The sequence below is a fragment of the Ornithodoros turicata genome, unplaced genomic scaffold (genome assembly GCF_037126465.1).
Source record: "Ornithodoros turicata isolate Travis unplaced genomic scaffold, ASM3712646v1 Chromosome14, whole genome shotgun sequence".
Taxonomy (NCBI): Eukaryota; Metazoa; Arthropoda; class Arachnida; order Ixodida; family Argasidae; genus Ornithodoros; species Ornithodoros turicata.
In genome coordinates this window covers 1,774,342-1,846,430 of record NW_026999314.1, presented here as the reverse complement: position 1 = coordinate 1,846,430, position 72,089 = coordinate 1,774,342, and the positions used below count along the sequence as shown (strand labels likewise).

Below are 72,089 nucleotides of genomic sequence, written 5' to 3'. Positions count from 1 at the left end.
GCTTTGTGTACAGGCTGTCAGAATTGATAGATTATATCATTTATTTCAGATGCGTTCTGGGAGTATTTAAAGCGAACAGGATCCCACGAAAAGGAGAAGCGCTACAAGCAGATGACATTCCATGTCAGAAACCTTTGTTCGACATAAACGGAAAAAAATAAAAGCAAGTAAGATAATGCTTTTGGTATGTCTGCTCATTTTGACAAGCACAGGTATGTGGCACAACTGTAAATGTGTGTGAGACGCATACCCAATAACTAGAGTGCTGTGGTTCCGTGGTTACAGGTGCCCCATATTCCACAGCTAAACCAATATGGTTGGTATTCCGATATGGCATGTATGCTGATACAGCAGTTATGCAGATAGGGGCAGATATGTATGTATCTCATATCGGGACCAAGAATACGATATGACGTTATAATGAAAAAAAATATATCGGAACTTCCAGTAGAGCCTACAACCTCTTAGTATATGTGGGCACGCTACAGCGGCCCCCCATTATTTCATCACATAGTCTTTGCTTCCTTTTTCATTTTTTACAGCATATGTCTGCAGCAAATTTGACACCACTGTTATCCAACTGAAGAACAGCCTTTCTTCAATGGTGTCCAGCGAAGTGCAATAAAAGCTGCCGAACTGCGCTGCTTTTTCATAATATCCCCACGACATAGGAACACAACAATTGCGCAGAAACATGCGAGAAAGTCGTCTGACACACATAATGAGAAGTACGCATCAGAAAAGTACACATCGTGTACGCATTAGGAACTCGCTGGCCAATTTTGATCAGAAGCTCGTCAGAAGCTCACCACGAAAATCATCACAAATTCCGATGAGTGTAATGTGGATAGGCATTGACTTCTTGCCAGAAACTCGCAGTCACGTTCACGTGACTGGAACTCAATCAAATTTTGCAAGCGATCCGACGGCTTTGGTCAGAGCACTCTAGAGTTCTCCGAGATGGAAGAAAGAGCTCCAAAGAACCAGTCGAATGCAGTGAAAGTGCTCTGCTTCGACCAGTAGAAGATGAAATGTTGCTTGAGAGCGCTTAGAATGATCGGAAACAACCAGTCCAAGACATCATCAAAGGGCACGAGACTGTTTGTCTCAATGCTACCACAGCATAAGCAACTGCTCGTTGACACAATGTTTCGCGAGAAAAGATTGTCAACTGGGTATCCCACGTAATGCAACACATGGTATCCTACAAAAGACCCGGGGTACACAGACTCACTGTCGTGGCCCACCACGCATTTCTTGTCGCCGCACTGCCCCGCCGTCTCTCACCCATCTCTGCAGGTTTGTGTTGTCTTAGTGCTCAGAGCCCGGTATGTTGAATCGTTAGAGAGTGAGCACGACGCAAGACAGCGTTTGGTAGAACGCGTGAATGGTAGCATGAAACCGCAGTGTCTTCTGAATAGAGCTGATCATACGAATGTGTCACAAGGTTCAGCACTGACACCCTCCAGAACTCCAACAGGAGCCATGAGGTGACATTTAACGTAGCTCGAGCGCTCTCTCATCCGTGAGCCTGTCCATGAGAAGTCACTGTATATGTACGAGGGGTGTTCAAGCCAAACCGGGACTTTTCATTTTTCGCAAAAGTAAAATGAAGTTACAGGCAAGAAATTAGTTTTATTTTTCAACGTAGTCTCCAGCTGCACTAATGCACTTGCCCCAGCGTTTCACGAGGGCTTGGATGCCAGCAGCGTAGAAATCCTTACCGACGCGTAGCAGCCATGATCGGACCGCATTCTTGACCTCGTCGTCGCAGCTGAAGTGGCGGCCTTCGAGCAACGCCTTCAGTGTCCCGAAGAGATGGAAATCGATGGAGGCAAGGTCTGGACTGTAAGGGGGACGTGGCAGCAACTCCTAGCCAAGTTCCTGTAAAGTGCGTGTCGTGAGATGCGCGGTATGCGGGCGTGCATTGTCCTGTAAGAGGATGACTCCTTTGGTGATGAGGCCCGGCCGCCTTTGTTTCAGCGCCTTATGCACATTCCTGAGAACCAGGCAGTAGTATGTACTATGGACGGTGGTACAGCTTGGGACAAAAGTTTACGGAACACCGGGGTGTCGCATTTCTCCAATGGAGCGACAGCCTAGCAGCAAAAAGGAGTAGACATACATATTGAGAGATGGATAGAATAGCCCGCGACCAGTTTCCTATTCGATCGCTTCGTGATAGCTAGCAGGGAAGCGCTCCGATGAAGAAATACGCAGGTGCCGTGTTTCGTAAACTTTTGTCCCAAGCTGTACCACTGGGCAGAAAATCAACATGAACAACGCCAGCCTTGTGCCAGAAAACCATGACCATGACCTTACCCGCAGACAGGGTGCTTCGGAATTTCTTGGGAGCTGGCGAGCTCAGATATGCTTCCACTGTTTTGATGCGTGTTTAGACTCAGGAGTGAAATGGTGCACCCACGTTTCATCGCACGTGATGATCTGATCAAGGAACGTCTGTCCTTCAGTGTCGAAACGGTACCTTAGCTCTTGGGAGATTTCCAGTCTTCTCTGCCGGTCAAACACGGATAGCTGCCTCGGGACCCAACGGGCACCAGCTTGCCGAAACTGGAGGTGTTCATGAATGATAGTGTTCAACGTTCCCACAGAAAGGTCAGTCTTTCCAGCCAGTTCGCGACATGTTATCTGTCGGTCCTTGAGGATCAGGCGCTCCACAGGTTGGATGTCCTCAGGAACACTGGGCTCTGAGCCGCCCCGGCCGGGATCGTCCTGCACTGATGTACGGCCGTCTCGGAACCGTTTGCACCACTCAAACGCTTTGCGGCGGCTAAGTGTATCGTGGCCATACTGAGCCTGAAGTCTTCTGTGAATGTCACATGACTTTACGCCTTCATTTACGAGAAATTTCATGACAATTGTCTGTTCGATGTGCGCGCTCACCTGGTTGTCGGCCATCTTGTCCAGCACGTGTCTTCTGTTTTGCACGAACTTTGGACCACCACGTGGTGAACGCGGAGGCCTGTCGTGAAAATGACGAAGAAGAAGTAGCGCGAGCCATTTGTAAACTCAGGATACAGAAAGTCCCCGTTTGACTTCAATAGCCCTCGTATATATGATGCAGAATGTTTTCAAGGTGCTGTGTATTTTACTGCGCAATCAAATGTACAAAAAGGGTTGGTGAAAGCAGCCGCTGATGGCCAACACGATCCTCGCGTGACGTTGAAAAGTTCCCGTACATTTCTTATCTGCTCCTTTCATCTCAGCTCATGCGCTACTTATGGTTTGTGAGCGACAAAGAGGAGGCAGGATCCTCCTCGTCAACTTTGTAGCTCTCGGGAATGAAGCTCGCGTCGCCAGCGGGCTTCGTGAAAACTTGAACTCACATCTTATCCAGTCCTGTTGATGCGCCAAAAATGTAATGTGCCTGATTACAGTAGGGACCCAGGCAACCGTTTCCTTGGAGCATTAGACCTAGAATGACCATTTATTGAGCTCGTGCATTCTGCCTCCTCTTTGTCGCTCACACTACCCAACTGCATAGGTGGGCAGTAATAATATGTTTTTTGGAGGTCCTTTTTGTAACCTTTTTCGGGACCTGTGCCGTGGGCGCTTCACTATTTGTTTTCCACTATCATGACCTACACAGTGCCTGGACTCCAGTCACTCATATGGAAAATATCTCTATTGGGATCGGATCACTGATTGAACGCGATCGACTTAGATAATACCTTTCCTTGGCAAACTTCTTGTCTTGGCACTTCTGAGTCAGTTGCAAGAAGTACATTGGATTCCGGCACACCCAAGAACCGCTCACCCTTCCTCCTCTCCCTGACAAACGGGGGAAGGTGTTATTTCAAGTATCCCGCTTTCGGTGGTTCTGGGCGCTCGGATTAAAGGAGCATTTGGGGGATATGGGTCACTGCCACCCCCGTGCCCAGATCAACCGAGAGTCCGGAACCTCCAAACATTTATTCGGATGAAATGAGCTTTTGGTTGATTTGGGACGTCGGTGGAAATGGGCATTTGGAGGATATGAGGCCTAACCGGTTCAAACACCCTTAGAGGGAAACAACTGCAAAAGAATGCAGAGGAGGAACAGATTGACGCCTATGTGCTCACCAAAACACACTTACGAAATGTGGAAACACCAAGTCTAGAAGACACTTGTGGATAGAATTTTATTCCCTAGTGTGGACGAGGTAATATGGTATGTCGGTAATACCGTATACGGACGAGGTAATACGGTAATACGGTGGTGTACGCACGTACACCACCCACGCGAAAAAAAGGCAGATATCGGAACACATGAGAGAAAAAAGGTGGCGGCTTAGGAATTATGTTCAACAGAAGCAATGTGAAAGTTAAAAGTCTTGAAAAGGACCATGAAGAACACATGTGGGCATCGGTAAAAATAAATAATCAGGAATCGCTAATATGTGCACACATGCAGTATATATGGCAACGCAGAAAGAAGAAGCAGGCTGGAATCTACGATTGCACCACATGGTATTTTGCCACCTTAAACGCATCAACACCACTCATAATAGCACGAGATTTCAACTAATATATAATTGAATTAGATGGAAAGGAGGATAAACCTTGCCAGGTTAAAAGGCTGAGCTCCTGCAACAATCTGCGCATCGTAAACCTAATGGATAGTTGCGCAGGCAAGTACATTTGGAATAGAAAACAGCTACAAACAGCGATTGCCGACGTCTTGGTAAACAACACGTGCTGTGAAGAACAGTTCCAGATTGGACAAACGCATATAGATGAATCCATACATTGTAGTTGCTCCAGTGACCACAACGGAAATAAACTGATGTTAAGACCACGACAAGGAAACAGCATTTTAAAAGCCTACCAAAGAGAGCAAGGAAAAAAAAGTGGGACTTGAACTCTCATGCTAACATAGAAACTTTTGCTGCAATATTAGAAGAAATGCTGGATACTGAAGACGATATAGACTACGAGAAATTCATAGAGTATAAAGAAACTACAGAAGCTGCAATTGGGTTCATATAGCTGGATCCTACACCAACAAAACATCCGTGGTTCGACGACGAAGTGCAAAGGGAAATCCAGCAGAGCAAACTTGTCAACCGGGAACACCAGCGATTTATTCGGAAAGGAACCAACCAAGAACAGGAGGAAAGTTGGAAAAGATGCAATGAATAAAAGGAGGCAGCTAAAAGCCTTGTCGCAATGAAAATTAAAGGAATACAAGAAGAGAATCGAAGAAATTGTTACAAAATCAGGGAAGAAGTCAGGAGAACATTTTTGGCGATACATTAAACTTTTACAAGGAAAGCACGAACAGAACGACTAGGTCAGTCTAGAAGAGATTGCAATATCCACAAGTTCGGAACACTACGAACTGAAGGAACGACTCGGCCAATACTTCATCGCACACAGCAAGAGTTTCTCAATAGAAAGCATACAGATAAGACAAACCGAGGGAATGCAGCTCGACAAGGAGATGACACGTGATGACACCTATACTCTCCTTCTAAACGGCACAACCCTGGAGAACTTAGATTAAATACTCAAATTCCGAGCAAAAAAGGCATACTGACCAGACAAATGAAGTCTTAAAAGCACTGGAAGCCGCAGCCTTAGAAATATCTATGCAATGCTACAACCACATCATTATATACTTCCAAATCAATCCCAAGGGACCGGGTATCAGGAACAAAACTGATAACATGTGAAAGAGGATACAAGAACTGACTTATATCACTGCAATGCAAAGTAGTATGTATAAATTATTCACTCCCACCCTAAACACTCGACTTCAACAGCATTGCTAACATCATAACATCGTCGGCGAAGTACAGAATGGATTAAGATAGACTGGAAGTACGGAATTGGCGGGCAAGCGATAACATTTTTATTTTAAAGCAGCTTATTGTGATAATGAACAGAAATAAACAGACAACGCTCCTTACATTCCTAGACATCGAAAAGGCATATGATAGTGCATCGATAGTGCATCAAAAGATTATGTCTGGGAAACTCAAGCTCGATCAGCCTTTCATCCCATTCTTCAAACTCTGCAGGCCCTGCAGACAATGTGAGCATAAAAAAATAAAAAATAAAAGTTTTCAAGATTCATTGTGAGATTTCGCAGAGTTGATTCTGGATGCACAACCACCGTTTGTACCAATTTTTATCAAAATTTACCTGAAACCATAAAGGAAAAGGCGCGTTTGAGATTATCTCATGTCCATGAAGCAGATAATCACATAAAAACAGGCAGCTCAGACGGAAATTGGTCCGAAATATTGGAAGTCAAAATACATTAGTTCTATGGGGTTTCTGATAAAGCAAACAGATTTGTCCAAAATATTGGAAAGTCCGAATTTTGGAGTCCAAAGTGTCGGTTGGCGACTGTATCTGTGTACGGTGGTTTCACCTGTTCATACAGAACAGTTTTTGCGGAGACAGGGGACTGTTCACTGCTGGCTGTTTAACATGTCACGAATTCTTATTATTAGAGGTGTGCAAATATTTGAAAATTTTATTGATTATATTGTGAAATTTTTATTGTGAAATATTATATTATTGATATTCAATTTGTGTTTGATGTTCAAGAAATTTGGGTATTCAGAAGTATCGAATAATGGGGCGCGACCCGCTAACATTCCTGCTAAAATGATCAGACTTCTGCGCTTTGTGTAGAACTTTGTAGAAATGCCCGTTTGTCACGTCCCTAGTGCGACCTCCAATTGGGATCTCACTTTGCCGCCGCCCGCAATACTAGAAGTCAGCTTCACCACATGCTTCTACACATTGCATGAAGCCATCTTTAATGCACACCGCCACGTGGACGCTTTCACCTGTTAGTTTTTCTTTCCCCAAATAATGCAAACTTAAGTTCAAGCGCCCATTTTTGTTCTATTTTGCGGGTGCTAAAATACATTACGTATAACTTTTATTCTTGATTTCCAAAGAAAATACACCCAGACTATTGAGTGCCCTAACTTATTATTCTTATGTTCCTGCCCCTTGAAATACATCGGTACCATATCTAGTGTCCATACAAGGAGGCACTGAAACCGAAACAACTGAAACTGAAACGTTCAGTTATGGCTGTTTCGGTTACGGTATTCGCGGTCTGCATATTTGCGGCTACCGGTAACCAGTCAGTGGAACCAGTATTTTTTTCGTTTTGTGTAGCCTCATGTCTGTAGGCACTAACGTCTAATGCTGTCTAGGATTTTGCTTAAGATGTGTTCGCAAACAAGGAACGAAGGTCAGATGGGTAGAAACGAACATCTCAGTCTCTCGAAATAACTTCTTGGTGCCCCTATTATCCTGTGCACGTTAATTTCGCTCGTGCTGCAACAAGCTACAAGGGAGGAAAAGCTGTGTGGGGTTAAGTACACAGATGTAGAAACAAAAAACGTGCAGTGTTTGGTATCTTAAATTATCTCAATCATGCAGTTCGTAACTCATATGTGATGTATGCAGTACGGCTGTACGCCGAAATAACTCTTTTAAAATAAAACATTAGCAAATCCACGCTTAAAATTCCACCCTTCGAAATCCATTTTCTGAAATAAACCGTTTAAAAATACACGTCCTCAAAATAAACGCTGTTAAAATAAATCATGGTTAGGCTTATGAAGGTAATGCTCCGTATCATAGTAGTGATAGCCGTATGGGCGACACAATGTTCTTTTCGGCGAAACATGCTATTATGATGTTTCTTACTCATATTTGTATTGCTATCAATTACATAACTTAGGATTTCGAAATATCCAGCTTAAAAGTGATGACGACGATGCGCGTATATGAATACAGGACACACACACTTGATCATACCTGGGTAGTAATAGCATTACTGTAATGAAATTACAGTAATGAATTACTTTTTCTGGTAATTTGTAATGTAACGCATTACTTTTGACATTAGGTAATTTGCAATGTAATTTAATTACATTTGGGCTGTAATTTTAATGACATTACTCATTACTTTTTACAAAAGAATCGAGTGTGTGTTCTGTCGAAAGAGAGTTGGGGGACTGGCAAGTGAAAAGAATTCCAACGGCACTATGAACGGTGACGCACTCAATCGGCACGTGCAACGTCAATTCCCTTCTACAAGCCAGTTGCCTTTGGCAGGGCACTCACAAACAAACGTTGTTAGGTCAACGGTTTGTAGCCCTGGAGAATCATTGTTTGCGGGCCCCATCCTCCTGACAATCTTCCTGTTGTCGTGATATATTGTGTCTCCTTCGTCTCTACATTGTGGAACGATACGTCATACGTGGCACACTAGCATGACATGTAGAAGAGACAAATAGAAGAGTACATGCTAACTGTTGATACATTGAAAGCATAAATTTTTTTTCCTCGAATTTCGGGTAAGGCAAGTTTCGTCAACTTGTGTGTCCCTTGTGCCTTCCACAAACTCGGGAACATGTATGCCAACAATTTTTAAGTTAGAAACCCAGCTTCAAACTACCCAACGGAAGTTCAGATGCCAGGCTGCACAAATTTCTGAACTGAAGCGTCACCTGGCATGGCAACAATGAAAGAGGGGCTGCAAACAAGTCAAAGCACGCTTGGGGACTTTAATGTACACTCTAAGAAAAAAAGGAGTAAAACGGGGAGTGATTGCAGCTTCTACTCCCTTAGTCTGCAATTACTCCCCATTTTAGTCCCCTAACCCGACATTTAGTCCCGACGTTTACTCCCCAGGACTGCAAATTGTCACTAAACTTCGCGAATGGTCTCTTGAATGCAACAGTCTACGTAAATATGTGCCCTTTGTCAATCTGAACGACATAAGGCTGTATAACTCAGACAACGTAGCAATTTTTCAGCCACACAGAGTAAGAAACAGTTAGCGCATCTTTCTTCGCAAATTGTGCCCTAGTATGGCGCAAGAGTTTATATCACTCGATATATCACGGTTTGCTTCAAAGTATTTTCATGCATGCACGCCAATTATATACCTGGGACTCTTACAACAGCGCCTGAAATGCGGTCTCCACTCTGTGACATTCATTTACTCCCATGCATTTACTCCCGAAAGGGACTATTTTTTGTGGCAATGCATTTAGTCCCCAAAAGGAGTAAAAGTACTCCTTTTTTTTTTAGGGTGTACTTGTTTTGGAGCGCAAGGTTAGTGCAGATAGTAGAAGTAAGGGGCAGCATGGTGTTGATAGTAAGTCACATTGCTGTAGCTCAAGTAAACAAGTTTGGATGCTAGGTTTATAACAAAAGGGGGCATCTTTACTGTACTGAATGCTATAACTGTGAAGAAATGTAGCCACACTATTGTTTCTATGCATGCTTATCACAACTTAAGGAGGAGGAACCAAAAGCAGTTTTCCTCAAAGAGCAACTTGACTGCCTCCACAAGGTCAAGCTAAGGTGGACAGAAGAGAATATTAGAAAATGTGTCTTGTGGCAAGTAAGTGATGGAGAGCTATAGCGTGATTTGACGTTCTCATCTCAATCGCCTTTGCATTGCTCATGTGCCGATTTCATTGCAATTAGGCTCGACCACCTACAGCGTACCGTTTCATTCGGGAATGCGGGTGGCTGTCCCTGCCCTGCCACATGACACTGTTGGTCCTTGCACAGATCAAGCTATGCCGTCATTAATTCAACAAAGGCTGACAGAAGAAGCACGGTCCAGAGGCGCTACACTGCTCACTTGTAATGTGCGAGATGTCGACTGAGCAGTCCGAACAGAACCAACGCCAAGGCGATGTTGTGCATGGGCTGGTTAAGCTCGGTGGCCTCGGGAAATAGTATGGCATGGACGGACAACTGGTAACACACCTTCTGTGCTTTGTGCTGGTTGGGCTCTCCACATCTTATCGGTATGCTATAAACCTGAATTGCATGTTAGTGTGTCTACATCACAAGCATATTTCTTTTATGTTGATCTGGCTCTATTGTATGCATTCCTGTCAGATTTCCCATTTTTTGCCCACCAACCATTTCAGCATTCCAGTCAGCTGCTATTACATGAAATCATTAACTGGTGATCCGCTACACGACCTAATACTCAAAGTGATGGACGCTGTAGAGAAAGCTGGATTCGGGGTGTGCAGACCGGTTGCAGACAATCTGTCTGCAAATATGCATTTGCACGACTAGCAGGAGGAAAAATTGCCCCGGTCACTGAACATCCACTAGACAAGCAGCATCCAAACCGACAGTTATTCATCTCATTTGATTACTGCCATATTATCATGAACATTAGATCACAGGGATAACACTAATGTTAATATGTACCAGCACCAATATGAGTAGTGCATGTATAATCACATTTCTAACACCTGACTGATGTTTCTGTAAGCCAATACCCTGTACATCCTAGAAAGGGGAGAGGCAGTCGGCAAAAAAGATGCTCGCGAGCAGATGTGTGTTCGCGATCTACACAACCGTGAGAGAAACTGTCTACATATCTTAATCTTAATTACCTCGTAAGCATCTGCACATTTTTGTTTAGCGAAAACAACTGGGGCGAGGAGGGGGCATACCCTCTTCGTTGTGCTTCACATGTGTTCCGCATCCGATCGACCGTAGCTCTGCCACACAAACAACAACAATAATACGTGGTGACGATGACATGGGGCTCTGACAATCTTTAAGGCAAGTCCACACTCTCCAAACTTGTACATTTGGAGAGTGTGGACTTGCCTTAAAGATTGTCAGAGCCCCATGTCCCCAACGCGAAATTATGCCCAAGACCGGCCCTCAAACGTACGTTCATGTGTCGCTCCCTCACGTTCTGTGGCTTACCGCTACCCCAAGCGCAATAAGGAATGACCACAAGCTGCCACAAGCATACAGACTGCAAGAAAAACATTATTCTTACTGCTAAATTATCTGACGTGCCTCATACACCCCAGCAATACCTCACCCACGTTCGATAGCACGCTATGAGTGCCTCTCGTGGACATATCCGTCAACTCACGCGACTTCGGCGTGGACGAAAGTCCCATAGGCCTGCGCGGGGTGTGAAGGTCGAGTATCTATATAGTAGGTCGTGATATAGAGTGTATCAGTGCTGCCAATTTAGCCTTGTTTTTTTTGCTACATTTAGCTACTTTTGGTGGCAAGCAGCTATGAAAATTTGCCTTTCTAAGCATGACTGACCCTGATGGATGGAAGACAAAAGAGGCCCTTACAAGCAGCGCTTTTGCGACTCTTGGCTCAAGGAACAAAAGTACAAGCAGTGGTTGATGCTGATGACTGGTGACCCATTCAAGGAGTTTTGCAAGTTTTGCAAATGCGCAATTGAAACGAAAAAGTCAGCCTCGAAAAGCACGCCACGTCGACGAAACACCTAGCAGGCGTGCCACATAGATGTCTTCAGCCAGCTCAGCCAAGTCTTGCTGAGCTTTCATTACCAGTTATGACAGCCCCTGTACAGCAAGCCGAAGCTACACTGGCTTTGTTTGTTGCCGAACATTGTTCAATGAATAGCGTAGATCACTTTGTAGGAGTCTGCCGGGAAATCTTTGAAGATTGCAAGGTCGCGTCAAAAATCAGGATGCATCGTACGAAATGCACCAACGTCATCAAAAACATTTTAGGGTCACATTTCGCGTCGTCGTTGTGTGAAGACCTGGGCGAGCAGAAGTACAGCGTGCTGATTGATGAGTCCACGGACACCGGCGTTGTCAAAGTACAGGGAATTGTCATCAAATGCTTTTCCCATGTCAAGCTCCGCGACTTTGTGAACTTATCTAAGCCTACAAGACTTAAAGCAGTGCAATGCTGAAGCCATTCCATCAGCTCTTCTTGACGGGCTTTGAGCTAAGGGGTTCTAAATTGAGAATCTTGTAAGCATCGGTGTGGACAAAGCAAGCGTCACGGCAGGGGTAAACAGCGTCTACGCTTGGTTAAGACAAGATCTTCCTCATCTCGTCATGATCCGATGTGTATGTCGCTCTCTGCAACTTGCCATTTCCCATGCCTCTTCGTGCCTGCCTCGGAACGTAGAATTTCTCGTTTAAGAAATGTATCGGTGGTTTTCCCACTCCGCACCAAGACAGCAGGAATATAGGGACCTCTACCGAGAAATGAACGACGGCGAGACTCCACTGGCCATACCCTGTGCTTGTGACACCCGCTGGCTGTCCATTTATACAGCAATCAGTAGGATACTTGCCCGGTGGGGAGCACTAAGTGAGGTATTCAACAAGGCACAGGCGGAGAAAAGTTGCTATACAGCAATGGCCTATTCAGAAATGTACAATGACCTGTCTCTGCTTGAGTCTGTACCGGCAGAGGCTCAACAGTGGCAGCAAGGAATCATCAAGCAGATAAGGAAGGACCCAACAAAGCTCTTCTGGGACTTATTGGGCCTCGTAAAGTCAAGGGCTTCCAAGATATCGTTGCCAACGTCACGGTAAGACGTCTTGAGGAGGAACATCTCGACCCTACTCTGGACTTCGGCTATCAGTTTGAAACGCCGATGTTTGTCGGTGGAAATTGAAAGGTTTTCGCCTTATTCGGACGCGACGTTTCAGTGTAGGGTCCCTGAAAATATCCAGCACCTGCAAAAAAGCTTATCTTTTCTTTGCACAGAAAGCATTGAAGAGGGTCCAGGAGCCAATCACCGAGTACGCATCTCAATTTCTTACCGACAAGCACGTGACTGCGTGTGACGTACAGTTAAACTTGAGGAAGTGGAGGAATCTATGGAATCAACAGATGACTTCTGGGCAGAAGTCCTCCACGTCCGAAGTGGACTTGATGCATTAAAACAATGTGTCGTGAGTATCAGGCTCTGCACTCAGAAGAATTGGAACGATGTCGTCATACGAAACCAAAGAGGAGCCGCTGCGAAGTAGAATTGAATCTACTCTAAAGTTAACTTTTAACGTTAACGAGTGTGGATTGACACCAGATTTCTACTAGAGCACAGCCTCCCGCTAACCGTTTTGGCCACATGGCCCCTGCTCTGTATTCTGGATTTCCAACAACAACAACTTTATTTTGGCTTTGGAGAGTGGGGAGGTTCATTGCCACAGGCGATACTCTACCCCATTGCTGGTGGGAATGTGGGGAATAAAATAACGAGCCCCTTCAGAATAACGATCGAAGTCCGATGGTGTCCAGAAATGTCAGAAGAGCTTTGAGCGCAGAGCGTTGCTGGGTTGGATTAGGCCAGGAACCAGGCAATTTCGATAGGGAGAAGGGGCGAGAGCCCAGCTGACGAAGAGACTCGGAGAGTGTGGTTTGGGAAGGTTGGTAGTGGGAGCAATGAAGAAGAATATGCTCCAGATCCTCAAGAACACCACAGTGGCAGCAGGTGGGAGAGCCAACTTCTTCTCAAGCGGTAACGCCACTGAGCTGTAACGGCCACATCGAGGCGCATTCGGTGGATTAATGCAGCATCTTGACGAGGGGTGTTTCGTGGCATGCGGAAAGCGAGCATTGGATCAACTCTGCTCAACATTGAGGGGGGATTTCCAACGTTGCAAAGCGGTACGCATTTGCTCGAACTATGCCGACTGCAATTGTCTGTGAAATGGGGAACTATGCACAAGAGCACATGGTGAGTGCGCTGAAATGGAATGTTTTGGGGTTGCTGTTGGCGGCAGTCGAGATATCCGGGCACTATTGCACGCGATCTTTTTGACATATTATGTGGAGCAGTCAGGCTTCATTGCGAGCCAACTGCTCGGTTTATGCCCTGTGGGAAGCCCAGAAGTATCAGTTCAGTAGCATTGCCGAGGAAGTGCTTGTCATTCTATCCATACCACAGAGCAATGTTGAGTGCAAGTGACAGTTCAGTATCATGAAGAACAGGAACACTCTTTTGTGCCATCATGCCTGGCAATACACTTGGGCAATTTCTTTTGACAAAGTGTCAGAGGAGTGGACCTTGTCACAGCCACACTTACCCAGGGAACTTTTTGCAGAGAGCATTCGGTTACTACAAAACTTTTTCAGTAATAAACCACTGGAGCGAAGTAGCTGGAGCTGTTGTATGCATAAATAAAAGCCCGTCAACGTCATTCTTCTCTAAGCTAAGCTTGCTATGAGCATGAAGATTTTGCGCCCTTCATTATGACGGAACGGCAGGTTAAATTGCTACAAAGATTTGGAAAGGAGAAAGTATGTGTGGATACGACGCACGTTACCACGATGCACAACTTTCTTTTGACAACATTAATCACTGTCGATGAATTTGGTGGTGGCGTGCCATGTGGCTTTGCATAAGCACGAGGGTCGACACAGCAGTGTGTGAGTCACTTCTTTTCCTGTATCAAGGAAAGCGCAGGTGTCATACAACTAGTGTGTTTCGTGTCAGATGATGTCCCTCAGCACCATAATGCTTGGGAGTCAGTCATGGGAGCGACAGCAGTCCGACTGCTGTGTGCTTGGCACGTCGACAAAAACTGGAGGAAGAACATTATGTGCTACGTCCAAGGCAGTGTTCTCAATGTGACTGTATGCTAAACCTGGAGACTTCTGTTAGAATGTAACGATGAGGTAAAAGTTGAAAGAACTTTGCAATGGATTTCTGAAAAAAAAGTGTCTGGTGCCAAAGAAACCAAAGCATTTGTGACCTATTTGGACAGTATTGTAAAAACAGGCCAAAGCAGTGGGCTCTATGCTACAGGAGAGGTGCAGGAATAAATACCAACATGTACTTCGAAAGCCTTCACTGAACGAGCAAGAATGCGTACTTCAAGGGAACGCAGAATAGAAGAGTTGACAGTCTCATCCCCTTCCCGGCGCAACCGACACACAACAAGTTGTACGACCGATTGATCAAGCTGCGCAAAGGAAAGAAAACATACCGAATTCAAGCAATCACAAGCCGCCACAGAGAATCCCTCTGCATACCTGCATCTGCCGTGCCATATCTAAAAGACACCGAATACAAAGTTCAGGCACAGATGACCCTTGGCATGGTATACAGAGTGACTCTCAAACAAGGAGTATGTGAGTGCAAGCTTGCGTGCCAAGACTGTGCCATCTGCGTGCACAACTTGACTTGCACATGCCGTGACCATCTTGTGAAGCTGAATACGTGCAAGCACGTTCATGTGGTAGCACAGCTTCTGAAAACTCAACAGAATAGTTACAGTGCAGAAGCTGAAAATACCACCATAGAAGCTGAGCATGTGTTAGACCTGGTCAGAGATCACATGTTCACAAACATGTATCAGAAACATTCTATGTTCAGAGAGCTATCACAATGGGTGAGGCACTGCTTGGACACTTGACAATGGATGTCGTTCCAGAAGACCAAACAGAAAAGATAAATACTTCCTTCGCAAACTTACTCGAAACTGTAGAGAAGGAACGCCCCACAGAGGTGTCTCGACTCTGCGCACCAAACCAGCATATTGAGCCACAGACTAGATTTGTGTCAACAAAGAAAAGGAGCACCAAAAAAGATATTCAGGCTGTATTGAAAAAGCCAACAGTAGCTGAGAAAATTCGTTTGCTGAACAGTTTAGGTTCTCACGATGAAGGAGAAGACATACATACAGTGAACGACCACTTGTTGTTAACGTAATGCTCCAATTTTGTGGTGTGTATCAGTGCTCGCAGTTGTTTTGAGTGCTCATGACAGCATAAACGTGCACCACTTTGAGCATATATTTTCATTTTAATATAGCATATATGCGTGTGCCAGTTTTTGTTTCTTTTTCTGTCATGTGAATTTGCTTGAATATCTGCATGAGTATACATAGTGATTGTACATAGCAAAAACATTTTGTCGGGGTGATAATATTTCATTACTCATATCAAGAGTATCAATCATATACTCTATCATTTGCCAATAATGGTATTAACTGGAGGGAACAAAACCAGAATACATTTCTTCTGGACTCACTGTAACTTACCCTACAGCAATTTCTGCATAGGGTGTCTTCTGCCCATTGTCAGGCAGATGACAATTCAAACACAACGTAAACATACGAGTGTCAAGCTTTCTCACACATTTACTGTCCATGTTTCTTGTAAAAGTGCAACAGAACTATTGATAAAAACGTTTTTACAAGTGGGGCAACTGATATTAGCTGTGAATTAACATACATGTGTACATTTTTTTGTTTGTACATACTGTCAGTCCCTTATGGGACCTAAACAGGAGAGGAAATAATTACATAGAGAAGTGATACATATATACAGGTACTTGCAGTATGTCACACTGTGACAAAACACTGAAAAACTCAGTGACAGTGTTACATTCAACTACATCAGAAGGCAGTTAATTCCATTTGGCTATGATTTCTGGAAAAAAATTGATATTTAAAACATATCAGTTTACTGCAGCAACAGATGCGGACAAGGAGTTAGAAACATAAGCGACTTCCATAGGTCGAGCCCCAACTAGTAATCTTGTCCCCAATGTAATCGCCAACTAGTAAACTTTTTTCCCGGTCTAGTAGTAATCTTGCACTCAACTGTAGGCAATACGCATGTACACCTATGTTTCACCAGGATTCAGTGCTATCAACACATAGAGATCAAACTGTGCATGAGATAACGGAGGCCTTTGCTGTCCACATGTTTGGTGAAAAATGTGTTAGCTCCCTTTCCTTATCACTTACTAACCAGGAAAAGGAATTTGTTAACGGTGCACGTAATTTGTTGAATCTAGGTGAACCCTCAAGGTCAGGAGTATGACTGCAACACTTTCTAGACTACCACGTGGTGAATCTGTGAAGTTGATTATGTATTCTGGCACTGATAGGCCCTATGATGACGTACAATGTTAGTTCTATAAATACTTCCTCTTTGAATAAACTTCACTTAGTTGAGAGTCTGCAGGCGGTTTGTCCCATTTATGTTTCTAACTCCTTGTCCACGTCTATTCATGCAGTGAACTGACATGAACTTGTACCAACTACCCCGCTTTGTCCCTCTTGTATATTTAAAACAGCCTACTCGTGCTGTTAAGGGTCTTACCGTTTGGAAGTGTGTACGCCTTAAAGAATGAGATGCAAACCTAGTAATAAATTTGTCCACCTCTGTGTTTAATGATCTATTGTACCACAAATTGTTTCGTGGTAAAGATGCTCGCCTGAAGTAAATGAATTTCATACTTGGATATCGCGAGCCACGTTACACGGAGCATAATAATGGGAGAATGTTCATCGAGCTGTTTAGTGCCCCCCTAAGTGCTTAAGAAAGTATAGTGACCACGGGACCAGGTTACACCGTGCTGCTGCTGTCATGCACGTATTCTTTATTTTGTTCATTGCGCTTCTTAGAAGACGCGTCTTTCCTTCACCCCCAATGTGAGAGGGAGAAAGAGCACACTATCGCCTCTAGCGTCCTGGAAAAAGATTAAAAGGAAACAGAAAATGCAATCCAAGATAATGCAATTCCAATAGAGTCACCCGATACATTTGTGTTTATTTTGTTTCCACAAGTTAAAGCTCATCTTCGACGCATGAGGCCGACACTGTGCTCCTTCCCCGTCTCATGTTGCGAATGAAGGAAATACGCGTCTCCGAAGATGCCCAATGAACAAAATAAAGAAAAAATGGTGTTCCTTCACGAATTTTTGCCGAGCGATCTATCGAACTGATTTTTGTTCTGAAAACTGCTACGATATCAGGTGACCAAAAGGAACCGATGTTCTCGTTTGGATAACTTCGTAGCTTTTATAATTAAAAAGTTAATTAATGAAAGTTAAATGACACATTGCCTTTGGACCTTGCTAATGCCCTCCTAAGGAGTGCCCTTCAGCATATGCTATATTGCAATTGATTTCATCTTGCAAAAAGTGTCCTATATATTTTTTTTTTAAATACATTCGCAGTTGACTGGGACACACTGTATATTATACAGGGTGTTCAAAATTAAGCTTTCACTAGCGCTTCGCAACCACAGCGATGACAGGAAACCGGAAGATAACTTTACGCTACTTGTGTAAGAAACAGGTGCTGCTAATTATGTAGCACCTGTTTCTTGCTCAAGGAACAGAAAAAATAGCACCAGTTTTCTTTTGTTTGCCTATTTATAAAGTGCTAGTGAAAGCTTAATTTTGAACACCCTGTATATGATATATGCATGTAAGATATGCATATACGACGCTCAGAGTTCTCACATGCGTGTTTCCAGAGACCTTGTCTTCCCACGTAGCATTGCAAAGCGGTAATCTCTCAAGCCCATATGCCAATTTTGATAAATTTCCGAAAATCCCTTTCATGCCCGACTTGCACTACGTCACAAACAACAAACATCCCCCTACAGCTCCACTGTGATGTCTCACTCTCTAACCAATAGGAGCATCCAACCATTCCTGGCACCAAGTGCTCCTATTCAAGCCACGTTTAGAGCACAATCAAGCGACACTGACACTACTGTGGTGTGTTGCGACCAGCGCACTCGCTTGGTTGGTGTTTGTCTTCCCCCCATCAATTCACACCAAGTTTCAAAGCTGGCTGCATTCTTTGTCGACCCAAGAGCCCTCTGGGCGCTTACGGCCTGTTCGGAGTAATGGGCCCCTGAGAAATTGTTGTTTGTGATGTGATGAATCCCTTCCTCACTATCCTAGAGGCAAGCAGTATTTATTTGTGGCTACCGATAATTTTGTAATGTAGTTTCAGCTATTTCCTCTCACAATGCTGGCTTCCTAGAGAGTGTGGGAGAGACTACTCAACATCTCTCGCCGGTTTGGGTTTCCCGCTCAACGCATCACAAACAATGCAAAATACTTCGCAAGTAAGATGATCTTACATTCATGTGCTCTATTCGGCACTCAGCACAAGAAGACGTCCCCATATCACTTTCAGGCATATTACCGAGCAAGTTAACCAGAAAATAAAAATGATGTTAGTTCCTACCAGCCAGCACGTACTGCCGTAACTGGAAGCTTCACTTCGCTGAGCTTGCGTTCACTAGACGGACAGTGAACAGATCTAATGGCTTCACCCCGGAGTTTCTCAACTTGGGACGAGGGGCCCCTTTGCTGTTGTGCTGGCTGTGAGGAGCCCGTGGGCCTCCAGGATGGCAGTACTGGCCTCCTTATTCAAGGTTTGCTGAGGACTTCCGGAGCCGACGGGATGTTGCAGCTCGAAGGGCTCTGGAGAATCTGGACATCACAAGGTTGGGCCAGGCTTGCCAGTACAACCGAAGCCAACGGAGTCTCACCAACACCGTCGGCGACTTTGTCCTCAGACGGACCCACCCACATTGCGACATGTCATCGGGTTTTGCAGCTTCGCTCGCAGATAGGTGGAATGTCCCCTTCGAGGTAAGTGCTTGCTCTTGCGGCCTCACTTTCAGGCTTCGCCGTTGTGACACAGCCGAAGAATCTGGACCAGTACACATCTCGGACCTGAAGGCTAACCACCTCTGGGACACTAATGGAGAGGAGACCAATGGTCCTCTGCCTTCTCCTCCCCAGGAACCTTCCAGACCTGCTTCCAGTCGCTACAGTCTGCGACCCTGCAGGCAGCAGAAAAAGCAGAGACTATTACGGCCACTACTACCTAGTGCTCACAGTTTAGTCGGCCATAATGCAGTTTCTGTTCCACAACCTTCCGCTATTTTTAGGGGGAGTGCCCTTTCAGGCACTCAGGTCGTGGGGCTGTTCTCTCAGATATACCATGTGTGGAGCAGCCACCTGAGCCCTCTGGATCACAAGGTCGGCCCCTACGTCGAGTAGATTGTTCAATCATGCGGTGGGTCACCCAGAGCCACCCCATCTGCCATTCACACTCTGATTCAACCTGCGCTGTAGGGGCAGATGGCCTCGCGATGACATGGGCTTCACGGTCCAATTGGAACGATCAGCCTCGTCCCTTTCGGGGAGATGACTCATATGCCTGCTCCATTCGGAGGCTTCACGCTGGTCTCAAGACACCTGGCTCAGCTTCTCCATCCACTAACCGCCAAAGAAAGAAGGATGTTATGCCCCGCTTGCCTTGTGTCAGAGCTGCATAGGGCCACACACCACCAGGACCACTTTCACCAGTTCCACACCGAGGCCACCCACACTGCCACTGATGTAAGCATCGCTCTGGCTACACTCAGGCACTTCAGGCCAGAACTGCTGCCAGAGATCCGTCCCTCTCTTGAAGTAGAGTACGAGAAGTAGCAGGGTCACACTTCAAAGCCCCTTTCCAAAAAGAACTTCCAGAAGAGATGATGTTGGGCAGTTGCCGATTATCAAAGAGAACATAGGCCGATGTAAGATTCCATGATACCAACCATCTACTGCAAGTTACTGTCAGATACGCTGTGCCTCCTGTGCCTTTACAAGACAGAGAACTGCTTCTAGCACTTTCACACGGACACACCATGAAACTTTCTTTTCTGCAGGGTGATGCAAAAAATAAATACGCAATACACTGAACCTTCATCATATGATCGTCATTAATAATATTAAGGGTCTGACAAACTTGCTTTATGGGCTCTTTCTTAGGAACCTTTTCACCGCCATGTAAATCCACCTCGTCAGTACGACAACCGCTTATCTGACATTGACCGAGACTTTTGTCACAAGTAGGGTCAACCACAGGTATTGACTTCTCGTCTGATCGCATCACATGAGCCTCAGAACAGCCCAGGGAGAGGCTACCACATACCTTAGGAAGAGTGCGACACATGTTAAAGTAGAGCACCAAGCTTTGGGACGGCTCCTGATGTTGTTGACTTCCAGATTACTTATAGCGCTTTTCAGACCACCAAAGTGCTTAATGGGGCAATAAACAGGTATACAAAGCAGTAATGCACAGTGATATATGTTGCAGACAGTGAACATTTTCCGAAAATTGTTGTAGCAAAAAAGTGAATGATGCACAAATCAACCAAATATTCACTGGACTCTCTTACGCTAATGCTCCGCTCTGCGATGTCCTGGGGAGCAATGGCCCACATCATTTTGATGTTGCGCACCATCAAACATTAGAAATGTGTGACACCTATACATTGTTTTTGCTGTAATATCAGGAAGTGACGTCAATTCTAAACTTCTTTTCACTGTCAATACCAAAGTAGGGAGCTCAAACAGATCTATTCATGTGTGCACTATGTTTTCAGTACTGTATTGCTGCGTGAGGTCACTGCAATGCTCCAGCAACTAGTTCCTTCGCAAGCTGCTTGTCTCAGTGAGGCCAGTCATTGGCTAGGAGCAAAATCTCCCTCCACTCCAGAACCTGGAATGTTGTGACGTGACCCCATTCCAAGGATGATGGAGAGACTCGTGCGGATTATGGTCTTTGAAGGACATTGTTTCGTGGTAATAAATGCTCCTGAAGTAAATGAATTTCATACTTGGATATCGCGAGCCACGTTCTTACATGGAGCATAATAATGGGAGAATGTTCATCGAGCTTTAGTGCCCCTCTAAGTGCTTAAGAAGGTAGTGACCACAGGACCAGGTTACACCGTGCTGCTGCTGCTGTTGTGCAAGTAAGAACAGCCAGAGCCAAGTGGAAGAGGATTGAGTGACAACCGGAAATGAAGATGGGGCACGACAGTATCACACACCAAAGGTGGTGATACTGTCCACTTAGAGAACTTTACTGCTGAAAACTGCCCCAAGCAAACATTCGTATCGGACGTTCCCAAAAAATAAATCATCATTATTACGGACGCTTCATTCTGCGTACAGTCTATCCAGTCGACAGACGGGCAGGTTCCTCATTAGTAATGAACATTCGCTTTATGACCAAAACTGCAGAACGGTGGTGGTCACATTAATGAGGTTCACCGCAGTCACTACAAAACTGTCTTGTGTTACAAAACTGTCTTGTGTTGCTAAAACGTTACACCACACATTTGCAATTCCAAAGCAAGCATAATAAAATTGTCATTTCAGACCTTTATTATTCATCATTCAAAGTAGTATTCTGTATAATTTCGTTTGTTTTGCTACATTCGCATAAATATGTCAATATAGCTCCACTGTTTTACACCAATTATGCTGTGCAGATCAGGTACAAGAGAACATTATGATGATAAAGAAGTGATTTGTTCAAGAAGTGCTGTTTGCTCCCAAGACCACGGACCCTATTCTCTGTGGATCTCAAGTTCACATACTGTCCTCAAAGACTTTGCAGGACAGTAATGCACATGCTGAAGATGCAGAGGAAGGCCAATGGAGGCACTGCCTGAAAGACCTAGCCCCCTGTACTTGCAAGGAATTTCTTGCGTGAGGCAGCAAACAAGAATATTTTTGAGCTCGACATGTGCAATGAAATGACTGGGCAATGGAAGAAGGCTGGTGTGAATGAGCAACCATAAAGGAATCTCTAAAGAGGTTTGGAAAAACTTATATTCATGTCAGAATTAAAAAGAAAAATTTGAGAGCCAGATACAGAGAAGAGCAGCACCTCTTACGTAACAAAGCAAGAAATGATTACTCAAGGTCGTCCTGTGTTACAATGTGCACATTATTCCGTTCCTTAAAGAGGTGCACGACTTGCAAGATCGCCAGCTCACACTGGTCCCGTAGGCCTGGAGGCACCTCCATTAGTAGGGCATTGACAAGATTCCCAAACTCAGCAGCTTCCAGTGCAGTGCAGAGTTCTGCAGCTCTATCATGAGTGCCTGGAGAGCATCCCGGGAGGACATCGTGACGCGTTTGCGACATCATCGCAGCACTTGCTGTCGGAAGTGAAGCATCCTCTCCCTCCTGGTCCGGGGTCACGTCTGGTGGTGGATCCAAGGACAGTCCAGCTGCTCTCTTCCCTCGAGGCTCCAGTACCGAAGTAATCATAGTCAAGGACCACCTTGTGGCTTGCATCAGCCTGCATCTTAACCATGGAGGAAGTGCACACAGTTTAGTGCCATTATTACATCTTGTAGGTAATCTACACAACCGTGAGAAATTTTTTGTTGGCATATTCCAAACTTTTTTCAAGAACTTTCTCACTCAAAAACTTTTTATACTTGAAAGCATGCGCCCACATTAGGCTAGCTATTGCATCCACATTTTAGTTTTTCAGCCTTACCTGAACTACTGGTTTCCCCTGAGTCATATCTGGGACAGTCACTCCAGGTGGTTCTGGGGACTGGTTGAGGGTAGTCCTACGATTTAAATTATGAAGCATGTATATCTATTTGATGTTGATGTCAGAGCGGTCATGCACTGTCTTACATAAAATAGTGCTATCTACTGCCCTTGGAGAACAACAAACATCCTGGAGGAAAGATGTACGCTCTAACATTTACATTTGTGTGCCCCTCCTTTGAGAGCTCGGGCTCACTCAAAGGGTTAGGCTGTCTGGGACCGGGTGGGTAAATCAAAGAAGGGCGGGCCTCTCCTCAGCTTTGAGGACATAATGGTGGTCTGCCCTCTCTAATCCCAGCCTTCCCCGTGAACGTGGCTTCTTTGGCAGGATGTCGCATGGATTTTCTACACATGTCAACTGGCGATATGACACTAGTGCTGTCGTTAGATCATTCAGTTACGAATGTATACTGGATACTCCAGAAGAGAGGATTGAATAACATCTTCAATATTCAAGGGCGTGCATTTCAAACCGAATAGAGCATAATCGCTGCTCCAAAAATTATTCCCTTCAAGGAAGATCAAAAGTGCTCTCTTATCACCTACGACAATGATCACAAGATGAAGGTAGAAGACGCACTACCCATATTTTCCTGCGTATAACACACATGTTATACATTGTAAAAAGTGTCTCTCAGAGGTAGCACATGTTATGCCACAGCAGTTTTTCCTGAGAGAGCTGTTTCCAGGTAGGTGCCCTGCAAACCCTAGCATCTGGCCCTTGTCCAGCTGCCTTGGCTGAGACGTAAATCATTCATTTAAGTGTAATGTTCAGGAAAGATGAGTAAATATGAATGATAGACTGCATCATGAGTAGACACAGGTGACGACCATGCTGAGGGTGGGTCCAAGAAGCAGAGGACATCTTCAAGGTGTCAGTTATCCTGAATTTATTGCATATGGCCAGCGTTGTCGAGAAGAAATGTGAGACAGAGTGCAGCGAGAAGACAGTAGTCCAGTACAACATTGACTCTGTTGGATCAACTTTCGATGGCTTCAAGTATCTTATAAGTAAGTAAGTACCTTATACACAGGACAATATGGTAGAAACCTGCACTAGTATCATAGTGCAATGTCAACGCAGAGAACAGAAGACTAAGTTAATGACCAACAAGTAACCCACGATAAATTCCAGAAGCGTGTACGAGAAGTGTTATAGACTGCACCTTTTGTCAGGGGCATAAACAAGCAGGTGGTTGCAAAGACATCAGCTATTTCAGTCTCCATAGGTCTCTACTGTGCCATTCGTCAGAGAATGCCCACGATGAGCTCATTAATGCTTGTTGCATTACAATGAATCACTAAATATGCAAGAATGTAGAAAGGGTCCGTAATGGGAACTGAACAACGGAAACAGAATGGGTGAAGAACAAAGCGATGAAGAAGTCTTGGCTTACAAATGACAGATCTCGGCTATCGGTTTAATGTCTCAACTGTCACTGGAAGTCGCATCTTTAAACATTGGCTTGGACCTGTGTCTTTCATTTGTCAACATCTCGCTGCCTTCCCCAGTCCTGACGTTGCTAGAAGCTCGCTAACAAGAAAAATGCTTACACTTTCCGAACTGAAGGGGAATAATCGACTGTAGAGAAGTACCAGTGTCCAGGTAGGAGCTTTTCGAATTCTGTGTTTTGTAGTATATCATGCAGGAATGAGTTATGATGTAGTGAATCGCAACATACATATTGCGACACAGGCCTTTTAACCTGTCAACACAACAAGAAGTCTGGAGCAACTATAAGCAGGACTGCACACTGAAGTTCTTGGTATGCGTAAACCTACATGGGACTGTAACGTTTATATCCAGTGCCTTTGGCGGAAGGGATATCCCACAAAGAGATCACAATTGTAAGAATCACAACCTGGCACTAAAAGGAGTACTAAAATTAATTTTCTTACCTAGTGCTTTCTAGAAAAGTTAGAGCCAGGGACAGATATTGCCAATCGGGATTCTTGCTGCATGATGAGTTTTTTGCTCCGCAGTGTGCAGCTTATCACCCTCCTTTTTCGAAGGGAAGGACACAACTCCTTGCAAGTGAAGTGAGAGCTCGCGTGAATAATCATCCTCTAGAATCATTGTCGAAAGCCATGTCCGGTAGCCATGCTGACAATCAATGCCTACATTACATTCTGGTAGGATACGTATTTCACAGGGTAAATGCTTTACCACAGCCTTGCGTCCACACAGCCTCCATAGAACAGTGCCGGTGATATGTTCTTTCATGGTTCTGTGCAGCATCACCGAGATACACAGAGGTCGTCGATAATAGTAGTAATTTCATGAAGACGCTCTATCAGACCATTGCTATATGATTTCGATGCCTAGATTACAAGGTGTGTTTATATAAAAGAGAAAATCAAGTACGAAACAGCCAGCGGAGCCACACACATTAGCACACGGTACCCTATGTGGCTTTCCGGCTCGGTAACATCTCATTACCAGCCGAAGTCTCATTACTGCTGAAGTCTCAATACGGCCGAAAGTCTCATTATGACCAAAAATCCTTTAATCCCCAAGTGTCTCATTATGGCCAAAGTCTCAATACGGCTGATGGTAGTCCTCATTTCGTCCGAAGATGTTTCATTACGGCCAAAAAGAAAAAAGATGACATATGTTGTCAACCAGACTTTTTTTTTTCATATATTCAAAACAAATTCAAGAAACTACAGTAAACAATGACAATTATGTCATCATGATGCAGTTGCATAGTCAGAAAAATATTTCAGAAGGTGTTTTATGAGGCTTTACATGGGGTGGAAGAGTCCCCCTCGTTCATCTGTGAGGGGCACTACATTAGTGCTTATGTGCCACTGCACTGATGTCACAATGTTGTAAGCGTGTGTCACCCTGGGCATTCGGAATTACTCTAAGCTAGAATATGTAAATTCAGAATCAATATATCAGAAGGGTAAGCAGGCAAATGTTACCTGCAGGCTTCACGCTGAAACGCTTGTGCGCAAAACACTTTCGTCGTGGGTGGGCGACGTCGTTAGTTTAAACATACACGCAGGACAATTGCGGGCACATGGAGCAGTGGTAGCAACCTGAATACGGTACATTTTCTCGTTATATATGAGCAATAAAAAATATACCTTCCCACATGTTTTGGTTTTGTCGTTTGTAGGAAGCGCTAGTATGGGAACAGCTCTTGGTTGGTCACATGCAAGCTACAACACGCGAGGTGCCCATATTTCGATTACGCGATCAAAAATAAAAAGTCTAGAACATGCACACCATGCACACTTCCCATGCAAATATTTCCCCAGCATCGCGAGACGTCGTACCCATGTATCCACGTAAATCAGGTGCAGGAATGAAAAAGATGCCAACACACCTGTAATCCAGTGTTCCCATAAGTTTGATTCAATTTTCTGGCAGCTACCATGCAGAGCAAATGCACGATTCACAAGTTTCGTTTTCGCCATTTTCATTGCTGTACATTCACAAGCGTCAGAGTAATCCCACGTGACCTCCTTTGGATCAGTAAAAAGTGAAAATTACTCGGCTCATAAACATTATATGTTCATCGCAGCGCAAATCACGTTTTGCATGCTATAAAAGAGAGGGGGGGAACAATAACTATTCCTTTCGGTGTTTGATAACTTGTTGTTTGGCTACTCTCACTTCGGAGTTCGGATGGTGTCTAGCAACGTTTGGTATCTCGTTTCTGTATCCATTGGTGGTACGAGAACTATGGAAAACGGTGGGTAGTCCCCACAGTTACATATGCCAATTGTAGCATATACTCAAACACAAGAGAATTTCTAGAACGCAAACAACGAGAGATAGGAAGAATGGCCCTAAGAGGCCACAGATCCATACCAAACGAAAAAGTAATGGGTGACGTAGGAATCTCCACTTTCGAAGCCAGAGAAGCATATAGCAAACTAACATATGAAAGCCGGTTAATAGATATGGAAGAACACAGATATGGCCAATGGGAATGCCGTCTAGGTGGAATCTGAGACTCGGACATTGGAAGAAAAAATACAACATACCAGTCATGCTTATAGAACGCTCATCACCAAAATTATCAGACAAAGAAATACGGGAACGAATTGTGGCAGTGGAGACAGAGGCTTGGAGAAAGAGAATGGAAGAAAAACCAGCACTTGAGACATACAGAAAGGGGGGAAAACTACAATAGCAAATGCAATCGGGCTGTACAATAATGGACGAGTTCAGAAAATCCCAGAGTGCTTAGCGTCGCTTTGAACTGTGGGAGTTTACTAGTACGAAAGAAACGGGTGACCTCCAAACTGTTCCGAGTTCTCCCCTGCTGGTCTATTGTCCACGACGTGTCAAGGTCATCGAAAGCGAAATGTGAAGGATTATTCTTCGTTCCTCCGCTCAGCAAGTGCCCAGGATGCAATGCCTGCACAAGGAGCACTAGGATTTTCTGAACTCGTCTATTCCCAAGAAAGTGGCCATCTGTTCGAGCAAGAGGAGGGGTTCTACAAACGAGAGAATGGCGGAGCAAGTTCGAGGACATAGATAAGCATTGCCAGCTGTGTAAGAAAGGAATAGTAGAAAACACACGACATGTGATACTGGAGTGCGAGGTCCTTGGTGGCAAAAGAACATGCTCGCTAGAGGACGCCCTCGGATTTACGACGGGCAACTGAGAAAATACAGAGGTGGCAACAACCAAACGCCGATTGAAACAATGGTCGGTAGAAAACCGTCAGGAGCATAGCAGACAGAACCGGAGGAATACAGACGATGCAAAAGCAGACGATACAACGGGACCCCTCATACCAGAGGAAAAGACGGACGCAACATCAGCACCACCAGCGGGGATAGAGTTGAAAGGGCACGCCTGCTAAACAAAAGAAAGGACACGTCTACCACTGCAACTAATTAATGACAGAAGAGAAACGAAGCAAAGAATATCCGGCACGTCCGCACATTTAAAGCTGGACCCTCGTTCCAAAGAGGCCCACCACGGGTGCCCCTACACTCCATCTATCCAGTGCCGTGTATGCCAAAGGGAGTCTGGCCATCAGGAGGAGCCTAAAGAAGAGGCTCGACCTGTCAATCAAATTGAGCGTTTTTCATTGGCTGCTGTTTCCTATGCGGGCCGAAATGACACCAAAATGTTCCCGAAAATGGCGGCGTAGCTTGGAACGGCGAAGCGAGGATTTCATGACAATTTTTTTTTCACAAATTACTTCAATTTTATTCCGTAAGTGTACATTCTGTTGCAATTATCTCGCAAATCACCTTTAAATTACGCTCCACCGTTGATGTTTACCTGAAAATAATGTGTTTCGTCGTCCTTGTTAGGCCTAGTAAAGACAGCGATCACAGGCACATAGCAAGAAAAACGCTACGGATGGCCAAAATTTTGCATTTTATGACATACTTTTATTCATATACACACCTTTGATCGTTCTTGATTCAATCTTTGTTAAAATATGTATAATATCGGCAGTCTGTTCCAACAGGCGGTTCTTCCGGCCAATCAGTTCCGCTAGCAAGCAAGCATTTCTGCTATTCTGAGTCTTCCCGACATGCCCCTCTCCATCCAGATGGCGCCTTTAAAAGTGGACGCAAAATCCATTATGTTGGTAGATCGTCAGGGAATATCCTATTCAATCTAATCCAATCCAGTTTAACCGAAAATGTCGGCACCCAGTAAATACACGTAATATATAGCTTGGGATTATTAGCAAACTGCATTTTGGATCGTGATTGGCCAGAGAGCTCAAAGAGTGGGTGGAGCTCCAGGTATAGGCAGGTCCCATTAATGGCCAGACTCCCTTTGGTATACACGGCACTGCATCCATCCATCCATGTGTGAGCGAGTGGTTGCTGTTTACGACGTGTTCACATATCGATTTGTAGTGCTGTAATGTGCAAATTAGCGGACTTTATAGCGGCTCTCTATTTTTCGTCCCTGTCTTTCGAGCAGCGCCTGTTGTTCCGGTGAAAACAGAGTTGAATGAATCGCCACAGTCCCAACGTATATACCAGCGGCATGGCCGAGTGGGCTAAGGCGTCTGCTCGTTGGTGGTAACCAAGGTCGTGCTGAAGACTGGGAGGTGGTGGGTTCGAATCCTACCGCCGGCCGTGCTGTCTGAGGTTTTCCCTGGGTTTTCCGAAGACTTTCCAGACGAATGTCGGCACAGTTCCCCCTGAAGTCGGCCCAGGACGCATACTAACCCCCCTGTCCCCCACTCCTTCCTGCTATCCTCTCTCCGCCTGTCCACATCTGTACGTCGCTCATAGCCACAGTTGCTTCGCGGCGCTAACACCCAATCAAAAAAAAAAGAAAAAGTCCCAACGTATATCATGCAATGTTGACCAAGTCAAGCAGGAATTCTTGTGAGTTATGCTTTCGTAGACTGTCTGGCTTAGTAGTGTGCTGTCCACACATGGTTGCATTCTCATACGAGTAATTTAAATGAATCAAAACAGCCGAAGTGCCTGTAATAGATGTAACTCGGTATCTGTTCGTAGGTTTGCGCCGTTTCCAGTTGGTTGCACGTTTAGGAACAACAAATTTATTCGAACACGATAAGATACCGATAACGCATCACCGTACAGCAGCATTTGCTCGTATCATTGTGAGACATATTTAATTTGTTAAAATTTGTCGTTGTATTTGTTCAAAAATAAAAGCGCAAGTCGGCGTATTTGAATTGATCTCCTTGAACTGCTTACGTCGAACGTCTGCAAATGTTGTACTTATGTGCCTTCGAGCACCATACTAGGCACAGAAGCATATCTGATTAGAATAAATACTTCAAGAGGAAGTCATTCAAATACAGCGTTATTTATAGCTGGTTTTCCACTCCAGGCATGGTATGTGGCTGCACGGAGGATTCCAAAAAAGAAAAACAACATGGCTAATAGGATGTTGCTGCCCAGGGAGTCCTGGCCGAAGAGGTGAGCTGTTAAGATCATCATAAGGTTCTGTTGTGAAGTGAGAAATTTTGTAGTAGTGCACGAATGTTAATTCGTGCACTACTTTTATAAAAAAGAAACCAGAAATGGAAAGTTATGCATGCATCATTTCATGAATTGTAATGTATCACTATTTGATATTCACATGTTTCCATTAAGGGAATGAACTAATGAACCTAAATTCATCTCATGGTCATGCTCTGTGTTTACCTGGAAGTCACATTTTTAAGGCTTGTCATTCTTTTGTCTAGATGAAGATTTATGTTAACCTTGTATGAAATAACAGACACATATCAACACGTGTGCAGCTTGTGCACATTAAAACCAGCCATGTAGAGACAAATGCTCGTTGTTTTTTTAATATTCTAGCCTATTCATGGTTGCTCTTCGCTTCTTGCAGGTTTACTCATTCCAGAAGCACGAATTGTACCATTGTATGGCGAATGGAAATAAACTGACATCGACTGCGATAGGTGTTTTTTCTTGGACAGTGACTGTAGGATGACTCCAAAAGCGTCACAACAAAGCCAATATTCATCTAGCTCTCCACAAGTAGCTAACTCCACATAGTAGCCTGCTTCACAGCAACATCAACACTACCTTGTGGGAGTACACATTACACAATATGTTGCATTGTGCTGTGGTATGATAACATACCGTTTGTCTCGCACTATGTGTATATAAATATGATAAGGGCCCTAAGGGCACAGTGCATGGCTTATACCCTGCTGAATATATATCCATACCTGGCTGCGACATTGCATATCAATGCAGGTTACAATACACATTTTGACATTTGGCCGTTATGAGACATCTTTGGCCGTATTGAGACTTTGGCCGTAATGAGACACTTGGGGATTAAAGGATTATCGGCCGTATTGAGTTACAATCCTCCGGCTCTCTGTCCAGCGCCGCGTGGTAGAGCAGCGGTGGAAAGCTGAAACATTGCCGATGGTGGCACCTCATTGTTCTCCTGGAGATAAGGCGGGCACAGTCTGTATATAGGAGGCACAGTATATCAAAAACGAAGTCACCCAGCGTTTGGACAGACGGGTAAGGGAAAACATTTTCGGCACATGCACTTTGACGCTAAAACTAGATGCGACAAAAATGAGGTGGAGCCAAGGACTAATTTTTGCAGATTTTCAGCCAATTTATTTCGGCAATTCTCAGTGCATTACAGGTACCATACTGAGTAAAATGGCCATGAGGAACCCATTTCCGCAAAGAAAACGTTAGGTTGACTTGGGAAATTGTGTAGCTCAATTCAAGAAATTAAGTTTCCATCAACTGAAATTCATAAAAATGGTACCAGTATGTGATAAATGCTGCTATTAAAAAAAATCCCTTGACCGCATTCGCTCGGTTGCCTACGTCATTTATTACTGCCTACAAAATTTGTACACACCTGCTATAAGCTTAACATGGTTGGTAGACCACCCCGTATACTGCATACAGGATGTTTCACCTAAAGTGATAAAAAATTCTAACTGGAAACATACTCGCCGGAGTATTGTGGGACTTTCAGCAATTACCTTCTGGAATCTTTTCCAGCCATTTGGGAAGGCTTTGACAATTTTTAATTCAGGGAAATTTATTTTTTTCAATCACTCTTATTTTTTTGAGAGACATATGAAGTTCTCCATGAATAACCGCTGACCCAACAACAACTATGCACAGTATAGCAACAGAAACAGTTGAGAAAAAAATAGTAAAAGGACTGCTTTAACACAGCCTGCTATATTATCGCAAAAGAGCGCACATGAAATGCGCAGCGAGATGAGGAAGTATCCCAGCCTTCATTTGCTTTGCTCTCTTTGTGATGAGACGGTAGTCACCAAAAGGTCATCATAAAGGTTAAAGCCGGGGCAAGGAGGGTAAAATAAGAGGCGGTACACTTCCTCCTGAAACACCCTGTATACAGGACATTTCGCCTAATGTGATAAAAAATTAGGTGAAATATTTAGGTGAGGCCGTGGTCGAGGAGCATGACAAAATAACACTTAACTGTCTGTAAGTTCATAGTTTTGGTGAAAGTAAGGACTGGGCTTTCTTTCAGCTGCATAGTGAAACTCTTTGAAGTGAGCCCGACTTCTGTGCACAGGTATTTTACCTGAACGCTACCTGTGTTATCCGCAGTTTTTTAAAATCTGCCATCACATGGCCATCACATCTAAGGATGACATCGTCAAAAATATGCCAAAATGTTTTGAAGATTGTCAACGAGTGCGAATTGTCCTTGATAGCACGACATAACACTGCTCAGCATGTGTGACAGCAGTCCATAACGATGGTGTGCAGACTAAGCAATGTAATACGGAGAAATAGTGGAGAAATCATCATGCCAACGCAAAAACACTGTCAAAAACATTATTGGGGTTTCTCCAGCAGGCCTCATTACATTTGTAAACAGTGGCTTCGGTGGACGGGCTTATGATAAAGCAATTGTTGAGCTTTCAAATGTCGTGGACCTTCTTGAGCCCCATGTTGACCATGTCACGGTCGACACAGGGTTCCGCATTGATAATATCTGCAGTGCTCGAGGTATTAGCATTATCGAGACACCTTTTTTGAGGCAGAAGAGCCTGCTATGTGCTGGAGATTCCATTAGGACATCTAAAATTGCAAGGGCACGGGTGCACGTAGGACGTGTTATAAATTAGAAGCCCCATTTCGAAGGGAAGCCAGCGTCGTATCAGGGTGGCTGAGTTGTGGATGAGGTGGCTGAGGTGAGCTGGCTCAGGATGGCTGAGTCCATTTTGTGAAAAAGGGCTCTGTTGGCTATGTTGAAAAGTCCCACAATTTAATATTGGGAAATATTTGCTCACGTAAACTTCTATTTTTTTCTGTTCTTTTCACTGTCCTTTGGTTACAGTCTCAATTTCCGTACAACACACAAGGGATCAGATGATAAAATGGTTTGAGTGTCCTGCCTATGTTCAGAAAATGGTGAAGGGGCAGAGGTTTCATCTTATGTCATGCATGTATAAATCTAAGAAGCAATTCTCATGTACTGTCCTACAAGTGCAGTATCCCTTCAAGAATTCCACAGTGTCATTTGCTGCATCATTTGCATTTGTCTTTTTGGGGGTGGTTTCGCCTTATTCATAGTGGGCGTTGCGAAGAGCAGAGCTTCTGATCCTTGTTTGTGTTTTTGTGTAGTAATGACGTGTTGGAAGTGCGCCTTGTGTTCTGTCTAACTTCAGCTGTGTCTTTGTTTTTCGGCGCGTTGCAGTGGCATCATGTACCAAAAAGCCCATATTTCTTCGTTGTCATTTGCTGCTTTTGCATGATCCCCTTGAGTTGCTTCTTTCTTCCTTTTCATGCATGACAGCACTGGGAAGCTGTCTCCATAAAGCCCATCCCTCTTGCTGGAAGGGAGGAAAAAGCACTTGTAAAAGAAGCTGGAAATGTTCATGAAGATCGCAACAGCCCGTATAAATGTTATTGTTGATGGGGGCTGGTCGCAGAGGAGCCACTGGTCCAGATATTCTGCACCTCAGGTGTTGCTGTGATCATTGGAGCAAGAACCAACAAACTTCTCCACTTGGGTGTCCGCAGCAAGTTCTGCAGCTGCTGTGAGTTTTACAAGTCAAAGGGTATAGACTCACCCGCCCACAGGTTCTACAAGAACTGCGAAATAGCATCAACTGCTAGGTAGGCAAACATCATCGTTCAACGATATCAGACGAGTTAAGATCTTCATGGCCTTCAGGTACTGGACTGCTGTCAAGACAGCAATACCCCTGTTTACCATAAAATTACTCTGTACCACATGGGTACTTAGCAGACCTGTAAAGTAATTAATTACAAGTAATTGAATTACTGTAATTAATTACTTTTAGTAATTAATTAATTCTGGAATTACACTAGGTTTTATGTAATTGTAACTGTAATTGAATTACTTTTACAAGTACTGCATAACGCATTTTGAATTACTTTGGAACTACTTTGAACGCTATCTGGGAAGGCCCAATGTTTAAAGTTTGGGTCAGTTCCACACCGTTTTTTTTTTTTTCGTTTTTTTTTCACAGTGATTACCCAAAGACTCGATTCAGATCGGTACATTTTTTTGTATTGATTTTTACATTTGAATGTGGAAGGAGAAAAACTCTTGCGCCATGGGAGAAGGAGTACGAATTGTGGGTGTCGACCCGCATTTCAGAGTCGTTAGAGTGCTTGAAAGACATTCCTTGTGTGCTCGAGGTGTTCATGAAGTACAATGTTGGACTGCCCAGCAGTGCACCAGTGCAGCGTCTGTTTTCGGTTGGTGGTCTTGTTATGACAAGGAGACGTGGCAGCCTTACAGACAAGAACTTTGTGAATACCTTACTCTTGAAAGCCAATGGACGTTACAAGCTGTACTCATGATCTGCACTTTCTTCACATACCTGAAGAAAGAAAGCCTTTGGCTGTGATGTTCGTGTTTCTTTAACATGGTAAGAGACTTGTCCTTGTGTAAGACTTCTCTAACATGTTTTTCTACCACAAGCACAACTACCACCATCTTTCAGAACATGTGCACTAAATGTGTACACTCAAATCTTGCAGTTTGCACGTCGTTTGCCCGTTGCAGTCAACTTTGTGAATGTAATTCAGTGTAATGCAATTACTTTTCTCAGTAATTGTAATCGTAATTGAATTACAATAGAAAGTGAGTAATTGTAACTAATTTAATTACTTTTGTGAACATGTAATTGTAATCGTAATGCAATTACTTTCAAAAAGTAATTTTTACAGGTCTGGTACTTAGTACAGAAGGATCAGTGTGCAAATCATGTTGTGAAGAACTACACAAGTAGGTTGTACAAACTGCGTGGGAGATGATTCAGAACACCTGAAGCTCCTCACCATTCCACGACTGAAACGAATTTTTAATAGTGCCCGAAAAGCAATCTCTCACTATGCATGAGTGCTTTCAGGAGCACATCCAAGGAGAGGGCAGCATTTCAACACCAGCTCATCAGACAACTTCAGACATACCTTTAAATGGTCCCAAACATGTATGTGGCTTCCACGAGAAAAACTACTTCCATAATGGGTACAAGGGAACTGATATTTACACAGCCTTGCCTCATGACTTCCAGACAAAGCTTCTTTCTGCTGCTGATGTAATTCCTGACAAAACATCCCGCCTTACTGCTAATAACACCAGCAACCTTCCTGAAATGTGATGTCTCTACCTGCTAAATTTTCTAGTGGTAGGCAGGCTTATTAGAAGGTAAAGAGAAAGAGCAATAAACAGCGATGTTGTTGACTGATAAAATTCATCAATTCATTGAAAACTAACAGCAGGATGGGTTCTCGGGGGACGTTTGCTTGGTTGCTCTTGTTCAGTGATAAGTGTTTGTGATGATGTTGGCCTTGCCTTCCACTAGGGGTCAGTGAGAGCAGTAGTGTACGTAAGCATGTGTCGGTTACATTAAAGGTTTGTTTGTCAGTCAGTGCTTCGTGTGTGTGTCGTCCTTTCGTGTCCCCTGCACTGGGGCTTCATCCAGTGTTGCCACACATTTAAAAAAAATGTCTGCAGTTTCTGGACCAGTTTGGTAAAGCTGCTTCTCCAATGGTGCAGATGATTGACAGGCTCCCTGAAGATACACAAGATCTGCCACTGAGATTTTATTTCGATAATTTGTTCACTGGTGTAAACCTGATGATTTACTTGAAGTCGCGGAGCTATCCCAGTAGGCACGATATATCCCTGAGACGTCACAGAAAAGTCACACATGTCGCACAGACATTCGAAATACGACGTTACAGTTTGTCCCAACTCATACATCCCAGGGACATCCGCTAGATATCAAGCTCTGCTCATCTCAACAAACTGGAATGCCGTTTACATACGCCCCCGACTTTATGTCCTTTGTGCTTTGGCCCAAAGTACTTCAACTGTCAACTAGATTTCATAAGGAGTCACTTTATACGATGAGAGAAGCACATAACACTTCTCACAGCAGAAATAAATATATTTTAGTTCGGGAAAGCATGTACTGGTTATACCACGCATAAACAGTGGTTTTATACTTTTCATGATATTTTGTGTATGAAGTTTTTGTAGCAGTTTTGTTACGATTTATTTTTAAAATTAAGCGTAAAGGGGCAAACAATCCGCAAGGTGTCGCACAGATGCTACATGGACGCGATCCAAATCCAAATCTAGAGCCGCGCAAGTGACCGTTTTGGCGGCAGCTGTTGTAGTGTGGCGTTCTGAAGCTCTGAGGTTTGGTTTGGAGTTTGGTCACGGCTGCAACTGTGCGACAGCATGAAGAAAGCGGATCGAAACGTAAACACTAAGCTTCCTGTCCGTGTTTAAGTTGTACATGCAGTGCATTCAGCGTTCGCAGTTGGTAAAGCTTGAGAACACGAGTTGCGTCTGTCAAACGCGTCTCACCATGCCGAAGCTCAAGCAAAAGTACTTGTATTCCAAAGCAGCACAACAAGCTCGCAATGAAATTGAAGCTCGGCGCGACGAACCAGAATGCTTTGAGAGAGATTTGACTCAGCCATACTCTAGTACACATAGCTCTACATATCGGGAGTACCAGTCGAACGCGATGTGTCAGCATGGGGCTGACAGTAGTGAAAACTTGCTCGAGGACGTTTCAGCTATACCCGGACTGCAGGTGAACGAAAGTGGCGTGAGCACAGGAGGCAGTGTTGGCACTGACAGTTCATCGGGCAGCGGTAGCTCACCAGATATCTTCGGAACCAGAAGATTCGTGTTCTGAGCACTAGCGATTTATCAAACCAGTTAAGGATGTGGGCGACGCGTGGAAATATAACCCGAGAGGCGATGTCGAAGCTTCTAAAAATTCTCCGCAACCACTCTTGCTTTCAAGAACTTCCAAGTGATAGCCGCACACTATTGCAAACCCCAAAGGTTAGGAAGAACTACATTGCATCCAACCTCCAGGCAAATACTGCCATTTTGGTCTAAGGAATTGCCTTATGGATGTCTTGGAAAGCGTTCCTGACGTTCCCGATGAGATTGTCCTGATATTTAACATAGACGGCCTACCACTTTCTAAAAGCTCAAAAATTAAGCTCTGGCCCATTCAGTGTAGAATAAAGGGACGTACAGATATATCACCATTCGTAGTTGGTGCCTACGCTGGGGCATCAAAGCCGTCGTCCTCGAATTACTACCTCAGAAAGTTTGTTGACGAGCTACTCGTCCTACTGTCAGATGGAATCGATCTGCAGGGCAGGGTAAGGGTCGTGACATTTGATAGCATGATATGTGATGCACCTGCGCGAGCATATATATATTGCACAAAGGGGCACACAGGCTCTTCGGGATGTGCAAAATGCACAGATGAAGGCAGTTACGACGTGAATAGACTGCATTATGCCACAGACGTGTCAACGTTGAGGACTGATGAAAGTTTCCGACAACAGCAAGACCCAGACCACCATTGGAGTGTGTCCATATTGGCAGAACTTACAATAGATATTGTGAAAACAGCACCCCTGGACTACATGCATCTTGTATGTCTCGGGGCGGTCAAAAAAATAATTTTGCTTTGGATATCTGGTCCCCTGGCCGTGAGACTTGGCCCAGCAGAACGAAGCACTTTCACAATGAAAAGTATCGCACTGCAAAAGCACATTCCAAGGGAGCTTGCGAGGAAACCTAGAGGTGCAGACGACATAGAAAGATGGAAGGCGACAGAATTCCGTCTCTTTCTCTTCTACACAGGGCCTGTCATCCTTGAGGGTTTTCTCCCTGACTCACTGTTCATACATTTCTTAACCCTTCACTGTGCATGTACTATTCTTGCACGTCATGACCTGTGCCATACTGAAAGCGACTCTGCCAAGCAGTTGTTGTCACATTTTGTAGTAAAGTTCGCTGAACTCTATGGACATCACCTTATCTCGTACAATGTTCATGGTCTACTGCACCTTGCTCAGGATGTAAGGAATCATGGTCCGCTGGATTCTTTTAGCGCTTTCGTTTTTGAGAGCAATATGCAATACCTTAAACGGTTGTTGAGAAAGCGAGCATCGACAATAGCACAACTGTTCAATAGGTTCAGTGAAAGACAGCAAGCTCACACCAAGGTTGCTTCGAAGCCCAGAGTAGAATGACTTAAGAAACTCCACAACAGAGGCCCACTACATCCAGCATGCGGGCCACCACAGTACGCCATTTTTGTTGCAAAGTGCTTCACCCTAACAATAAGTTCTCCTGACAACTACTGCATGCAGAACAGTCAAATCATTAAGATAATTAACTTTGCAACGTCACGACAGACAGGACAGGCTTGTGTAGTTGGATACGAGATGACACACAGGCGAGATCTGTTTGACAAGCCTCTCGCGTCATCGCTAATTGGGACTTATGTTGTGTCCAAAGAAAATGACCTAAGGGTATGGCCCCTGGCTGATGTCGCCAAAGTAATTGTACTGCCTTACGGGAAAGAAATGGTGGCTATGCCGATGGTACACCTGCAGTAAACAGATCTTTGTATTTTTTTCTTCAATGAATATAGCAAGCACTACATGAATATTTGAGAAAGCTATCTCACAACATGTCATTGTAGACTCCCTATGCAATCGTCCACTTTACCACTAGGGATGAAGTTGGAATTGTACCATGTGGATGGCTCACTGGCAACACACAAATGGCCCAACCTTCCCACGCACGTAGCTGACAAAATGGTGAAGAGAGCATCACCACCTGGCACGGACTGTTCAAGCCTCGAAGTTCAAGTGAAGGGAGTGTTCCGTAAGTTGAACTCTTGTTAAGGGGGCACTTGAATGCAAAAACAAGTTTACTTCAAACTGCATTAAACGGAATGTTAATTCCATACATATAATTCCATGCTTTGATTTCGTTACGAAGCTACAATAAAATTATGCTGGACCCTTTCTTGCTTCTGCGCTAAGCATGTGAACGACGCTTCAGCTTGTGCATCAGTATTTTCAGTACATGGTACGCGTGCACACATGTGCCATGCTGCGCAGCACACTAGCACTTCATACGAGAAAAGAAAGGGTAGAGGACAAACACGGTGCTAGAGTGTCCTCTCCCCTGTCCGTCGTCATTTGAACTGCTAGTTTACCTCAATGCGTTGATACCAACTTGCCCGATTCACCACCATTGCATAGTACGTGTTGCGAAGCAGACTGGTGTCGCTGGCTGAAGGACGTGAAGATAATTGTTGTCTGTGAAACATTCACAAGAACTGTTGTGGGCTACATTTCAGTGAATCGGTATTGAAAAATGCAGATGTGTGCATCATGCCACGCATTCACGGAACACTACGACCAGACCCGTTCCAACTCCATATGCCCATGATAGGTATGTGCACATTTCTCTTGCTGTCTTATTGGCTGCCACCAATCTTTGCCTCCCGAGGACCACATGCTTTGCCTGCAAAGACATCTCTGTTTACACAGCGTTTTTCCTCTAAGCAGTAGCACAGTCTGAACTAATTTTGTTTCATTTTTTGTAACTGAAGCATGGACCTTCATTTTAGAGAGAGTTGTTTTTGCATTTTAGTGCCCCTTTAACATTAACACATATGTATTTGATAACATGCATTCCGATTTTATATGTACAGTGAACTGGGAAGAAGCAAGGAAGATGCTCCCTGCGACAGAATTCGAGTCGGACCTAAATGATTGAGGCACCTTGCCCCCCCAAGAGAATAAGACGTCCTAGGATACTCAGTGACTACGACGATGATGACGGCTTTCCCCCTGTACCACACAGCCTTGTTTCTAGAGGTACGTAGCTGGCGTAAGACAGTTATTCAAGATGACGGCAACATTTCCTTGTGTCTTGCAGACAATTAGAGAAAACAACGGACGAAGTGGGCACTTCTTTCCAGGCCCACGTCGTCAGTTTCTGGTTGTTCTCTCTAAGTGTACCACAGCTTAATGGTAATGTTGCTGTCTGCTTGGGTACACCAGCTTGCTTGCCTTGTGTTGCTGTGTTCACAGATGGTTAGTGTTTTAGAATAATCTAATGTGAAGCATTGGGGGAGTACTTGGCTTCAAAGCGTGTTCTGTGCTACTGTGATGGACAAAAGTTTATGGAACACGCTCCGACATATCCCTCCCTCAGGGTTGACACGCAAGCAGCGAATGGGACTGTACGGACCTGCAAACAGGTAACTGGGGTACCTAGCAGTGTTGCGGAATGGGTCGATCCATTCAATTCCAATTCCATTCAGAGGAGTAGTCGAGAGCCGAAATTCCATTCCTTTTAATTCCTCGGAATGAAGACGCGAGGCTCATTCTCATTACAGCCAAGAAAAGGACATTCCCACTGCGGGGCTAACGTGATGCGCTATAAGTTATTAACTGGTGCACTGATCAGTGCAAAAAAAGAAAACATGTAACGGGATAATAGAACCACCAACAGCCAACGCACAAAAAATTGTATATTGCTTCATTTTTATGAATTTTATGTTCTTCTGTTTCCAACATTAACATCTTAAAACAAGAAACAGCGCCGCAACGAGCGTTTACGAGCAAGATTGCCTGCACGTACAGCGTCCGAGGTGCAGACTTTTTTCTTGTGTTGTAATCCGAAACTATAGACGACCTTCGACGCCAAACGCTTACTTTGAGTGGCCTCTGCTCAGAACACAGCATGCTGGAGGCCAGCAATTTAACACCATTCATTGGCCATTTCCTTCTGGCCCCAAACAGGTCTTATTCCATTCCAGTGCCATTCCCAGCAGCTGGTGACTTAACTCCATTCCCATTCCATTCCAGTGCGCTAAAAATGGGGCATCACTCCGGAATCATTCCAATTCCGGAATTTTAATTCCACAACTCTGGTGCCTAGGCACATGTTTGTAAGTCCGTACGGTCCCATTCGCTACTATCATGTCAGCATTGAGAAGAAATTTGCCGGAGCCTGTTCTGTAAACTTTTGCCTAGCACTACATGCTTAAATGTATTGTTTAATATTTTAAACACCAATTCCAGCGAGTTCCCAAGATGGATGTGCTATCACTACTACTTCATCGCAGCTGATGCTACGTCAGGAGGATAGAAGCACAACAAACCCAGGTAATTGGTGGCCCGAGGGTATGACAGCGCTCTGCAGCTTCTGATAGCAAGCAGCTGGCACCCCAAGCCAATGCAATGCTGCCAATCTTTGCTGTTGCTCGCATGTATTGCAGTGAGGCCACCTGCAAGAACTTCCATGTCGTGTCCTCTATTGAATGAACCTCAGCCACAGCAGACAGATTCAGGAACCACATTTGCGGACCGTTGTTGAAACATAATGCTACATTCACACTACGTCAGTGAATGCCGCAAATGTCGTGAACGACGGAGATGCCGGTGAACTTGTCACATTCACACAGCAATCCGTGAATCCCGCGGACGCCGCGAAGGTGCCGAAAGCTGCAGCGCGAGAGTAGAGATTGCTTCTACTATTGACAGGAGTACCATGAGAGATGCGAGTCTGAACCAATCAGCGTGCCGTCGTTCGCGGCTTTCGATGATGTAGTGTGAACATAGCATTAGATGTGCAACCTGCCTAGTCGACTGTTTGCTGTGTCCCTCTCGGACAGGCATACGCAGCATTTTTTAGCTGTGTCACATCTTTTAAAAAGAAGAAAAACAACAACAACAGAGAACATATCATTGCAACACCTTTATCTCTGCCAATAGGTTGGTCATTTACTGGCCACTGTGAACAGTCTTTTCTTTTTCTTTTTTTTGCGTTGGGATTTCTAAATTGACGTTTCATCAATGCAGAGGCATACTGCATTTGCGAAATCTAAGTCCAACACTGTAAACTCCAACAGCACGCTGAACTGACATTCGCTGCCTGCGTTACCCACCTAAGTATTTCACCTAAACAGGTTGTGCAAAAGTCAAAGCAAATCGTGAACCAGCAACAGTGACCTTGCAATCTTATCTCCTTCATAGTGTCACAGGGATTTATAACTGCTTTTGTATGCGTCTTGCCAGTATCATAGTAATATGCTTTTCACTTACTCATTTGATTTAGTTTTACCCTTTGTGTGGTGTCTTTTTATAAAATACATAATGATAACACTTGGTTTGGAGCCTGTACCCCAGTACCATTTGTGTGTGCATTACAGCGACATAAGGTGGGGATGGGAAAAGATCATGTGAGGTTCCTTTTTTTTTCTGACTAGTTTTGATTTGAAATAGCCTACATAAGTAAAGTAGTTATTCTGGTAGCAGCAGCAGTTGTTATTGTGTTCATTTCAGCATGTGGCAGAAACACCTGGAACACTTGGAAGTTGGGTTTAGTTTTGGGAAATGGGACGTGACTCTATCAGGTGTTCAACAGCGAACTAATATATGTGTGTTAGTTGATCTACTTGATCATAGAGGCAACCTTATTCCCAGTTGCTGCCAAGCCAGATAACCTGAGAGACCTGATGGCAAAGTTAAAAGTGTACATTTCGTACAAGAAAAGAACTATGACCTGTACATTATAAGATGTTCAACCTTACACCGCTCATTCGCGTTAACTTTTTTATTACAGTGGTGTCAGCAGATATCATGGATGACGAATCAGGTAACCTGCATGCGCAAAATGCAAGCTATTTTCGAGAAATTAATAACCACCTCTTTTGTACACATTAGTGATGTTACACCTGAATGGAAGTGTGTGCATGCCATAGATAAAAAGAAATTGCTGACAGATACGCTGCTTTTGCAGGAACTTCCAGTGCTACGATGCATACTACAAGGACTGAACGTCTGCCAATGAGGGATTATGGTATGTGATGTGGGACAAAGTGCACACAATGTAGTTACAGCATATATTATGTAGTTTTTAGATGAGGGACATATACGGATAACAGAAAGCATGAAGAATAGTCCCCTGAATATCAAATAACATTTTGAGCACTCTTCACAGGATTAGCATTTGAAGAAAAAAGAGGATATTAAATAATTGCTAATATCGCAATTGTAAATACATATGAAGCATTGAAGATATTCTCTGTGCATGCAGAATTTTGACTATTTGCACACCGCAACATTTACATTATTTTTATTTTCCAGATTTTCAGCATCGGGTTGTGAAGAACTTCAACATAATCCGTATGGCACTACAACAACTGAACGAGGTGCTCATGAATCTTGTGCCACTTCAGACATCCCTATCCGAGAAGCCAAAAATACTTGAAAGTCTACTGAGTACTGTTGAGGAGCTTGAGCGCTTTGAAGGAGGACTTACGAAGGAACAGGAGAAACAACTAGTGAGTGACTGTTTTACATTAGTGTTTTGACATTGCTCGACACCATCGGACTTCGATCATGCACTCTGGTTTTCGATCGTTATTGTAAAGGGACTCATTATTTTATTCCCCACATCCCCACCAGCAATGGGGTAGAGTATCGCCTCTGGCAATGAACATCCCCACTGCCCATCTCAAAATAAAGTTGTTGTTACATTAGTGTATACTCGGTAACGACAGTAATACTAGAAGGTGCAGATCATGACAGTTAGAGCAAAATGCCAACATTTCAGCTGTTTGAGCATGGTGCCATTGTCCTTGACACCAGAGATGTGGATTTCAAATCGTGGATTCGATTTAAATCCGGATTTAAGCCCCCCCAAAAGTCTGGGGATTTGATTCGGGATTTGATTGGTGCCAAAATTTGGAGTAGGATTCGGATTCGGATTGAATCACGTTTTTAGCAAAGGATTTGATTTGGATTGAATCACAGTTTTCACAAAGGATTTGGTTTCCGCCCAAATCACTCATCGGGATTTGGTTTCCGACCGAATTGGAGCTAAAAAAACTGACGTGACTCGCACACCCATGCTCTCTGCCGCGCACAGGGAGTTTCTGTGCAATAGCGATCGCGACATATTGAAGATTTCATCGCGCGCTTCTCACGCAAACCGATGCACTTCCACGATTACAGGCGAACCCAACAGAGGGACACACCCTCGCCGCGCGCGCATGGACGGGTCAGAGGTCTACGCTCTACAGGAGAGAGAGAGGTCGCCGACGCCGAGCTGTCGCCTTTTAGCGTTCGTGTCACCGCTCGTGCAGCTTGATCGTTGCCTGGTCCGGCATCTTGAACACTTTTGCGGAGGCATGAAGCCGTGGAAGTCAAATTTTTCAAACTTTGAAAGGTCCGAGACGAAATATGAAGCCATATGCAAGCTCTGCCAAAAGAAGGTGTCATCCAAACCAGGTGTGACATCCAACTTTTTGCGGCATCTGAGAAGACTGCACCCGGATGCCACCAAACTAATGACACAAATGCTGTCAACCCGTTTGCGGCAGCATGCTCGATGGGTGCAAGGAAGAAGATGTTGGACAAGGTGCTTTTTGAAATGTTGTGCACAGACATGCAACCTTTTGCTATTGTGGACAGAAAAGGATTCAGGAATTTCGTCAAGGTATGTGTTATCGACATTGTTAGCCTGAGCAGTGAGCACATGCTTCCTGCCCCGCAAATGGAAAGCAGAAACAGGTTCAATGAAACGCACACAATTTATTTTAGAAAAAGTTTGTCTGACGTGTAGTGTAACGTGGACGCAACATGCGTCTTATTAAATCGCAGAGTCTTTGGAAGCGGAAAATTGAGAACTGCGGATGTGGAGAACATAGGCAGGCACGTCTGGTGGGTCGGCCAGATTGCTTGCAAATTTGGCAGGCTTTGGGGTTGATTCCGGGAGGGGGGGGAGACCAGATTCGGGTCGCGCTGACTTTGTTTCACTATGGGTCAGGATCGGGACCGACTGATGTCAAACTTGTAGTAGCATGGTGTGTTGGCATGGGAAAGGCGCCTGGGCTGTCGCTGTGCGGCTGAATTTTCGCACTACGTTATGGGGTTCATATTTTCCAGCTATTCGTTAGGTAGAGCATTGTAAACTTCTTTGCAGGCATTGGACTCCAAGTACACGCTGCCAACACGGCAGTACTTGAAAGAAGAAATGCTCTCGGGTGCTGTACATGAAGTAAGAAACAGAATCAGCGCACAACTGGATGCGGCTAAGAACTGCGCGTCCATCCTGGATATATGGACGTCCAGGAGCATGGAAAGTTTCTTGGCTATAAGCGTTACGTTTGTGGACGACACATTTCAGCCACGCATGGTGTTACTTGCCTGCAAGGAAATGGTTGGTCGACACACATCCGAGAACATAACTGCGGAATTTGACTCTGTAGTTGCATCTTGGAATATAGCTGGGAAGGTACCAGATCGGATGTGGACATCTGCTTTCGGTTCCCACATGTTCTAAATTCCGCAGATATGCCGAGTGGTGACCGACAATGCCTCATCGATGGTGAAAGCCTTTGCCTTGCCAGGCTGGACCGTACCAGATGACGATGGCGACACTGACAAGGACACTCCCGCCGATGTCGCAGCAGTTTCGGACGAGGACCCCGAAGTGCTTCAACCTGCAGCTCGATCTCACTATGGCTGTGCAGCCCATAAATTGCAGCTAGTGGTAAAGGATGGCCTCAAGGTCAGGAGGCCATAAATAATAATAACGATTTAAAAAATAGAAAAACATCTTCCTTCCTTTTTGACTGGCGCTGCGATGGCACAGGAAAGAAGTTACTGATCGCGTTCGTATTTGTTGATACGAGATATATACCTAGGCCGTTCGGAAATCTGAACTTACTTATGGTTACTAATCTTTTTACTTATGGTTTTTGTGTTTATGTCATATATTAAAGGCAGAGTGGTCTGAAGTTCTTCGAGTGTTTCGCTACTAAGCGAATGTTCACTTTCTCACTGCTAGGACGCGGCGGTATCAGATGTCCTTGGAAAGTGCTCTGCTCTTGTGAGATATATCCGGAAAAGCCCCCACGATACCAAATTGGTATACGAAGCGTCAGGATTGCACTTGGATGCCGCTGTTCCAACACGTTGGAACTCCCAGCTCGCTATGGTTAGAAAGCTACTACGCGTCTTCCAGGGCAACCCTCAGTTAGTGGACAAGCTTTCTGCTTCCAAGAAAGGACGACTAACCAACTACGAGATAAAACAACTCGGTACTATGACAGGAAAGCATATATGTCACACAAATAAGCAGTACTGACCTTAAATTTCAGGATACCTCGTAACCATACTGTCGCCATTCGAAGAGGCTACAAACGTCCTCCAGCATGACCACGAAACCGTTGGCCATAGTATAAGGTGCCGTGTAGTTTGTTTGCGTCCCTCAGTCCCAGAGATCGATAATGGATGTATTACACAGTGCTGTAAACCTTGTTGAACAATAAATGTGTTAAGCAACAAACAGTTACCAGAAATAGATGCAATGTGCAGCTTTCTGTACTGAACTCTAAATCGCTATTATTCCTATTATTGTGTGTATCAGATGCACCACAGTTGAGTTTCTGTAGGCATGGTTGTTGCTAATGTGAAGTGTTCACATTTACGAAATGCTGAACACTGAATACCTCATAAAACACAAATTCTTGGATGAAACAAACGCATTCTTAGGCAAACAATGAGCCCTTTGACAGAAGGAAATACGGCCAGCCTGTTGCGACTATAGACCACGAAAGGCAGTGTAAATCAGAATCTCTCGAAAGTGTGAAGCTGCTTTGAAGAACACAAGTTGAAACAAGGCAAAACCCACCCAGTCTCTTACATTTATAATGCGTACAAACAAATCGAGCAACAAAGGGGGACAGCTTCCAAAGGTCACAGCCGCACTTCACAACGCACTTGCTTTGTTGTCAGATTGCCAACACGTAAATGTAACTGCAAGGCCAGGCAAACACCAGACACTTTCCACTGGTGACGGCAATACAACCAATACAACGTTGTGGTGAATTGCTAGAGGCCCACGTATCTCGTCAGCAAAACCCTCATAGCCACGAGGCTGGGTGCTCGCGTTCCTTGTTGTGATCGGCCGCCGAGCAGAAGACAATTACATTCCACAAAAGAGTACAGCTCACATGTCATACCTGCAAGCATGAGGGCAGCAAATGGTTCAAACACAAAAAGCTGTTAATTATTGCGTGTTATCTGAACGCCTGCAACGAAGAGAAATATATATGCCTCAGCACCTCAATATTAGAAACACAAGAGACCTTGTGACCTTGCGGGTGTGACATGCGGGAGCCACACTTCTGTCTGCAAGCATTGCTTGGCATTGTGCAACACTAGTGACATAACGGGTGACAGCAGCGCACAAAGTTGCTCGAATCATAAGAGCGTGGGAGAGGAGGAATGCGGAAGAGAAGCTTGAAGTGCGCACTTCTCACAGAGTGGAGCAATTTTGCCCAAACAATTTTCTGGTGCATTAGTTTCTCAATAGGAAGAACTATTTGCAGCGAAAAAAAAAAGAAAGAAAGGAGGTTCCAGAAATATCATAGCCCCTTCAAGATAAAGCTATCATGGAAACGACACTACTATTTGCTTTTTGATCATGCCCCATGCAGTAATTTGCTATCTTGCAGAATAGATAAACCTTTCCTAAAAGCGTTGATCTCGCTGAAGGAGCCATCATTTCACAATAATGCATGTGGGAAGAGAACATGAGGCATGCCTCTCCACTTACCTGATAGCTTCTTGGCTAACCTCTTCCTGGCAAGGCCCTTTCGATGTCCAAGTAGCACAACACAGTGATGACAGGCCAATGTTGTGGTGAACTGTCCCAGCCGAACAATTTTCAATGACGCCTCACACAACACTGACCACTTTAAAATGCACCTTGCAGGGCACTGAAAAAGACAAGTAGTCAGTGTGTCACTCGAAAATATTGGGATAAAACACAAGCTAAGATATATGCTATTAATAAAACACTTCAGTAGTTCAAAACAATTGTATAGGTATGTCGGCTGTGCAATTGCTGATGAGCTCCGGTCAACTCTGATATCAAGATTACAACGCTGCACTTGTGGAATTGTAAAAGTATGCCTGCTAGCAAGAGTTGTACACGTTACTCGAAAAAAGTGATTGATTACAATTACCGTTACTCCGGGGTGAAAAGTAATTCTTTACTGTTACAAATTACTTCATTAAAAATGTAATACGTTACTGATTAAAAATGTAAAGCGTTACTTTTCCCGTTACTTTTATATTGTGGGCCATATCAAAGCCAACAAGCCTGCAGTGAACGCAACCATGCAGCTCTTGTTGCAAATTCTAATATGAGACACCAACGTATATGATAAGTGAAATTGACAAATACATTTGAAAGCAACATACAAAACACATACAGGCGTTTCTTACAGATTTATATACATATATACACAACACGGACGTCCGAATAGGCGTCGAAACATCCGCTTCGTTTTGTTACTGCTGTTATGTTCAGTCCGCACAATTTGTCAATACGGTCACCTATTTTACTGTTGCTCCAGTAGGTCGCAGTTGTAAGGGATTATCATATTACTGTGATGTACATGAAATACATGTGGACTAGAGACAGCCATCACCGTAACCTCAGCATCATTGCTTCAGTTGAACTCGTGGTGGAACAGAAGAACAGACTGGCTTGCTGAAAAGGGTTGCCATTGTTGACAGAAGGTTAAAAAAGTAATCAATTACTAGTTACTAGTTTACTGCTAGATTACTAGTAATTGATTACCGAAAATTGTAATCAGATTACTTGGAAAATTACTTGCTCAAAAAATTAATTGATTATGTTAAAAATTACTGAAAAAGTAATTGATTACTAGTAATGCAATTACTAGTAACGTGTTACGTACAACTCTGCTACTAGCTTCCGTATAAAATTTCAAAACTGGTAATGTAGCTCAGCAGCTATGCTAAGAAAACAGAGAGGAGCGCTCAAATCCATGCTAGTTTCTTACTTTTTCCTTAACTTTTCAAGATGATGTAATTACATGTATAAGCTAAACGTGTATTTATGAGGATAAGGTCACTGAACAGTCTTTCAAAAAAAGAAGAAGAATGGGGCCATCCTCAATTTTATATTCAGTGTGTGCACTCATATTATGTACAGATAAGAAAATGTATGACATGCCTGCAACGGTAGATGTGTTAGCCCTTGTAGATGTGTGGCCCTTATCCAAAATAAAGTTGTTGTTTGTAGATGTGTTCAACATAAACAACAGGAACTGGCGGGGGCAGCCACAAATATGAACTACAGACATGTAAGCCTCCGATGTCCAGAAATTAATGAACTCAGCTGACTCTGGCAAAAGGGACAAATATAAACTAAACACAACACGAGGGCTCATGTTATGCTTTGTTTATGTGTCGTCGCCCATCTCTCAGCCTTGCCTACAAGGCGAATATTGTTGCATTTCGCAGTTATAGTAGGTACACCAAATGGTCAGCGAGTAAAGTAAACATACAGGATGTTTATTCCTACCCACTACAAATTTTTTTGTAAAAAAGCTATGAGAGCAGCACAGATGTCACTTCTGCAATATAGTTATATGGCCAGGCCAACACCCTGTGGAAGACAGTGTGGAACTTCAAGTTGACTAGTTACCTAAAATCCATTACTTACTCTTTAATTAGGGAATGTTGGGTAAAAGCGGGATAGAACGGGAGACTATCCATGTTGAAAGCCATACTATCTTTTGAAAATCCAGAAAACAATGTGTGCCATGAAATATTAACCACTGAATTTCAGTACACAAATTAGTTGAAACCAAAAAACCACGCCACCACCACTACCACCATGCTGTCGGATACTTATGTGGGTCGGAATGCGGCTTATCTGGCCAGCAGATCGGCCCACACCATTATTAATTATCTCCATTCCTTCAAATCACGTGGCCCTCTGACATGAAATGAGGGCTGTACCCCCTGCGTTCCAGGTCGCAGTGGTTCAACCTTGCCTCATTTCCCTTTCAAAATTTGGGGGTGGATATCTTCATGCACATGCGTGTTTCAGGATTTGCTAGACGTGGAACGGCTTTCAAGAAGGATATCTTCTCATTCTGCATCTCGCTCTTGCCTGAAATCCCCCAATTGTATTGTATTTATTATTAGTCATCTCCATTGGAAAATACATACATATTTACATACAGGTGGAGAACCCAGTAGGAAACAAAATCACTGTTAAAGGGTTCTCCCCAGTGAATAAGAAATACGTCAAAGACAGTTCACCAAGCATTAAATCAGATTAATTCGGCATCGCACTTCTAGAAGGCTTCTGAAGACCGGATAGAAGGCACTAACTGCAGCAGTAACACAGTTAAATGTACACAAAAAAGCAATCCGTATAACAACTCAATTACATAGGTAAAGAAGATAGCAAGAAGCGTTTAGTTTGTAGTTTAAACGCTCTGGGGCTAGCAATCCTCCTTATTTCAGGTGGTAAATGATTCCACTCGCATACACTGCAGAAAAGAAATGAGTGCTTACCGTAATTAGTTTTTGTTAGTGGTAGATTGGGCAGACCCTCCGCTCCAGCCCTGCTTTGACGTTTTGCCATCAGATGGTTATAACTAAGCATTTCTGATTCTAAACAGCCAGTAACGACCGCACGATCAGTACAACATTATGGGAAATTACTTGCTGCATACTTAATATTCTGTAATTACTCTTCACTGGAGAAACAGGGAACTGATATGGTAAACTAAATATAATTTTTATAGCACAATTTTGCAACCCCTGCACTGCCCGTAAGTGAGAATTATAAATAAGACCCCAGACTGGGGCACAGTAAGCGATATGGGAATGGACAAAAAAAAAATATAAGCTTAGGAGCACTGAACGAGGAAAGCGTTGTCGTGTCCTGACAAGTTCACTAATGCCTAAGAAATTTTGTTAGAGATATGCCTAATACTGTACTCAACTGTAAAAATGACATCTGTGCTGCCCTCGTAACTTTTTATAAAAATTCTGTAAAGGAAAAAAATAGTCACCGTGTGTAACATGGAGTATGGGAAGTTTTACAGGACTTCAGATAGATATGTGGCAAATCTTTAGAAATAAGAGTTCAGCAAAAACAGAATATACAGTGTATGTAGGCCCTCATGTGTTTCAATATTGTGCTGTGTGTGCCAACGACAGATGTTGACTGACAGGCGAAAAATATGCAGAGAAGAGGGTGATGTGTGCGAAGGGACTCATATGGCGTTCCCAATCTGGCCAGGCAGCGCGTTGCCCAACTGTATCCGGTGTTCTTACATCTGCACTGCAAGGGCCCACACTGGCTCTGGTTGGCTCGCCTTATACCCGCATGCCGAAGGTAACATGGGTTAGCAGACGATGCAACCAAGACACTAGCACCCGCAATGCCCCTTGCATGATCCAAGCGACTAAGGCCCGGTTTCACCAATGCCGATTAAAGGGGCAATAAACGGGTATGCAAGGTGCACTTTTTTCTAATGCAGCGTGATTCGTTTCCTACAGTGACATTTAGCTAATATTTTTGTCACAAAAATGTAAATGATAGCTCCAAACTGATCGAACATTCACTGCACTCTTTCGCGCTCATGCCCCGTCCTGCAATGCCCTGTCAACAATAACCACACACCATTTTGACGTCCCACACCATCAACCAGTCAAAACGCGGGACGCATATACACTGATTTTGCTGCAATATCGGGAAGTGAGGTCAGTTCTAAACATATTTACACTTGTCAATCGCAAGGCAGCCAGATCCAAAGGTAACAAACACCACCCCCACAATATTGCAATTCATGTGCGCACTATGTTGCTTGCACTATGTTGCACTTGCTCTGCAAGGTCACAGCGATGTTTCCAGAAGCGGTTCTCCCCGCATGCAGCTGCTTGTGTCAACGAGGCTCATCATTGGCTAGGAGTCCAAAATCTCCCCCATCACCAGTGACTGGAATGCAGCTTTGCTACACGTGAGAGATGTGTGACGTAGGTGTGAAGGAGAGAGAGAGAGAGAGATTATGGGTTTAATGGCACAAAGGCAACAAAGGCCATAGAATGCCAAAACTACGGTGAGTATGTGAGAGATCATTATGGGAGAGATGATGATGTGAGAGAGAGAGTGTGTGGTAGTTAAAAGCTATCTACAGGTATGAGCGATGAGATGGACCAGGATAAGAGAGAGAGGAGGAGGAGGATGATAACAAGTGAATATGGCAGTTAAAAGCTATCTACAAGTGTGAGCGATCAGGTGATCCAGGTTGAGATATTTACATGAGGAGTTCGGTGATAAAGGATAAAAGCTGAACAATGCTGAACATCTACATCTGACTAAGTAACCCACATATGGTCAAAAATTGGATGACATTCTCAAACGTCACAAGAGGAGCGTCACCCAGTAGGAGTGAAGGAGAGACTCATGCGGATTATGCACTTTGAAAGGCATTGTTTTGTGGTAAAAATGCTTGTAGAGGTAAATAAATTTCATAGCTGGATATCATGAACCACGTTCTTTCATAGAGCATAATAATTGGAGAATATTCGTGGAACTGTTTAGTGCCCTTTAACATTTGAACAGAGATCAACGGTCCCTTAACATCAATTTAACGCAAACGTCTGCTTGATTGACGTGAGCTATTGGCATTGAAACTTTCATCACGTCGCTGACTAACTTTGGTAAAAAATAGTTGAGTGTCAACCTAGTTTAAGCAACCCTTGACCTCGGTTCAAAGTTAACTGGTGTTAGTCAAACCGGCCCTAAAACTGCTAGATTCTTGGCACTCACGTTCGGGTGGCAACGCTCACAGGACATAGCCCAGGCACAGGCTAGCAATTTCAGAGAGCTAGGCGGTTATGCCACGAAATGACCTCGCGAATAGACAATAGAAAAACAGTGTGTGCTTAAAGGTGACATGGCCACCGCTACCAACATGTTCGGTGTGAGAATGGTCCCTGGAACAGTTTCGGGAACAGAGCTCAAAATGCTGAAGGCATATACCGATCCACGTGTTCCTATTTTCATTCATCTACGTGGACTTCGATGTTACAATCAAATGGCAGACCTAAATTAAACATGCACACCTAAATGCAGGCTTTTGATCTTCTAAACATATATGTTTTTCTCATATTAGACACAATGAGCAGTGTTCTGAAACGGTCTTGATAAGTAACTTTAGTAGCCAGCTACACATAGTAATTACTCTCACTGAGAGACTAGCTTTTAAACATACGTGGTTACCTGCATCAGTAATTAGTAACAGTATCTACTTTTCCTCAAAACCTCATTTTTTCTCTCTACAATTTTGTAGACTATTTACATTTCCTCTCACTACCTGTTGCCGTCTGACCTGCACTCCTGGCTCATGTAACTGTCTGCAGTTCTGGAGAAATAGATATTCACAAACGAATACAGTTATTCAGAAACAATTGTGTTTTGCGACAATGGCTACTTTGTTTGGCAACTTGACACCTGATATGGCATTATGAACTGCAGAATTTGGTAGATGGCAGTCAAAATGCAGTAATTATTTATTTTATTTAGGGCCCTACGTAAGTTGGTAAATATAGATAGATAGATGGTAGAACTTTATTTTCACCAGGAAAGCCCATTGTATTTTTCGTGTTTGCCCATTGTGTTGGTATAATATATGGTACGATGCAACAGTTAAGCAGTTGTTCAACGAGGGTAGGAATGTTGTGGGACAAACTTGAAGTATATTCGCACCTAAATATGTTAAATGCCTCGCTTACATAACCTCAGTTCAGCTACAACTTGAACATGCTTCTGCCTGTATGGGACCCTAATACAAGATATCTAATCGACGACCTCGAAAGAGTACAAAAATGTACTGCACATTTCATCACATCAGACTACTCCCCTTATTCTAGCATTTCCTCCATTAAGCAAGTATCTTGCCTTACTCTTGTTCACGAAACCTATCATTCAACCACGCTGTGACCACCCTGTGTCATTCCAGCCAATCGCACATCCACCAGGCTTGAACATTCTCTTAAGGTAGCTCACATCACTGCAAGAACATCTTTCTAATTATCTTCCTTCCTAACATCCACAGTGCTCTGGAATTCCTTGTCCGGATCCATTGTAACCGTAACCAACCCCGAACAGTTCCATAACGCAATGACACAAGGTATTTTGTGCTGAGTCATGCAATTAATGTTGTAACAGTTTTGCTGTATTACAGTGATTTTGTTTTAGTTAGTTGCTATTGCCTTTGTATAGGCTCCGTGCGCTAACCAGAGGGTGCGTGGAAAAATTTGACGCGCCACTTGCGGAGAAAATCGGCACGACTGAACTGAGTGCTGCCTGCTCTTTGTGTTGCACAATGACAAACGATGCAGCCAGCGTCAAAGTGAGGTGCGGCTTCCGACCTCCTAAAGAAGCAGGGCTTTTCCTTTTCTTTTTTTAATGTACAACTGCAGACCAAGGACGGCTTTATGAGTCCGGACACGTTTCTGAAGTGGAAGATATCTCCGAACACCCGGGATGGGACAGTGCGGTAATAGCAACATGTCTTTTCTCAGCTAGTCTTCTAGTTTCAGGTTCCTGCATACCTCAGACGTAGGTTCTGTGGCTTTCGACATTTTCCGAAAAATGTCGGAAAAAGACCATACCGAATTTTTTTTTTTTAATTCGGCATATTCAGAAAAAAATCCGTAGATTTGGTGTCATGTCAGCTGCCATTCCTCAAACAGAAAATTCCCGTTGGAATGCCCCATTTATGGACCATAGGTCATGCCAGGCACTATCTTGAGACACAGACCTTGCTTCCTTGTACTTAGCACTTATAGAAGGATGACCTCAGCATGGTTGGGAGGTCAGTCATCGACTTTATATCACATCAACGCCAGTTAGGAATTCCGAACATTCCTGATCTGTTGTTGTCATGTTAAAGAGGTATAGTGATGTTAGGAATTCGCAAATGGTTTCAAAGGCAATCACTAACATCATACCCTTCTAGTTTGGCGTTGAATTCTTTTGTCTACTCCATTTCAATAACGACATCGGCTAAACTTTGCTTCCATTTCTCAGCCACATTTTGGGCTGCATATCCTACCCCTTTGATGAATGTACCTTTCAGTTCTGGACAAAGCATACGAACCGATATTCCTTTATCGGTACAAATTTGCATTTGTCACCGATTTGCCACAGTGGTGGTGATAAGTTCTAATTTCGAATGGAAGAGAAGCTTTGCTGCTTTCAATACCAGTTATTTTCTGCTATGAAGAAACTTGTTGCGAACATTATGCACAGCAGTTGACGTTTGTACAGAAGTTTTACCTCGACGCATTTGATGAAACGTAGTAAAATAAATTACATGGCGATTGCAGAAATGAAGACGTTCACATTTACTGTAAAACGGGACGCTGTTATCACATCAGTAGAATTTGCAGGACAGACCATACTTCGTTGACGCGCAACATGAATTGTATCCAGCATTACCTGCGGTCGCGCTTCTGCAGCCACACAGGGAAGGATAAAAAGATAAAAACTCTACTTCCATTGGTTCTTGGAGCAGCCAACGAAGCAGTAATATGGGCCACGCGGAGCTAGGGTACCCGAAACGTACTGGTCATTGCAAAAGTCGGGGGAAAAAAATAACACCAGCTGCGTATGTCGGGAAGGCGAAAGCGGATTCAGCTTCAGTACGTTTACGCACCTCCTCCCCACTTGGGTGGCTTGTGGCGCTGTCGTAACCCCCTCGACTGGCCCTCGAAACACTAGCACACGCACACGCTGCCTATACTTCTCTTTCTCCTACGCGCCCTTCCCCCATCGCCCTTGTGGTATATATAAATAAATAAATTCACACAATGCAACTTTAGTGGTACGCAATTAGGCTGTACTTTTGCATCGATCCCAAAGCGCACGGATGGATGTAGGTTTAGTAGGAGTACGCTACGGTCATTGTTGCCAGACGATACGTGTGAATACGGAGATTCAATGCAATATCTTCTTTTCAAATTGAAAGGTAGAGCAGGGTTATTAGAATAGTTAAAGCTCCTAGGGCCAACTGTGATGTAAAACAGAAAACTGCATGCGTGCTTTGTTTGTAGATGTCTGGAATACAGCATTTAATATTGAAATGTATTGAATATAATATTGAAATTTATTATTGAACGTTATTAGCAGCATTTAATATTGAAATGTATTGAAAGTTTAATATTGAAAGTTATTAGCAGAGGCACAAATGAATCAGAGGAAATGGGTGTGGCTGAGGTTAGGTCAGGTCAGCTGAGTGCGTATTCCATGTGTGGAGAGGGCCCATGTAGACTGTGCATCCGTTGTGACTGAGGTTAGGTTGGGTCTGGTGAACACGTATTCCATGTGTCGAGAGGGCCCATGTAGACTGTGATCCGGCGTGACTGAGGTTAGGTTAGGTCTGGTGAACACGTATTCCATGTGTCGAGAGGGCCTATGTAGACTGTGATCCGGCGTGACTGAGGTTAGGTTAGGTCTGGTGAACACGTATTCCATGTGTCGAGAGGGCCCATGTAGACTGCGATCCGGCGTGACTGAGGTTAGGTTAGGTCTGGTGAACACGTATTCCATGTGTCGAGAGGGCCCATGTAGACTGTGATCCGGCGTGACTGAGGTTACGTTAGGTCTGGTGAACACGTATTCCATGTGTCGAGAGGGCCCATGTAGACTGTGATCCGGCGTGACTGAGGTTAGGTCTGGTGAACACGTATTCCATGTGTCGAGAGGGCCCATGTAGACTGGGATCCGGCGTGACTGAGGTTAGGTTAGGTCTGGTGAACACGTATTCCATGTGTCGAGAGGGCCCATGTAGACTGGGATCCGGCGTGACTGAGGTTAGGTTAGGTCTGGTGAACACGTATTCCATGTGTCGAGAGGGCCCATGTAGACTGCGATCCGGCGTGACTGAGGTTAGGTTAGGTCTGGTGAACACGTATTCCATGTGTCGAGAGGGCCCATGTAGACTGCGATCCGGCGTGACTGAGGTTAGGTTAGGTCTGGTGAACACGTATTCCATGTGTCGAGAGCGCCAATCGAATGTTCTCAAACCAGGTCCCGATAGTGGTGGACTGGCAAAATTCAGGGTGGTTGCGGCGGCACCGAAAGCGACCGAAAGTGCGCTGGCACGGCTTTGACACTTGTTGGTGGCCACAGCGGGGGCACATCATGGTGGTAGGGACCAATCCTTTGTCGTGAATCCATGTCACTGTTTTTTCAGTGTCCGTAAGTATTCGTCCGAGACTGAAGAGGTTCATGGCGGACATTTGCGGAGCTTCTCGAGATGTGTCGTCTGCTTTACTGTCGCTATGGTTAGAAATGTTATAAAAGTGTGATTTTCTGTGAAATATTGCTGTTGTTTTGTGTAATATATGTTGATTTAGTGGTTACGATGTAAAATACGTCCCCAAAATACGAAGTTTTTAGATAATAAACTCGAAAATTTGTATACTTTTCCTTTTTCCCCGATAGTGGCGCTCAAGTAGTGAGGAAGGGGTGAGAAATAGATGCCTGGATTACTGTTGTTTGGTCTGCAAAGTCTGCAACGTTGAAGGTTAATTTCGTAGAATAAATTTTAAAAATCCACTTTTTTAAAAGTAATTTTGCCTTCAAAAATATAAGGATTTTACCATCAGCCTCCACGCATGGTGTTTTTGTGGTTTTGTTGCTATTTTTTCTCTCTAGAAGCCGTGGTATCGATGCAAAAGCTTTTCCCGCAATTACGTTACGCAATCATGTGGCACCGTATGAAAGAGTTATGCAAACAGAGTTGCATCGTGTGCATAGAGGCTGAATGGACACTGACGCAAACTTTGTGAAACATGTACCGTACACGCCAACCTCGCGCAAAATTCGGAATGAAAGCACGAAAACCGAAGAAATGAACTGTAACGATATTAAACACATTTAGTTGTAGCTTGACTATTTCTAAACTAGCATTTCCCCCCCAAGAACCACGCCAAAGCAACAACAGGCGCTGCGTCGAAGTCGCAAAAGCTACGTTGTCTTCGCCTTGGGTACAGCCGAATTAGATTTTGAAGAAATCTAAGTTCAGGATTTCGGTTAACAGCACAACTTCTCAAGAATATGACACATACTATACCTTTCTTGCACCGGCAGTCAGCGAACGAACATTCCCGCACAATCACAACAAACTTCCAACAACACGGCTTGGATTGGATGGACGTGTGCTCGGCTTACAGCTTATAGTTGTGCGCCGCGCCGCCGCACGGCACACACCGGCAATTTTGGCTCGCCGCCTATTCTGCTGATCGGCGCGCCGCTGTCGGTGAACGACATTTTAATTTTTTCCTGCGGATTTTCCTGAGAAGTCGACAGGATGGAAACCTGAGCAATGAACAGCAACGGGAGTGGTACCGCCAGTTGTCTAACACGCAAAAGATGAGAAACTTCGAAGATTGCATTGGACAAGCACGGCATAAAAAGCAGAAGCAAGACAAACATGTCAGGGGGAATGCCCATAGAACATTCGCGATTTCCGGTGGCAGTTTAGGTTAGGTTGGTTATGTTAGGTGAGTCTAACCTGAGAAACGCGAATGGAGAAGAGAGAGAAACGCGAACGGGATATTTCATAATTATACAGGATTCCGTAAAGTGGTGTAAGAAAAATTTTCTTTTTTGTTTTGTTTTTCATTTAGATAGCGTAATAAAAAGTACACATTTGAGAAGAGGCAGTTCATGGACACGTGACCGGAACAATCAGCTAAAACGACTCTGTGGGGCAATAATGGTACACCGCTTCGATTTTCACATTTCTGAATTGGTTCATGCACGAATCGGGCATGCATCTAGGGGGGTGGGTTATGGCCTCGTCCCCCTCAATGAATTTCGGTCGACACATAGCGCTTCAATTGGCCTTAGGCGGCAACCGCATGGAGCACTTTTGCCAACTGAATGGCAGCAGAACTTGAAAGGAACGATGACCTACTAAGCGAACAATAGACGACGGACCGATGAGCCGGTTTCTGCCAAGGATAGATATTTAGTCTGAGGAGAGGAAGTGACGCCACTCGATGGAACCGTGTGCGCCAATGAAAACACGCTTCACAGGAAATGCCACAAGCATGTGACAAAGTCACCTGTGACCATGCCTGTGACCGCTTTTTTTTTTTTTTTTTCTTTTTCATTTCGGGCTTTGCTCTCTTCGCCCTGCCTCCTAGAAGGACACGCAGATGGCCCGTCGCGCGGACTTCGACGTGGATATATTAATATGGAGGCCACCCCTTTGGAACTTAAAATATATCCTTTGGCAGGAGGTGGCAAGGTGTGTGCAAGCAGAAGCCGGTGACTAAATGAAACATCAAAATATTAGAAGAAGGAGGAACCAGAGACACGGAGGAGATAGGGACGGACACAAAAATTATCAAACACAGCAAAGATTTTATGTCAGCGTCCTCCTCTCTCTTCTATCAATCAAAATATTATTTGTGGCACATGGCAAATCGAAAATGTGTGAGGAGATAACGGTAACAAAAATGCAGTCTGATATTTCTTTAGTGAGCATTGCTAGATAAACACTCATAAGCCAACATTCTCTTCGTATCTCAAAATTTCTTGTAAACACCTGATTTCTAGATGTTATTAGCACCGTACTTTTTCAAGAACCGCTAAAGTATCATTTATGTTACTAAACAATGCGTACAGCAGTTTACTACAATAAGCATTGCCACTTCGCGTGCAACAAGCGGGGGTAAACGCTAGGCCGACGCTTCACCATGACAACCTCAACGTAGACATTCTGCTCCATGCGGTTGCATAGCTTCTATACCGTTCCGTTCACGGTGAGTTGGCGCTCCGTTGGCCCGACTCAGTTGGCAAAAGTTGCTCCATGCGGTTGCCGCCTGCATACTATCCAAGGTTGAGGCCCAACCCTCAGGACCACATTGAAAGGGTAATTGTTCTCTACTGTCTCATGCTTTCAATAAACCTCTAACGGAGAAACGTCTTCGTAGACTGTCTGAAACCGAAAGAAATCGGAAGGGGGAGGGCTGGGTTCCACGAATGGCCACTTGGTCGCGGCCGTTCAGGGACCATCGTCCCCTCAAGACCGTGGCTTTCGGGTGCGACTTTCGCCCCTAGCTTGGAGCATTGTTCAACTCTACCAGACCGGTGGCGCTGTCGAACACTATGACGTCATTATTTTACAAACAGGTAGAGGTCGATAGACTTCTCCCTGTGGTAGGGTTGAACTACTAGCTAGTGGCGAACAAGGTCGCGCCCGAAAGCACGGTCTTGAGAGGATTACGGTGGTCACTGAAAGGGACGCGACCTTCGGTCCTATAGTTTTCTTTCCGGTTTTATGATTTTTTAAATTACTGAGGGAAAAATCGGGTGCTACTTAGAACCGAGAATTCGGTGAGAAATCGGGCGCCATGAACTCTGTTTGATATGTCACCAGGGAAGTTTCGGGTGAAACGAAAGGCATATGAAACAAGCCCCTTAGTGCTTGACCACCGAGGAAGCAGCATTGACGATTATAAGCTCCCATCTGTTTCCAGTTTGCCCTGCGTTCCACGTCCAAGTCCATCCGATAGGATAACTCCACAAACAGTACCGGAAGCGTCTGGACCCACGTCACGTTACGGAAGACATCTCAAGCCAACAACCCGTTACGGGTCCGACCAAAGGAGCGTCTCTTGCATGTTGTATCCTTCTATTATAGGGTTGAACCTAACAGACTCGACAGGCGGCCTCTGCTTCATGCACACGGGTTAAGAGGGGTGTCTGAGACTCCGTGGCATGAGGCAAATTTTTACAAGATTTTTATGTCCATCGCTTGAATCATGCGATTTGTAGGATATCCCTCATATATACGCTCATCATATACGCTCATCTTGAGCATATAATACCCCTCGCAATGGTGAGCCCATGTTATAAAGCTGCTGTGTCTTGATTGGAATAGATTGTGCAATAAAATAAATTTGTAATTTGTAACAGCCTTATCTGTGTGCTTCCATTCCTTCGGAACAGTGTTCATTAACTGCATGTCGTTACTGTTAACTTCACGTGCACCCCAACAAGAGGGAACAGTTCTAATTACAAGAGCAGGAGAGTTGTATGCATAGGGTGGCAAATGCTTCTCTCGAAATGTGTGAAGTACCCGTCCCCACCGGCAAACGTATATTACTGCTAAGGTAGAAAACATCCATCCGTTACAGTGTTAAGATTCGAACCACCTGGGTAGAACTGCTCCCTTCAGGAGTGGTAATTTATAGCCCTGTAGGGCGCAGATCACATCTACCAAGGGTAGAACGTCCCACCGCAAAAGGCATAGCATTTATCTCCAACGCGGAGGCAAATTTCGCCTCCTCGCATGCCCAATATTCGCGGACAAAAACTTAAAGCGTGCTTCGCCTGCATTACACCCATAGACGCAATGCATAATAAACGTATAGTTTCATTTTGACGGGGAACGCCGACACTTTTCACGGGTTCGCCACTGGATTCTGTGAGATCTATATACAAGGAATTATGCCGAAAAGTAATTATACGTATATCTAGAAAGGCTTTTGTTCTCCCGGCGTTTGAAATCTTACACATTGTACTCAGTGGGACAAAAGTAGAATTCGCGCTCCATCGTGATTTCACAGTCTTGTACATCAAAATGTATCCGGTTTAGGTAATTTTCCACTGCAGTTTCAGAACGAGGGGACAATGTTTGGAACGTAGAGTGGATATATTGGTTTTGTAGCGAGCCAATTTTGTTCGCAAGGGCATCAAATGCGACTAAAATATGAGACATCACACTTAAAGAGGGCTTAGCCTAGCGACACTTCCGCATGTAGGCAAGCCGACGGTACATTTGAGCACGTGTAAAAGGGAGGAGGAATGAATCTCGAAAGGGAGGGAAATTATCAGAGTTCAGCGCGCATTCTCCTCTGGTAACCAACACGGCAAGACAGGTTTGATAAACATATCTACAAAATAAACGTATGCTTTCATGGCTAAAGAGGCTGAAGAACATTTCTGGTGACTTCTGCTTTAACAACAGAAAAGGCAAGGCTGCAGATACCGCGTTCCCATGAGGTTCACGTTTTGGGAAATCGAACGCTCTCTTCTTCTTCTTCTTCGTATCAGTTTCTTAAACTCTTTCTGACATTGTACTTACGGCGTTAAAAGCAAGTACAAAAATTCTAATGGCTGTAGTGTACCGTTATTGCATTGTGATCTGCCCGCCGATGATTTCCTTTTCATCGTTACCTTATTTGTGACCGTTGTATTTTGTATGTATAATATGTACGTTTACTTTTATGTTTCACACTCTTCCTTAATGTTTCCTCGCAGCACCACAGGGAAGCTTGGTTGCCACCAGTATGAAATTTGATGGGTACCTTGATGGCTGTAAAATCGTATATTTTGTCTAACGACGTTATATACCTCTATTTAGGAGAAGCGAAGGCAAGGATATTTTTCTTTTTCTTTTCTTCATGCATACACTTGTATCGGCGACAGCATGCTTAAACCGTGCAAGGCCGAGCCGTTGCGCCGGCGCTGTGCGGGAGCGTCATTCACGAACAAAATGTATATGTCATCTATAAGGCATATGCCCCTATGTTCAACTCACTTAAATGCGTCGAATGCAACTGGGATCACGCGCATACAATCGTGTTGAGTCAATGTTTTCTTGACTTAAAGCCTATCATGGCGGCGTAACTGTGCAGAAACTTAACACATTGCCAGAACCGGGCTTTTTTATCCTTCCTTTAAGCAAATGATCGCAGATATGCATCATTCTGTGCAATTGCCTGCTTATTTTAGCAGCATATTTTGCGCGTGCAATAGTGCACCCTGGGCGATTTTTGCAACCACTCGAGGTGACGTTGCACTTCGCCTTCAACAAAGTACTGCCAATAGCCTAAGATAACGTTCCCACAATATTCCTATCACCATGGCGATATGCGATCATTCTTTCTTTTTTTTTTTTTTCTTATTGTACACCAGGGGTGCCGAACTCATCCGTGTCTGCGGACCGCATTGAACCATGGAGGAACCACGCGGGCCGCGTACGACTGCTTTGGGGTAGCCTGCCTCAGGTTGTTGTTGTTGTTGTGAAGCCTTTATTGTTATTGCAGGTAATACAAATCATAATATACAGACGGGGGTCCCTAGCAAGCTAGTATGGGACCCCGTGTTAGTTACAATGTGAATTTAGCAGCTTTATATACATGGATATAAAAGGTTATACAGAAAATGCAATAAACTATGTATAATATAGGAGAAGGTGGATTATATGGCAGTTCAGAGGTTATAAGAAATGCATCAACATGGGATGACAAACAATGGGACTACAAACAACAACTTTATTTTCGACCTTGGAGAGTGGGGAGTTTCATCAGGAGCTTCAGGACGACAAAAGAGAAAAAGAAAGGGATATATATATATATATATATATATATATATAATGCCTGGAAAAAAGCCATTAAAGGAACAAATAAATGATACTAGACGTGTTTGTAATTCAAACTTACAGATTAACATGGCTTCTATGGCTGCACGCAGAAAAACAGATACTCATGGAACGATGCGGCAGCACCAGAGGACACGTGTGTGTATTGGCATCGAGGCGGAAGACCAGTCACAAGGACTGGCTCCCATATAACTATCTCAACAAGCTAGGACTAAAACTAGAACTAGTGCAATGCCAACTCCTGCTTGTGAAATCACGTCACGTTAAGGATTGCTGTTCGTGCTTGTCGTCGCCATGCAACAGACCAAGACTGCGGAGTTGCGTACGGGATAACGGCACGAAAGAAAGTAACGCTTAGTAATGAACAACGTACCTTCCATGCGTTTCTTCGAATAGCACAGACGAAGTTAGCCAGCGTCTTCCGAACTCCATAGCACCGAGGACTGCTCTCTCCCTCTGTAAGACTCTGCGAACACCCACTCGAACGAGGCTTAGAACGTGTGACGTCCCCCGAGCGCGACCGCCGTGTACTGCTATGCAGCGCGCAATCCACACTTGGTAATTTATCTCTACGGCTAAGAGAATGAACTGTCGTCTATCCCGGATTGGAACGGGGGGTTGAAGGAGCGTTTGAATGGTGCCCCAGCGAATCCGTGGAACCCCATACAGCTCCTCAACTCTGTGCCACAAAACGTCGGGAACGAGACACTCATGAAAAGCGTGCTGCGCAGTTTCATGGCTAGAACAGAAAGGACATCGAGGCGAGGTGAGACCATAACGATGCAAACGATCCCTGAGCGGCAGGACATCGTGCGCAAGTCTCCACTGCAAACTTGCACGACGAGAGTCCAACCATCCTGCAGTAGCGTAGCGCCACGCGATCTGACGCGGAACAGATAGCTCCGGTACACCCGTGGGTGCCGGAAGTAAGCCCAGCAGGGACAGAACCGCCTCACTGACCATGTAGAAAGATCAGCGTCCACGTGGCTCTCGCGGAGGCGACGGACTGATGACACGTACTCTTTTAAGTGGGGAGCAGTAAACTCTGAGCGCGGCCTATTCTGCTGAAAGGAACAAAAGAAACGAAAGAGGACACGTGATTCGCCGTGTTTGCGGCTCGTCGGCCCTGGGCAGCTGCGCATCGTTCCGAATTGGCAAACCAGGGGTCACTCAGCGAGCGATATACACCTGGGAGGGTGACTGAGCACTCCTCAATGCCACAGTGCAAGCCAGTGAATTATAATGCATGGAAAAAAGCCATTAAAGGAACAAATAAATGATACTAGACGTGTTTGTAATTCAAACTTACAGATTAACATGGCTTCTATGGCTGCACGCAGAAAAACAGAGTATCTACATATATATATTCGTCAAGGAGTATATTCATAGATGCGGAGCAATTTATTGGTGTTGGTGCATGGAGAGCAAATGTGGTAAACAAATGTGTTGGGATGGAGAACATGCTACTGTACAAGGGAAATATTTGTTGCTGTTACTGGTGCGCTTTGTATAGGAGGTGGTTCTTTAACTTTTTCTTCTTTTTTTTTTTAGCGAGAGGTATACAAAGTGTCCCAGAAAAAGTGTCATTGAATTCTAATTTTAAAAAATACGCCACCTAGAATCATGCGGCCAGCGGCATTTGTTCTTACTTGGTTTTTGCCACCTCCTGAGGTGAATGTCATGTAATCTAAGTTTAAGAGGCCATACCAGTCGGGGAGCAGCAACTCCGATTCACGATTTTCCCGATTCTAGATGGCGCCACGCTCGCCGTCCTTATCACGCCGTTCGCCTCCGACTCCCGAAATAATCCCCATTGTGCATGGTTGAGCTCGCGAGTTTAAGGGGCCCGCGCCCTCTGCGTTGTTTGTCGAGTTTTAAATTGTCGGACTTTGCCACGAAAGGTCCGCAGTTCGATTCGAGACATTCACGTCTTTTTGCTTGTCTCCTATTGCTACATGAGTACTTTATTTTTATTTTTTTGTTCTTATATATTTATGCTACAATTATTGTTTTCACAAGTCACTACCGCCCGTACTGACTGATTATGGAATGTTTAGTTGCTCTTCGTATTGTTTTACTAGTGAATACCTACTGTATGCCGAGTTGCCGAAGTACAAGTATCCTTGATAAAGTTGCAATAGCGCTTCTTTTAGTTTGTACTTCGATTCCAAAGAAACTATTGTCGAAGGGGAGCTCATTAAAGTTACGAGGTACATAGCATTGCCTGCGACAAAGTCCATATTTTGTGTGTGAGAAATGCACGACAAAGTTAACCCGCCTGCGACTAGAAGGGCAGCATTCGCTAACCGGGGTCCTATATATTAGGGATCCCAAAAATGTTTCTACAACATGCAATTTACCTTGATAATATCTCTATTATTCATGCAAAAATGACATTTTGATATGTATATTTCTGGTAAGTAAGCATTATCAAATATCTGAATTCATTTACAAGGCGTTTGTGCAAAAGACTTTTCAAAATTTCCGTCGTAGAACAGACTTCTTATTGTAACCCGAAAACTTCAGTAACATATGTTAGAAAGGCTCCTTTCCTCCATGTTCTCCCTTCTTTTTCTCTTACCTTACACCCGCTCAGAAAAATGATGTCAATCGACAACCCCAGTGACAGGGGATTCCATGTCAAGAGATCCAACGGGTCAAGAGATCCATCGAGTCAAGAGATCCACCTGGATCCACCATGGATCTCTTGACTCGGAGGATCTCATGACCCGTTGGATCTCTTGACCCGGTTGGATCTCTTGACTCGTCTGAAGGTTCGCTAGGCTTGGATCTCTTGACCCTTTTGTGTTACGTCGTTAACTCTAACATCGCTAAGCAGAAATTACTCGTATCGAAATACGAGGGACTCGTTTTACGTGCGGTATAAATGGGATGCAAATGCAGGTGGCAAATCAACAACTCATTTTTATTGACTTAGTTACTTACTTTGTAACACATAGCGTAATCAAAGAAAAGCCGACAGTTCTCTTATGTCAATTGTGTTAAAAACAGGTGGTTGCATTGTAAGATCAACACAGTATTTATAGGAGTGCTGTCTTTTTTTATTTATTTTTATTTTTGACAGCGCTTCGTGTTCGAGATTATTTCTACAGTTAGCGTGGGCTACGTACACTCACGTTGGGTGGGCCGGCTGCTGTTTCAAGCACGTTGACTATTCAAACACCTGTCGTATCACAGCAGGCTCGTAGTCGAAGAGCCAAGTAGCTGTTGTGGACAGACGTTCTACATGGCGGGAACCGTCTAATCATGGACTCTCTAAGAGTACGAAAGATAGCTTCATATGCGCGAACATCTGTTTATTATTTATATATTTATTTTTGTGTTGTTGTTTTTTCATCAAGTTTTCCCGTAATTTTTCCCGCCGTCCACAAAAGGACAAAGCACTTTACGCTGGGCCCATTATTATTGGTAACAAACTTCAGTTCTGGCATAGCGTGGGGACGGCTGCGCTAATGGACATGAAAGTACAAACAAAACTCTCAGTCAAGCAGTATACCCTGCATTTTGGGGTTGAGGTCAATGAACGTGACAGCTCAATGTTGATTGGAAAGCACAGTCAGACAGTGTTTTCCCGCACAGTTAGTAAAAAAATAGAATAACGTCATAAGGGTGGGGGCCAATGAAAAGAACGCGACAAGGATGCGGCCTACGATAGTACGATTCTTTGTAGGTTGAGCTCAATATTCTTGGTAACGAGCATTCATTCTGGCATAGCGTGTTACGGAGCTAGGTGCAATGGACATAAAGGTACAAAGGCAAAAGGGGGACTCGCCGCCGTAACCTACAGCTCAACCTCAGGGTTTTCTCGCTTACTTTTGTGTGTGTGTGCGTGTGTGGTAAGAAGAGAGAAAACACCGAAAAGTCTCCACTGTTACCGGGCATATTACTTCCTAACTTAATACTACACTCTTAAAAGTGAACTTCACCACATAGCACGCTCCTAGCCTACCATCACCCCGAATGACAACGTTCTCGCCCGCGATTTGTTGAAAACGGGAAGAGGAGCCCATTTTGTCCATTATGGACAGCACAAAATAGGCTCCTCCTCTCGTTTTCAACAAATCGCGGGCGAGAACGTTGTCATTCGGGGTGATGGTTGGCTAGCAGCGTGCTATGTGGTGAAGTTCATTTTTAAGAGTGTAGGGGTACACAGGTAAAAAAGTTAGGGGTTGTCACTGAACGTTTGGGTGGTGATAGGGGGTTGTAGGGGGGTCTGGATAAATCACTGATCACACCGCATCACCCCTGGACAGTGGCTGTTTGTACTCCAGGAATTAGCATACTGAAAGTTTTTCCACCTGAATTTGTATTACTTTAGAGCACGTTTTTTTCCCGATTTTTACCCTCCCAATTTAAAGAGTGATATTAAACGGTAGGAGCAACTTATTTATTTACACATGGTAACAAGACTTTCGTGCACGAGACTGCACTTCTTCAGGTTACAAAATTTTTTTTGTAATCTGAAGAAGTGCAGACCTGAAGTGAAGACCAGAAGTGAAGACCTGAAGAAGTGCAGTCTCGTGCACGAAAGTCTTGTTACCATGTGTAAATAAATAAGTTGCTCTTGCCGTTTAATATCACTCTTTGATCTACTCATCACCGGCAACTTGACTTCGCCTATTTTTCTGTCGTCGTACCTCCCAATTTAGGAACGCTCTTCACGCTCTACTCATTACGCTGTGTACTACATCGACACACCCCAGTAATATACGAATATCCTGGAGACTTCCAAAATATGTCGTAGACGTCCAAGATGTCGAGACATCCTATGTACGTCCCATGGATATTCGTGATTGGATCCAAACTATGTTGAAGATGTCACAACTGTGCCTATGTTCCATGGACGTCACATGAACGTCCAGTCTGTCTCCTCAAAATATTTTAGTTGTTGGGGATATCTAATTCTCTATATCCCCTGTACGTTCCAAAGAGAATATCTTTGGTACATCGAGATTTGGATATTCTGAGGTGACCGCATCACAAACAAAAAGTACGTGTGAACAGGGGCTCAGTGACGTTTCTCAGAAACAAAGGGCGGTCTTGTGCAAGATTGCAAGATTTCGCTCCTTCCAGATCTGACCGTCTATGTTTTCATTGAGCACGTATTACGAAAGAGGTAGAGACGCCAAATTCTGTGGCACTCTCAAATTTGACTTTCGATGAACCTATACTGAGTGTCTCACACCAAGAGCAGTAGAAAACACAGGCGTTACCATGTTGCAGAGTTAATACACCACGCAATTCTTCACTTGACTTTTGTTTTCATGCATAAACGAGTTATACTTAGACAGCTCACCCTCCGTTTTGTTTCGAAGGCTAGCAGTGCTCTCGAATTCGCAGACGTTCGCGCGACGAGTAATATATAGTATTTGTTTTCACTTGAAAAGGGAATGCTATTACCTTTCGAGGCTTTCTGGACTGCGAGCTTTACCATTTCTCTGTTTGCTCTAGTTAAACCGCCGCACTCTGTGTCCGTTATGGGAAATACCATAAACGGGCACAGAAGAGAAACAGGGAACGAAATAGTTATGTGGTGTCCACTCTCTATAGTTACGGGTCCGTTAATGGTGCCCACATCAGCCCATCCACAACTCTCGCAAAATATTTCAAAATATGCATATTTTATAAACCTTTTCAAGCAGCCGAAGGCTCAGGGATGAATAAGGTCTCATGCTGTATTCGGAATGTGATAAATAAATGTTAACATATAAGTGATCTTGTACTGCTATTTTCGTATTAGTTGGAAATAAAACTGCTTAGGTTCACTTTTTGCATAAGGCTCTGAAGCAATCTAGCATGCCCCTAGCTAAGTTTTACGTAAAAAAGGTGAAATACGAGCTGTGATGTTGTCGAAGTACACATGTGAAAGACGACGAAGAGTGCTTGTGGGCTGAGGGGGGGGGGGGAATAAAGCTCTTGATGTTCTAAACCTCAACGGGGCTGGAAGTATGTGTCTTGGGGTGGGTTACAAAACTTAATCGAATCAACTCGGGAGTAGATCTCTACCGAAGCGCCGTTCCAAAAGCGGGCCGAGTACCTCGATGGCGTCTTTACTCGCGTTCCAAAACCGGATCGGGTCGGATTTGGGTACTCACCTCCTCAAAGCCGACAGGGGATGTTTCGACCGAGTAGTGACGTCATGGGAGTGTCGTCCGCTGTTTTCCGCGGAAGCACGTGTCGTCTGCGTGTTCCGTGGTCGAAACACTAACCGAAACACTAAACGAAAACTAATCCGTTGAAAGTTCATTGTGTGGCGACGGCCCATAATAGACTCGTGGACGGCAGAGAAGGTGGCATTGATTTTTCGGTGCGGATTTGGCGACCGCATATTCGGCAACGAGGCTGACGCCCACGATCATATCCGAGACATGCACTATGGGGTCTTACATCTGATTTATAAGGTTATTTACCCCTCTGCTATTGTAACTATGCTAGAATGGGATCTTATTATTGTTGTACCACGTGCCGCGTGATTAGCAGTGCATGTTGCGTTTTTTTCAGGACATCGCTAATAAGTATTTCAAGCGATGCTACATTTCCATGCAATATTTCCTGCATAGATTTTCTTAAATTAGGTTTTGCCGCATTGTTACATTTTACGCTTGCTTATAGTTCGACACGGCGCTGTTCAAACATGCTTGAAAATGCTTTCCTGTTTTGTTTTTCTTATTCCCAGATACACAAAGTGCTCCCCAGAACGAGCGTGAGGACAGCCCCGCCGAGAATACGCAGGTGCCATGCGCGTCTCACATGCCGGCAGACCTTACCCCAGTTTCCTGTCTCCCACAACACAACCACGAGACCCCTGCAACTACATACAAGAGTCTCCCGTTCAAGGGGCCCAGCGAAATTGACGGAAAGTGCACTTTGTGAAGGCCTGCCAAAGAAGGGGCCCAGTGCTATTCTGCTTTTCTTATGTTCGTATGTGGAAGCAAATGGGCAAAATTGTTCAATGCACGTTTTGCACTTTGCATTTTCTTTCAGTATGTATTTGTGTGCAGCTTGCTGTGTTCCATGTTATTCTCCACTAGCACATCTGTCGCTCTTCAGGAAGGCGGCCAGGTCTTCACACCACTGCGGGTGGAAAATAAATGGAAAACTTGAAAAAGAAATATCAGGAGGTCAAGGACCACAACAGGCAGAGTGGGAACAATAGGTGAGATGCGCTGAGCGTACATAGTTTTAAAGTGACAGACGTGCAATACTTATGTTCACTGCAAAAAAAAAAAAAAAGGAAAAACTGGGTCTTCTTGGTCAAGATGCGTCGACAAAAGTGCGTCGACCAACGCCGTGGCAATTGCGAGTTCGTCGACAGGCCTAACTGTGACGGAGGAGCCAGACTCCCAACCAGACCTACCAGCACGGAAGAGGAGGCACAGCTATGACGACCTCCTTGACGTCAGGAAGCGCAAGTTAGAGTTGGAAGAGAGGAGGGTACAAGAAGGCAGAGAGATTCACAGTTTTATTTGAACAATACCTCAAAGAATCAATTGATAAAAGCTAATTACATGTACTTGTGTGGTGTTCTTCAAGACTAGTTCACAAGAGATTCATTATGGCATCTCGCTGCTGTGTGCCCACTTCTTTCGGTCTATCCTCATCGTCCGCTATTGCTTCTTCTTGCTCTATGCTGTCGAGCTCGTACACTGTGCCTGTATATTCGTCTCCCCACTCAATAGACGCATTGTGCAGGATACATGCAGCAGCAATGAGTGTCGCTGCGATGTCCAGGCGACGCGTCTCCATGTAAATAAGTCTCCGGAAGCGAGACTTCAACAGCCCGAATGCAGGCACGATAACAACTCTGGCCTTCGAGTGCTTCTTGTTGAAAGATGCATGGCTTGAGGTCAATTTTCCGTTGTTCCTTTATGGGGTGATTAGGTAGCCCTTGAATGGATAGGCAGCATCCCCCTAGATATGGCTGTTCAGTGCAAACATTTCGGGTCTCACATTACACGCAAAATCAGATCGCCGAAATAAACGTGCATCGTGGTAGGAGCCTGGTTCATCAGCGCTGCAGTAAACGAACCCTATAGTTTGTCATCACAGATTGCCTGGAGGTTAAGGGAGTGAAACCCCTTCCGGTTTACATATGCCCGTGAGTCCTTGCGGGATGCTTTTTTTTGGATGTGGCGTCCATCGATGGCACCAAGCGTCTTGGGGAATCCTGCCTTTGATTCCAAGCGCAACATGATGTGCAGCGCCTCCTCTTGTGTGGGCCACCGTATGAAGTGTCGTGAGTGACCCAATGGCGCCTTGCCAACACGCTTCACAACCCGAAACACGGATGACTTAATTCGTGACGTTAAATCTGTCTCCAACAGACCTGCAGATACATGTCAGATAAAACTTCATTGATGTCTTGTTTCAAAAACGATCGAGCAGTGTGTATGTACTCCAGTGTTGAGGCAGTTACCTCTCAAAGGGAACTCGTTACAACGCAGGGTGTCTACCAAACTTTACCATCTCAATTCCCCGACTTTTCCAGGTTTTTTCTGATAATTTTACTCATATTGCCTGACCATTTCCAAACACTGATGTACACACGCAACTGTTGACCAGTGTTACTATTTGCGAGAGTTGTTTAGCTGAAACTTTCCGTATTTGCAAGGCACCAAATGAACATCATGAGCTGCTTCGGTGCCTCTGTCGCTGCCCGGCCCCATTTTATTTCGGGAATGATGCTCGGCGTTAGCAGCAACACTGGTCGTTCAAAAGAAGACTTCTGTAGCCTGAAGTGTCTTCGGAACGATTCCGGGCTTTTCGCGGGCGCGGTAACTTCGGAGTAGCCCCGTATTCTGGCCGCTGGAATCCTGTAGGAAAATTGTGGGCAGCATTCATCAAGCATCGGCTATTGTAGTTAGCCGAAATCTTAATATTCCGGTTTTCTCTGAAATCATTTGATGTAGTACAAGTTCCGGCACTAAAAACACATGCGTGAAGGGTGCAGAGGTCAGCAGCATATGCGTACTTTAGCAAAGAAAGTTGTACCTTTCTTCGATGGGACAGTCGTCCTCCATCAACTTCGCGATCAGTG

The 72,089-nt window shown here is 44.3% G+C and overlaps 1 long non-coding RNA gene across 1 annotated transcript; it reads right to left on the bottom strand.

Moving 5' to 3' along the window:
* Window positions 1-22,180: 22,180 nt before the first annotated feature.
* On the bottom strand, window positions 22,181-57,814 carry LOC135372344 (uncharacterized). The gene is made up of 4 exons (XR_010415958.1): window positions 57,707-57,814; window positions 47,341-47,503; window positions 22,878-22,953; window positions 22,181-22,679 (listed from the first exon to the last, which is right to left on the bottom strand). It is a non-coding gene; the product is annotated as an uncharacterized LOC135372344 (long non-coding RNA).
* Between the last annotated feature and the right edge of the window lie 14,275 nt (window positions 57,815-72,089).